The sequence below is a fragment of the Salarias fasciatus genome (assembly GCF_902148845.1).
Source record: "Salarias fasciatus chromosome 23 unlocalized genomic scaffold, fSalaFa1.1 super_scaffold_20, whole genome shotgun sequence".
Taxonomy (NCBI): domain Eukaryota; kingdom Metazoa; phylum Chordata; class Actinopteri; order Blenniiformes; family Blenniidae; genus Salarias; species Salarias fasciatus.
In genome coordinates this window covers 10,429,118-10,490,065 of record NW_021941230.1, presented here as the reverse complement: position 1 = coordinate 10,490,065, position 60,948 = coordinate 10,429,118, and the positions used below count along the sequence as shown (strand labels likewise).

The 60,948-nt window shown below is 44.5% G+C and overlaps 2 protein-coding genes across 3 annotated transcripts; both read left to right on the top strand.

The window, feature by feature from the left end:
* Positions 1-2,822: 2,822 nt before the first annotated feature.
* On the top strand, positions 2,823-39,719 carry LOC115383967 (FERM and PDZ domain-containing protein 4-like). 2 transcript variants are annotated; one of them, XM_030086201.1, is made up of 16 exons: positions 2,823-2,904; positions 21,291-21,413; positions 25,335-25,486; positions 26,527-26,629; positions 26,731-26,776; positions 28,296-28,400; positions 28,606-28,713; positions 29,720-29,851; positions 30,525-30,644; positions 31,011-31,147; positions 31,838-31,964; positions 33,663-33,752; positions 33,835-34,017; positions 34,143-34,281; positions 34,629-35,645; positions 35,985-39,719. In XM_030086201.1, the coding sequence occupies exons 1-16, from the start codon at positions 2,864-2,866 to the stop codon at positions 39,347-39,349; spliced, it is 5,988 nt and encodes a 1,995-aa protein (XP_029942061.1). In that variant the 5' UTR covers positions 2,823-2,863; the 3' UTR covers positions 39,350-39,719. The 2 variants fall into 2 exon arrangements, with proteins under 2 accessions (XP_029942061.1, XP_029942060.1); XM_030086200.1 differs by lacking the exon at positions 2,823-2,904 and adding an exon at positions 20,482-20,578.
* A 1,789-nt stretch (positions 39,720-41,508) lies between these two features.
* On the top strand, positions 41,509-44,466 carry LOC115384103 (uncharacterized). The gene is made up of 5 exons (XM_030086420.1): positions 41,509-41,681; positions 41,845-41,937; positions 42,019-42,110; positions 43,067-43,455; positions 44,076-44,466. The coding sequence occupies exons 1-5, from the start codon at positions 41,612-41,614 to the stop codon at positions 44,182-44,184; spliced, it is 753 nt and encodes a 250-aa protein (XP_029942280.1). The 5' UTR covers positions 41,509-41,611; the 3' UTR covers positions 44,185-44,466.
* Positions 44,467-60,948: the final 16,482 nt, after the last annotated feature.

The window sequence follows — 60,948 nt, the reverse complement described above, 5'->3', positions numbered from 1 at the left end:
GAGATGTGGGACGGCTCCCAGCGCTCTAATCTGCAAGCATCCCGTTTGGAGATCACCAATCTGAGGAGGCACGCGTTTGATTCATTCATGACAAAAGCCAAGCATTTTCAAATCTACCTTGAGGATTGACTCCTGACGACTGTTATCCAAAAGCTGCCGGTGATGCGCGATGCCCGATAGACCAAAATAACCTCTCCGTGTAATAAAGTACAGACAGGAAATTGAATGCGCTACCAGATAAAAGAGTCTTCATTCATTCTTCTTCCTCTCTGTCTCGAGATGGGTTTCAGTCTGAACGGGCGCGAGATTAACACAGAGCAAGCAGGCCTTTTGTCTGCTGCTCCCCACAAAAGTATTTTTGATGCATTTGTGTGTGTGTGTGTGTGTGTGTGTGTGTGTGCGCCTAAGGGACCAACAGGGTCATCAAAGAGTCTTTGCATCAAAGCTGTCTGATGCAAAACGGCGGCGTTCTGTCGTCGCCGCTTCACGCTTTAAGAGAGGCCGCGAAGCAGGGGGACACACACACACGACGCTTTGATTCAAAGGCATACATTGAAACTGAAGCACATTTCTACTGAGCCGAGGCTCGTTTTCGGTCTAAAAATTCCCAGTTTACTTCAAGATGGTGCGCACAACGGTGACAGTGCAAAAATATACGCTTCTCAAGACAACAACAACATTGTTGTTTTGCTCCACTGACAACAGAATTTTATCAGTTTGTTCTGTTTCAACTCATATGAGCTTAATGCAATAACGTCACATGATCTGTCGGATAGTAGTCTGTCGTCGGTATAGTATGTTATGCCGAGCAGTGCCATCATGTCATATATGAACATGTACCGAATTAGAAGCTGTTGTTTGTTATGGTGACCTGCTATCTTATCATCTGCTATTGTATTGTGTCACACTGCAACTTATTATTTCATGGTACTGTACTTACTATCATATGACATAAGTTTGTAGCACATTCAATTCCATTATTTCGAATCACTTCTTATTTAGAAACGCTACTCTTCATTTGATCCCACACCATACAGCATCACAGCGTTTTCTAGCTCAAATCATCATTTTTTTATCATTTTTAGTTTGTGTTGTGAACATGAAAACACCTAACAAATCATTTGCATTAATTTTAGAGTCAATATAACTTGATACTTGACACCAAAAAAATCAGTACGCTACATGGAAAGCCACTTGTACGTGATATTATGCGACACTGTACAATCATTTAAGGATAGACGTTATCTCCTGTCCGCCATATCCTGAGACCGACTGGGCAGAGTTCTGCAATAATTTATTTATTTTCTAATCTTATAAAACACTGCAGAGTCCAAAAGTAAGTCTCAAACTTTTAATGTGATTAAGTATGCAGTCTCGCTCTGCTCCCCGGAGAATCCTACATGCTTATAAATATTGATTAGATTCTTCTAAACCATGAGAATAACTTTTTTTTTTCTTCTTCCCCCACTTGAGAATGATAGCTTCCATCTTTGTAATTTTACATCCCTTTGGATTCTCACTCTCGTGTGACTTCTCTGTTTACAGACACTTCAGCTCGATTGATTTCATTCCAAAGAAAGCATATCAGGTGAATGAGCTCATGAACTGTTCCGATGGTCTTTCTCATTCTCTTCCCGGCTGCTTGGAGGGGAAAAATAATGAGTAAGTAGTGTGTCTCTGCGTTTTAGAGAGGACCGATAACAAGTAGCATTGAATGGGATGCAGAATCAGCCTCCCGCTCATTTACATTCAAAGCTTCTTCAACCGCTGAGGTTTCTGTGGCTCCGTGTGGCGCGGGGCAAACGGGAGCAACATCTTACTCAGGCTGAGCCATCTGTGCACTTGTAAACACGCCGACGCGAGAGGTTCTGAGTCGTCTCGGTGGCGCCACAGTCGTCCTTTAGTGTCGAGACTTTTCGGAGGTGAAAGTCACGGAGATCGCCACGCTTGATTGTATAAATTAATAAGAGCGAGAGATATTTCATGTTGACGATATGCAGTTATGTCTTCGGGCTGAAATGTGGGACCAAAGCCAAACGTTCGGTCTGAATGAGTAACATGGAGCCATCGCCGGTGCCACGTTTGCATGATGGTGATTGTGATCTGTTCACATGAGCTCACTTAGTGGAGCTAAATGGAGGAAGAAGGAAAAAAAAAAAAAAAAAAAAAAAAGCACATGAGAGACGGGGTCTTGCTCCCATCAGCGTCCCGTTCTGCAGAGTCAGCTTTCCTCTCCCCCCTCCCTTCATCCCTCTGTCTCCTGCTTTCTCCGTCCCTCCTCCGTCTTCCATCTGCACCCCCCCAGCGCTCCTCTCTACGCTGCAAACAGACTTGCAGCCTGATTGAACGGGGTGGTGGTGGTGGTGGTGGTGGTGGTAGGGGGGGGGGCAAAGCAGCCAGAGAGCATCCGTCATCCCTCCGCTCTGTCCCCTCCCTCCCCTCTTCCATTCTCCATCTCCAGCCTCACCGCCACTCCGATCGCAGCATTTCTCCGACACGCCGCCATGGAGAGTGCCGGTTGCACGGGGGGCTGGCGGCAGCTCAGCTGATCCAGGTGGAGAGCGGCGGAAAGCGGTTGAGCCGTCCCGGAGAGCGCGACCCCCCTCCCTCCCCTCCCCTCCCCTCCCTCCTCTCACCACTTAGGAAATCAGGGGATCGGACCGTCCGCAAACACCAGATGGGGCTTTCAAGAAGCGCGATACTTTAATTTCCTCACACTGACAGAGATTCGCCGTCCGGTGCCGACTTTTTCTGAACTCTCGATATGGATCCGGGCTGATGCGTGGATTGTCTCGGACGTGGATTAGAATGCTGATGCCGAGCTCCTGAGCTTTCTGACTTCGCGCTCTGGAACAGGGAGCACATGGAAATGTTTGGGTTCTCCAAGATGCCAAAGCTGTCGGGGTGAGTGTCGACTTTTGACTCCATGGTGGAAGGTCATTCACCCAAACGCTGCAACGAGGAAACCGAAGGAATTCGCCGTTGCATGGAATTGCAGCATTGCCTTTTTTTCTGAAAGTTTTTGCACATTTCTGAACAAATTCCACGATTTGTTCAAGGTGATGGATGTGTGCATGCTCTAGTTTACAGCTGAACCGAATCTAAAGGGGGTCCTTCAAGCAGAAAAGTCTAGAAAGAACCCAAAATTCGGTTTGCTGCAAGGGAATTCTGTTTGATGCACGAACAAGGAAAGGTCCAATTGTGTGTAAGTGTGTGCGCGCATCGCCCCCTCCCACTCTATTGATATGTTGCTGAGTGACTGAGCAATCACCATATGGGGATCTGTACGGTATGGCTCATGCTGATAGATATGGAAGGCATCAACAAAAGCTCTGCGGATGTGGAAAATCAAAGGCGGGAATGCAATCACTCTGTCCACAAAGAGAGATTAGAAAAGACGGGGAGGGCGGGCGCTGGTTACTGAATAGGACGGGAACTGAAGGTAGCCTCCCATCGCCAGCAATGCTAGCACCTAGCGTAGCAAAAAGTTTTCTTCTCACAGTTTCGCCGATATGCCAAATTCTTCAGGTAACAAATAATATAACGGAAGCCTGAAGACAGAAGATTTCACCGTAACAATCCCCGCCTGCTCACACGCCAACTCTCTCCACATGATACACATGTACGTACATATGTGTTTGCTTGATCCTGGACTTGCAATCACTAAGCCCGCTAAACACAGCTCTGGGCAAATCTCTTAAACCTACACACGAGCATATACAATCGGTCCGAGGCTAGCATCTGGAGCAGAAGAAAGGAAGAGAGAGAGAGGAAAAAAAAAAAAATCATTTTAAATGGAACATCTGACCTCATGTTGGCTCGGTTATCGAGGAAATGCATGTTCCATGTGTCATCTGACATGTGCGAGAGGTGGCAAGTCAAATCGATACATTGGAAAGCCTCAGCAAAGAGCTTTTTTTTTATGCAGAACTTAAACTGTTCCGTTTCAATCAGTTCCCTTCACTTTCATCTGCTACTTCAATTCCTCAAGTCAAGCAGGAGTTTTTACCTTCAAGACGAGCCAACAGCGCTCCTCATGTTCAACCTGAATGCTCACCTTACACATTTGTCTCCATCCAGTGTCGACAGAGCCGTAAAATGTGCGACAAAGAATTAATGAAGACGTCGCGGTAACAGTCACCAAGAGAGTCTTTGGGAGTTAGCCGCGCTTTTTTTTTTTTTTTTTTTTTTTTTTTGCAAATACCCAGATGGCCTCTGTGTATCCATGAGCTGTCAGAATCCAGTTTTGGAGCCTTCTGTTTGCAGATGGCGTACAAGCCAATTTTGCCCCATAAACTTTAATGAGATGTTGTGGATCATTTATCATTCATTGGAAGACCCGGGGAGTAAAACAGGTGACAGGTGCTTTGTGACCCCCTCTGGCTGTTGTTTTAATTCTAACCGTGGAACAATGGAAGATTTGTCAGGCGCAGGTCGGAGCTTATTTCAGGAACTCGCCGTCTCTTTTCCGTCCCAGCCCCGGTGCATGCGTCCTGACAGCAAAGGCAGAACCTGTATCAGCGTTTGTAGTGTGGGAAAAATCTTGGCTTTAGCGTGTTGGCATTTGGCAGTGAAACTAGCCAGCAGTGCTTGTTTGTGTTCTGAATATCAGATTACAGCAATGCGTGCCAAATTGCCTTCTGCTTTGTGCCAATGCATGCTGCTACTTCAGAGGGCAAAGTTCCATTGTACCCAGAGCCATCTGACTAGTCATGGTGTCCTAATAGTTAATTCAAATATTCAAACCCAACATTATTTTCCATGTATAAGACATTTGGGAAAAAATGTCTCCTATCCTGGAGCCGCTGACAATACTTGGCATGCATGCTTCTCACAATGTAACTCCTTAATTGTTAACGATGTCTGAAGGATTACAGAACTCTCAGAACGGCAGATCTGTGTGACAATGGCCCCGAGACTCCCAGCAGGGTGGCTGATCGTCCGCTCACACACGACATTCACCAGCATGTCACAGGTTTGTGGCAACCGCCAGACGATGAAAGCGCAAAATTTTCTTGAGAAAAAAAAAAAAAAAGTGAGGGAGAAACACTCAGTCACTGCACATTTAGAACGATTCCAGAGCCATGCAATAGCAGTAAATAGATGCAAGTAGCATGCAACAGCTGCAAGCAGCAATCTGAAATGTTTTTTGGTAGAAATTTGCACAAATAAAAAAGCAAAATATATCCTGGGCTCAGTTACTGGTATAAATAACCATATTTGTTTCAAGGGTTCAATTTGGAATCACTTGTACTGATACTGGCTTCAACATTTCAACATAAGATTTATTGGTAGTCCTCTGATTTTATCAGTTCTCCGATCATTTCAAGATTTCCAGAACCAGAGGCAACAAAGCAGCCCCACTGCATGATGCTACCTCCACCGTGTTGTTGCGTTGGCGGCCTGTGAAAATTGTGCATTTCTTTCTCAAAGAGCTCTAAATTCATGTCATTCAAAGAGATTGCGCTTCCGGTTGGCATGCAATTGTGTGTGTGTGTGTGTGTGTGTGTGTGCTGGCTTGCGTTCCTGATTGGATGGAGCGTTGAGACTCCACGAGCAGGAGGTAAAATGCCACACTGCTGAGCTGAGCATGTCGGTGGAGGAAGCTATCAAACATGCTGGAGCTTTACAGCAAATACAAATAAAAACCCGATAACTGGCGCAAATGTGTGAACAGTCACTTTCAGCAATCGCCCTGCTGCACACAGTCCACACTGTTTTCTTCAGCCCCACTGAGCGCTGGCATTAGACATAAATCAGGAGGTGTTGTACCGAGCTGCACTTTCCTTATCCCGCCATTTCTTCACGTTCTGTCAGCAGGGAGGCAGCAACTTAAGGGCTTAAATATTTACTGTTGTTTTACTGGAGGGCTCAGTGCACAAAGGCAAGACAGCGCCTGTTGTTCTTTGCTACTAGTACACTGTCAACCAGACTTATTGGAACCAAATAGCAAATCAATGTTACAAATGAACTAAAAAAGTATGATTTTGGGTTAGAAAAACTCACATCTTCAATCGTTTTATTTTAGTTTCATGGCTACAGAATAGTAAAAGACCTACATTGTCAAAGTCACATGACAGGTGTTAAGATTCAAAGCTCTGTAGTACTGTTTGAATTTTGTCGATAGGCCAAGTAAAACCAGACTTATGCTGAATAATAAATGCCCATTTGTTCTCCGCACTCAGTGTGCAATTGGAGGAAACAAAATTCAGCAAAATATCAAGAACATCAGATATCAGAAACAACAGAGGAGAGGGGACAAACCCCAAACAAACAGGAAGTGAGTTTTCATTGATTTATTTGTGTTTGGGCTGATGGGTTGACGAGCGGTGTTCTGTGACGAGTTCTAAAAAAAAAACACCACCTGGCAATTTCCTCCTCAGCTGGAAATTTGTTTATGTACATTAATTGCTGATATTTGATGTTTAAATTTGCTTTTTTTTTCAGATGCCAAAATGAGTCATTATGCATGTTTGTAGTTCCCAAAGTAAAAGCAAAATCAAACTTTTTCCACCTCAGATTTGGTGTTTTTGTTGCGGTTTTAAATAGCGCGTCCATATATTAAGTCAACATGAATAAATGCGTGTAGAATCACGTAGGAGAGGCTTAGCTGAAATCAAAAGACACCAAGAAAAGGCAAGTTAAACCTTTTCTTTATGTGAAACACAAAGGTAAAGTAGTTGGAGACAGCCGTTTCAGCACAGGACTCTGGAGGGTTAATCGAAAAACATCAAGCGACGAGGCAAGCAATCCTCGCTCCGTTCCTCCGATTCGCACTCTCGGCCTGTAACCCCTTAAAGTTGCGCGATTTTTCTTGATTTGAGTCTGGATAATCCTCCTAAGGGATTTGGTCTGTGATCACTGCAGGAGAGGGTGGAGGCGGGTGGCAGGGTGAGCACACTGTTGGCTGTTTCATTGAGTATATAAAATCACATCACACACATCTCTGGCCCGGCCCTGGCTCACCTGTCTGCCTGCCTGCCTGCGCAGCGCCACATCCATCCACTTATCTGTCCCTGCTTGTAATTTAAAGCAGGCCGCTGGCTGCGTCGGAGGCGCCGCTGTTTCCACCACTGTTCGGTTCATTCTCCACCTGTAAATATTGCAGCATCTGTTTCTTTTGAATGCAAAACGCACAACCTGGTCTGACGCGTCTGCCCCCCTCCGGTGGTTTTTTTTTTCTTTTTTTTGATCGGAGATAGCAGCTCCGAAATGAAATGCTTTAATCAGTTTCGCATTTTTAGCAAGCGTCTCCTCCCCGGATTCGTTTCCTGGTGAAGACTAATATTCTGTTATGTTGTGATTACAGCAATTCACTTCCCACAATTCCACTCATCTCCCACATCAGATAGCACTGAAAGACGAGAGCGATGGCTCCCCCACTGACAGCGAGCCCAAAATTCAATCAATTATGCAAATCAGACAGCAAAAAAAAAAGACATGATGTTTTGTGTTTTTTAAGTTTTTCCTCTCTGTTCCGTTCTGAACTTCCTTCCCTCCAGAACAGGCACCATTTCGCCAGTAACGCTTTCATTCTCAGTTAAGCGGAGAGAAAATGCCAGCTGATCAGCGATGCAAAGAAAAAGTGACATTCTCTTTGACTTTTAGCACCGGGAGGGATTAAGTGGGGGGGGGGGGGGGGGGGGGGGGGGGGGGGGGGGGGGGGGGGGGGGCGGGGGGGGGAGCAGCACGTGTCCTGTAGACGTAATGGCAGAGTGACGTGCAGAATGTGTTCCTGTGTTAGCACTTTCATGTCTCTTGCATTCTGCATGAACGCTTCTTCTTTTTCTTTTGTTTCTTTAAACCATTCATCGCTTAATGAAGCATGAACGTATAAGCGTTTGTATGAATGGATAATCGCCGTGTTTCAGGCGTCTCGATTCTGAAGCGTCGCCGTTTCACGAAGACGACCTTTTCTTTTTCCCCGAGTGCCCGCCGTAACGGGGGACGCGTTGCTGTTTGGCCTTTGACTGAACCCATCAGAATCCCTGAAAACGAAAACGGTCAGAACACAAACAAAAGCTGGATTGGACACAATTGCATTTGATTCAACACAATATATGATTCAGAACCAGAACTACACCTTGCTTTGCTATGTTTGTGACTGGGATGGCAAACACTATCCCTGCAGCACGGCATATCGCTATATCTCTCTGTTATCCGGCAAAAATGAACTGTGCGGTGGACGTAATTCCATCTTTCGAAGATAAACTCATGCCAGTAACCACCCGGACCATGCAAAATGGAAATTAACTGCCTGAATAAATAGACAGAAGCATATAAAAGGGATAAAAGGCATTGCTATTGGATGGCAGAACAGGCAGCAGTAATGTGTATTGATGCCGTTTGAGTGTATTGGTAAAACCGCTACGATAAATGTGAGTATGGATTTGCTTTCGTTTACTCAGCGAAGCTGATTGTTGGCTTCAGTGAAAGGCTTTTTGGAGTAAAGTACGCATTTTTGTGTGTTCTAGCTTTTTGCACCACACACTGTGATCAGGCCCTGCTCAGAAATAGCCGTACAAGCAAGTATTCCTCTTAAAAACAAGGCTTCGTCTTCCGAAATGTTCCTCGCTCGCACGCTGCCAAGTGGAATAAGAGTGAATGAGGATGTTTCCTACTGTACAAGCCTCCGAGCGAGTGCACGCTCAATAATTGATCACCTCAGCTCTGTTTTACTACATATAGTGAGCAATTTTGCGGTTGTCGGCGAGAGAAAGTTAAAAATACCTTCATCTTCAGTGTTCTTTCTCTCACACGGAAATGAGAAACGAGCAGCGTTAAGTAAAGCAACCAAACTGGATAGAGATGAGCGAGATTCAGATGTTATTATGAAAAGTTTGAGTGGGTTCAACGGGGGAAAGAGGTTAGCACAAAATCAGCTAATGAAAGTCCCGGTGGGCCAGGTGAGAAAATGTCTTTGAATCTTTCTCAAAAGTAGAAAAACTGTTTTCTCCAATTTAAAGCAAAGTAACTAAACTAAAAGACACATTTTCACTGGAACAGTTTTCATGTAAACGCGGCCGGAGAGTACAGTATAGATACATTTCTTTACTTGTTGAATAATTGACGACGGAGACACACTGTGCTCGCTGGGACTAGTTGTACTTTGCTTGTACATCTGCTTTACTAAAGAGGCTAGTGGAGCGATTAGTTCTGCTCCAAATACCATCACACAATACTTAAGTGCCAAACGTCCTGTACGCCGCACCCCGGTACACTGGCTCCAGCTTTCAAGCCTGACGTGAATGCACTGGATGTGTGTGCGTAAACATGTGGCGGAGCCCTCCTAAGCCCGTTTCCCCCACTGGCTGAGCACGGCTATTACTTCCTCTAATTGGGCTGAAATGAATTGACTAATTCAATTTGAAGTAAACTGAAGAGCCGAGCGGCTCTTGAGCCCGCGTGCCCGTCGGACCGCAGCACGCCGAGCCCGGCTGGAAATGAATTAGAGCCACTGCACTGCTGCATTTTCTTTCTTTTTTTTTTTTTTTTTATAAGCTATTAAAAAACCGGGAAAATTCAGATGGAAAAACTCTTGACATATGAAAAATGGAATGCACAGAAATCACTCCAAGCCAATCGATTAAAATCTGTTTCACCATTTTCGCACGAACAAATATTGAACATGACTCCAGCCTGATGATCTTTTTAGAAGTATTGAATGTCTGCATTTAAGTTTTTAGTCAAGGTTTTAAGGTTCTGCTTCTAGAACATGTAAATATGGGTTCTGAAAATACCCAATACTCTTTATTATTGAAGAACCTAAGTTCATCTCACCAAATTCCTATAATCACAGTTTGGTTTATGAGTGAGGACGTTGCAAGTTTGACTTAAACCAAGTGAATTTCTCATCTCATTAGAATAGTTCCACGCCTGGAGGATGAACTTTACTGACAGGATTGTTTTTTGTCATTTTTTTCCCATTTTTGTCCCAGTTTTGGCCCGTGGGCCACGCGTTTTGCGTCCTTGCTCTGTCGAGTTTTCACGCTGTGGGGCCGGTCTAAATCAGGTGTGTGCTGTTTCCCAGGATTACGATGTCCTCTTGATTTTTGACAGAAAATTATGACAACGAGACGCGTTGAAGATTTAATTTTGGAATTGAATTTGATGTTTTGACTCACCAAACACTTCAAATTAAAAGCATTTAACTATCCTGAGTGGTGGGGTCTGCATGTGGCGCTTTAACCTCATAATATTGGTTTCATGAAGCTTTGGGAAAATGACATGGAAATAAACATTTTTAATCACATTTTTTACTTTTAGTTGCCAATGGCCACCAAACAAAAATTAGTTCACAAAAAACATTAAAATAAAGGATAAAATTTTTGAAATGACTGAAACTGTTCTAAATTATATATATTAAAAAAACATTCTTAAAAAAGAAGTAAACTGCTTGAAATTAAAAAAAAAGGATCCATTAGGATAAAAAGAAATGTTGAAATTGGCAAAACAATTCAAATTGTAAATACATAAAATAATAAATTAGCTGAAATTAAAGCTAAATGACCGAACAGGATTTTTTTTTTTAAGTCAGGCATAATGACTAAACAGCTAAAAAGAATTTCTACCATTACACTCAATCTGAAGGTGTTTTGTAGCTCCAGATGAATTTTATTTATGAAATCATCTAAAAGTGAGCGATCTGATCACTGGATCGGTCACAGCAGGGCTCTTCTCTGTCACTCTTCACATTCTGATGGTTTTTGTCTGAAGCATGTTCTTCATTTCCTCCCCCCCCCCCCCCCCCCCCCCCCCCCGAAAATGCTCTCAAAGAGATTTTTCATTCCGACATTACAATTCAAGAAGCACGACGCGCCCATAAGTGTTTCTCATTCATCCCCGGCCCGTCACCGTTCTCCCGTGTAATCTCATTTGGGGAGCGTTTAGCGACGCTTGTTCCCTGCGTGGTATTTTTAGCCTCTCGGAGTCACGCCCCGGCCTCGGGTGCAGATGTACTCCTCCTCCAACCTTTTCCAGGGATGCAGATTGAGAATATCGGGGAGAGATGGCATCTGTTATCGGCCGTGACTCCTCACCAGCGTCATCTTTGATCTCTCTGAGCTACGAGCCGATTAATAAATCTTGAACATATCAAGAGGTTGCAAACACGGAAACTCTGGAGGGAAATAACAAAGCAAACATACATATACATGCTTTTAGATGCCCTTATGTGTCGTTATTTATGCGAACTCAAAACGGTTAAACAAAGCAATTCAGTCACATAAACTGTATTCATGTGCATAAGACAGTTTTCTACAATTAATTGCATTGTATTCTGTAATTAATTGCTCTTTTTTTGGTGATTTAGCACTTTTTCTCCAATTAATTGCATTATTTTGTGCAAATAATCACTCATTTCAATGCTATTATTAGCTTTTTGTGTGGTTGCTTTATTTCCTCCTGTTATTTGCATTACCTTTTTAACTTTCGCTTATTTTTCTGCAATTAATCAATGGCATTTTTCTGCATTATATCACATTTTATTCTGTAATCAATTTTCATTTAATCGCATTTCATCACAATGACTCTGTGATTTGTGATTGATCCCAATTCATTGCAGTTATTTCCAATCAATCACGTCGATTTCTGCAATCGGTGCATGATTTCCTGCAGCAAGCCTTGACGAAACAACACGATATTCTGATTTTAATCCTGATAAAATGATTACAAATCAAGCCACTAATGACAATTAACTTCCTGCAAAATAATCCTGATTGATTGCATGATTGAAAGCGCGGCGCGCTCTCATATTTGGGTCATAATTCCACTTTCACATTGAAATTGACCCGCTTAATCTCAGGTGGTAAATTAGCATTACGTTAATCCCAACGCCGTCCCATTCAACAACCCGCCTCTGGCAAGTGATTCCACATGAAATATCAGATTAATCCCCACAATAAATGTGATAAAGGAGTGTATAAATCCTTGTGACTCAGTTGAATCTGTTTCTTTGGCCGTTTTGTTCAAACACATGAAGGTATTGATCCCGCAGCAGTGTAAACACCATCCAGCCGATTGTCTTTCTAAAAGCATAATTTGGAAGTCGCCTCTTCCGCCCGTCTGCCGGGCTTCGTGTGGCATTTGCACGGGATCGATGCGGCGTTGTGTCGCGGCCCGGAGAGAGATCCTCGACTGCGCAGTGAAAGGTTGAAGAGCTCCGCTGGAGAGCGTGACGAGCAACAGATGCAGCAGAGAAAGGGAATATTTATACTCCATCCTGATACAACCAAAGACCTTTTTCGATTCGTTTAGTCACATCTTTCTTGCTTTTTCTGTTTTTTGGGAGTCGACAGTGGTATTCCTCTCTCTCTCTGAGTTCATACATCATTAAGCAGCCTTAAGACAAACCCATGATGAATATTACTCAATCATTCGGCTCTTATCTGTTTCTTTCCAATTGATATGGGTCATTTCTTTGTGGTTTCATTAAGGAGAGCTTACACTGTCCGAACGTGTGAAATCACCCGTATCAGCCTGCTTAAAGACCGGAGCTGATGCATCATGTCGGGCGGCGCTTCGAGCTGAACAAGCATGACCTCCGATTGCATTGTGATATTGATCGATCTCCACCACACTCCTGTCAGTCAGCGTTTGACTCGCTCCCAAAGGGCGCCCGCCACCCTCTGATCCACACGGCAGGAGCCTCGTCTATATGTAAACACTCTTGGTCAAATATCAGCTGAAATCCGAGTGAAAGAAGGCAAATGATTACTTTAGATGCATCTGTGACAGTATAGATATATCGATCTGGCTCATAAGGTAAGAGTGCATGTTTTATGGGTTATTCAATACGGAGGAGTCCCAGGTGAACCTCCATCCACTTTTTATGGACCTCCAGAAAGTCACCCATACTTACAATATTGATCTGTTGACATTAAAGAGACACTGTGTAAAATTAGAATAATACCTCTTTTGTCCAGAGATGGCAGCGTTGAGACACTTGGTTTCAGTGCTTTGGTAGTTGTGCATGATCTTTTCTCTTCTTTAAGTGACTCGATGCACCATCTTGTGGTGCAAACTTGGACTGAAAGCTTAAACAGGTTGGAAAATGTCATTGCATTATATTTATAGTTGTATTGATTGTTGACATTGGGGCTATAACTTGAGATAAATACACGTCTGTATTCGTGCAGAGCATGAAAGCAGAGAGCGGTTATTTTAGTTGACCTCAGCTGACTCTAACGTGCAGCTTTCGTTTTCTGTCATCTAGTTTTTACACACTGCCTGCTACACCTGCTAACCAAAACTCTCCCGCTTTTGCAGAAATGTGATATTTGCTTGTTTCCAAGCTGCTAAATGCCATTTGAGGACAGCCACTGGGCATACTTCACTCTGTGTGTGTGTGTGTGTGTGTGTGTGTGTGTGTTGTGCTGTGTCCAACGCCACAAAGCCTGCAGCGGAAACCAGTGATGAAAATCGAGATGAGTGAGCGTCTGAGGCTCCGTTGTTAGTTGGAGGTGATTGATGCCGCTGACTGTGTAGATATTGACATAACCCCGACATGCTTGTGCACATGCGCTGGCATTGTGCTCATTGACATGGACGCGAGCGCCGGCACTCTGCACACCGCCACGCGATAAGCAGGGAGCTGTCCGCGGTGCTGAAGTCAGCCGAGAGCCCTTCGTCTCCCCGGATGTCTTCGTGAGAGAGCCTGTTCTAAACGAGCCTATCACCGCACACTGTTGGCATGTTTCAGTGAGGAGGGCTCATCTCGGAGGGTGGGGGGGCAACCCCCACCCCCACCCCACTAACAACCACTAGGACACTCTGGCTTTTATTAGGAGAACAGGAAAGGAGATGTCTTTTTATTACATGCAATGCAGCACGAGAAATGCAATCATAAAACTGCACAACAGGCTTGAGTCACTGTCTCTGCGAAACAAATAACGTGGTTGAAACCTTAAAAAAAAAAAATAAATAAAGTATTAGTTTGAGTTATTGATTCTGCATCAAACTGTTTGTGACGGCTGTGGATGGTTTTAGAGTAATATTTCAGGTTGTTTTGTTTCGGCTCACTCGCCGCTGTTCTTATCGTGGAGCAACTGACCAATCGGCGACGGTGACAAACCACAAAATATACCCAGAAACAATAGTGGTGGAGAAACGGTAAACAATGGGGACACGCTTTGGGACCAGTCGGGTAGATTTAAAGTCCCCCCAGAGTTCAAGGTTGTTCGTCACATTGTTTTGTTTTGTTTTTTCTCACCAGGTATTAATTGCATTAGCATATTTGAGCCAGTGTGTGAAACATGATTCATAGACGTTATTATCATTTTATTCACGGTTTGCTAAACAGTGACTTCTGAACAGAAGATCCATGCTCAGTTATCAATCAGCCCGTCTATCCATTGGTCCGGCAGACGACGACAAAATAACAGATCGACGATCCGATCCGCACCGAACACTTCTTCTCAAAAATTAAAAAAGACACTTCTAGAATCAGCTTGAATCCATATCCGTGAACTTGGTGCCGCTGTGGATAAGCGACATCTGTGTAGTTTCAGTTTTGAGTCAGTCCACATATATATCTGTGACTGATACTCACTCGATCACGGTGCTGCTGGGAGAGGAGAATCGAGACCACTTGGCTGTAACCTTTGAGGGCACTCCTGGAAAGATTCGGAAATGAAAGAAAATTGAACCCCGGGGTGTTATTAGGACATTTGAGGACTCGGTTCACTTCTTGCTCCTCAGAATTTTTAAAATAAGTGCAGGTCCCCATTCATTCACATCATTTATACTTAATGAAACAAGTTACTGCGAGTAAAACTGAACACAATGGTGCATGTTTCACAACTGCGGCATTCTTCTTCTACTTCTAAAATTCGGTCCTCTACACCCAGTTTTCTGTTGCATCAGGGAGGCTTTACCGTCTTGGTTGCACCTGCTTCTCCTTCTGTAATCATGCGTGAAGTGGGCCACCTTGCGTTATCTCAGCCTGCCTTCTCTCTTTTTGCAATATAAATGCTTGGATTTTGAGTAACGCCGAGAAGGATCCATTTTCTGCGAAACGTTATCACCAAATGAGACGATTACCTGCATCCAGCGTGTGAAGGACAACAAAATCTTCACTCTCTCAGAGCTGTGGTTGCGTAATCACATCCTGAAACTTTGTGAAGTATCCAGACCTTTTCGTCTCACGTGCGTTGAGGAAGCATGCACGCTCTCTGCGAGATGTTAAGACGAGGTTTGCGGGACGGGGCGTTACGTAAAACATCTTGGCGCGCGTCCGTACGGGTGTACACGCCCGCGAGGCCCAGAGAGCCAAAGCTTGTCGTCTTCAGATCGCGAAGCTATAAGGAGCGAAAGTACTCCCGAGCCAACTTTTACCACCCATGTTTCATTTATGAACGACAGGGAGGAAGCCAGCAAATGGAACAGGGGAGTAGATGGAGTCGGGGGGGGGCTGTGCAGCGGGAAGGTCAGCCGATGGCGAGAGCCGCTCGCTCAGAGATACGATTGTGTGAAGGTGGTGCAATAATGAGCATAATGAAGAGCACCGAGAGGGAAGAAGCTCTATTAGGAAGCCAATTAAGAAATTTCAAGTGACATGTTAGACTGCAAGATTGGATGATCCCGGTTCTTGCTGGAAGCAGCACAAATTCTATTAGATCAGATAAGATGTTAATCTAATTTCAATCACATTTCCTCTGATAAGACGGATATCTTCTATACTGAACTACTGCACTGCTTCCCAATCAAAGACTTTGAAGCATTTAAGCCAAAGCACGAGAGAATGTATTGATGTTTTCAGGAAAACTGAATCAGGATGCATATTTTGTGTTTTTCCTGAAAGTTCCAACATCAATCATTCAAAAAAAAAAAAGAAAAACTTAAAAAAAAAAAAAAAATCAAACCAATATCTGAAGAGACTATTTTTTGCAGAATCCCTACTGTTCAATTCTGTTACTATGTTCACTTTTATTAGAATTCCTTCAGAGAACATCTGATGACCTTACCTGAATGTATTTACCTTTAATTTATAGTTTCGGAACTTCATTAAATTGGAACTTTTCCTCATATCTATCATCCGGTTGAAATCCCAGCAGCAAGCACGATGCACGTCGCACCCAAAGACGATATTAGACCCAGAAGAATCAGGCTGTGAGCCGGTTTCCCAGCCAGTGCTGGACTGAAGTCCCTCCATTCAGGACGGAAAGACGGTCGTCGACACTCTGTAGGACTTTCTAACCAGAGCTCGAGTGACTTGAATGGAAATTTCACAGGTTTTACATGTCTATGGAATAAAAAAATAACACTCTTATTGGAATAAACGCACTTCGGAGCACTTAAGTCATTATATTAGTCCATAAAGGAAAGGAATTTTCTATTTAATGCCGACTCAGCGCACGTGTTGAGGTGGGGCCACTGAGGAGGAAGCGACCCACACCCCCCATTTACATTTTCTGTTTATATTTCCACTTAACCTGCTCGTCCTTGCATTGAGGAAAGCTTTTGTGGCATCGAGGGCACTCACCAGCCGAGCCTGTAAAAAGGCTTGAATATAAGCCATACAATTCTACCGGGTCTTAAATTACCCCAGTTGTTCCCTAGAGTGTAAAGTGGTGAAAATTGGCAGGGTGACTGGAGCTTGGGGGAGGGGAGAGATGGCTTTTACTCCACTTGCTGCATTACGCATTGTCATAATGTAGGCTAAAACGTCTTGAGAGGTTCTCCGGATCTTTTGTGGAGGATCATCCGATCCGGATAAAGATCTTCAGGGGGTTTTATGCTTTGTAATATTTCCCGCTCTGTGTGCGTGTGTGTGTGCGCACGCTATTCAACGAAGGTCAAATAAAGTGTTTCCATTCCTCGTAGCCGGCAAAGAAACAGCCGCTCAAATGATCTCGCTCTCTGAAACATGTCTGCCAATTCACATTCTGAACTGAAAATGCATTTAAGTGTGACTCAGACCCTTTGAAAGAGGAAGATGATGATGTTAAGGTACCGTATGAAAGTGGATTTGCTCATCAGGTCAAATTCGAAACGAGGAGAAATTGGGTTCTTCTGAGGATTCCGGTCGTCTCGGTCGCTCGTGGCTCCGTGACGTTGAGCCCAGCGCTCTGCGGGAGCCGTGCCATCTGTTGAGGGACGCCTTGTTCTTTTCGGCGCGAGCCGAGTCCTTTCTTCTGCTGCGAAGCTTGCAGAATGAATTTAGGATTGGGTCGTCATTCCTGGCACGGAATCCGAACCTCTCAAGTGTCTAAAAGCTTCCAAGGTGGAGCAATAGCTTAATGGCAATAACAGGAAAAAGTTCGACATTCGCTGCTCGCCGTGTGAAAATGAGAAGCGACCGACTTTCTTGGAGTTCTTGGATTCTTGAATCACCGGTGTGCAAACATGTCAAGCTTGAATATTCTTCCGTTTCATGAGAATATTTTCTGCACCGAAAGTTAAAGCGACACAGTTTGCAGGGAATGTGGAAGGAAAGGAGGATCATGCAAACTGTACAACGATATATCCCAAACCAAACTCAAGCTGGAGATATTCTTGTTGTGAACACATATAGCATTTGACATTTGAGGTAGACGAGCATTTACCACAAGTAAAAAAACACTCCTCGTATGTACTGACCTCTGAAAAAAAGCTCGAGTCGTCCCGAAACCTTTATCCAGGTCCTGTTGGGCTGCAGCACTCTCTATGAATGCCACAATAATCATATTTACTGATGGAAAAAAGAGGGGATTATAATCTACTCTGATGGGCTATTACATGCTAGATATACAAGTGTACGTGGTATTATAGATACAACCCCGACTGAACCCTGTAATGGATTACTTTGGTCGGACAGGAGCAACCCAGATCAGAGCTGCAGTCCGGGAGAAACGGGACATTCAGTCGCGGTTCACCCGGATCCGTGCGTTCTTGCTGACTGGACCATGTGGCTGGAGCAGGGAGGGCCTGTGCCAGCTGGCTCCGCTCGCATTCTCCGGAGATTCGACATATGATGCAGCAGAAAGAAAAAAAAAAGCAACCGGACTAAACCTCGGCGACCACGAGGTCCGCCGTGAGTCGTGTGCTGCCTGACGCCATGATGTTGGGGTTAGATACCTCAGCTTTGCTCAATCTGCCATTTTTTTTAAAGAAGGCAATAAAAAAAATTACCAAAAAAAAAAAAATAGAGATTGATGCCTGTAATGACAGTCTGAAAATATCCACTCTTGACAAATCAGAACTATTTAAACACCAAGAAATAGAAAGTAATGTCTTAGGAAGGATGGATGTATAAGACTGTTAGTGTAACTAGGATTACATGATATTAGCTGGACATCTTCCTGTCGATTTTGTTTCATCTTTAACACATTTTTTGTTGATTTAACAGCAATTTTCTGTCATAATAAAAGTCATGTCACTTTGAATTTGCCGAACATGAATAGATAACGCCCTAGAAATTAAGTTTTCACTGTAAATTGAGCGTGTCGACATTGAAACAACAATGAATTTGCAACGCATTGCATGGCTGTCGTCCCAGTTGTTTATTGACATATAGTTTTATCCTCCAATCAATCCTTTTTTTTTTTTTACGTTAAATTACGCATATTTTTAACAATGTTCACCTTCATCCAAATCCAGCACAGCAATTTGAGGTTCAAGATCACTGTGGCATGTGGACGGACTGGCGATCAAACCGGCATGGATCGATTGTTTGTTTAAAGAAACACCCACTTTTCAAAGTCAATGCACTGTTTTCTTTTCTTTTTTCTTTTCTTTTTTTTTTCCAATCTAAGAATAAAACACCCAGCTGCCTCTCGTGGATGCATATTGGATTTCTGATCCATCGGGGAGGGAGGAGGAGGGGGGGGGGTTACGCACGCTTGAGACCCGTTGCAGAGCACCACGTGTCTCAGCGGTGAAGTTTGAATCGGACGGAAACTCTGCAGCGCGGCTCACCCGCAAGGCAGCTTTCAAGATGTCTGCACTTTCTGGAGTGATCTGCTGCAGCTCGTGAGTTTCTGCAGGCAGACTTTTTTTTTTCAGCTTGTAATCTTTCGCATTTATTAGAGAACACACTGAAGGAAGAAGCCCGGGGAGACACCCGGCGCCGCGTGCAGGTTATCTTTTTCAGCTCGCCGCTGCAAAAATTCCACCCGCCGTCGCTTGTTTTGACTGGTTGACGCAATTATCTGATTTTTTGTGCACTCGTGTGCAGCAGTTTCAGGGCACTCCAGCTCGATTGCGCGTGCAGAATCTGGGAGGGAAAGTGTATGCTAATGCAGCGAGAGAGGCAGGTGGTGCAGAAAGCCAGCCATTTGGGGGCACGGCGCTGTTGCACCAACAGTCACAGCTGTAACAGACACGACGACGGCAGAAATGCGAACAACATAGCTTTGTGTAAAATGAAACATCTTGAAGAATGTCAAAAATAGATCCAAGTGCTCATTGAAAAAGTGATTTAGCACCAAGAGACACTGGAAGGTATTCATACTGACTCTGAGACGCCGCGATCCTGACACCACAACCCAATGAGTCTGCAGAGAATAAGGGTTTGAGGAACCTAATGGTGTCTGTAGAGCATGGATGAAGAGCACCGGAGCTTGGACATTTTACCCGGAACGTCGTTTGTTGAAGTTTTAGATGCAACAAAATTGCAAAAAACAGGACAGAAAAGCAGTAAATGCACGACTCTGTTTTTGCACCGCGAGGCCTTGTTAAAAATAGCGCAACGCCTCACGTTTTACCACAAATTACCAGCTGTTAAGACAGACATTTTAGAGTTTCCATCATTTATAGGCCATCCCGCGACCGTTTGGCTATAAAACTGGCCGCGCCGCCGCTGTCCGGAAGCGTCTTTAACTGGAAACGAAGCGACATCTTTGCGGCGCCATCCAGGTGAATTCCGTCAATTTTCCTTTCCCTGGCTTCCAGCTAGCGTTGTTGCTCCCTGAAATCCTCTTACACGACACACACATCCTCACATATATGTTGCACACACACAGAAATACTCTCTCCTCACACACACACACACACGCACACACACGCACAGAGCGTGGATTTGTTTTCTCTGTGATGAGAGGGATTATGGGATAAAGGAGGCGAGGCCACGGCAGTTTAGTTCAGTTTGGACCAAAGCTGCTCTCAGCAGCCGCAGCAGCAGCAGCAGCAGCAGCAGCAGCAGCAGCAGCAGCACAATGACAAACACAGATGAATGTCCGGCCACACACTGGAGATCCGCACAGCCGCCAACGTCAACGCCACCGCTGTATGTTTTGATCTCAAGAGCCTCGGATTGGGATTCTGGAGCGGCGGCGGCGGCGGCGAATCTGGTTCTTGTCTGGGCGACCGAGGAGCTGCAGAAGTGTCCGAGGATGCCGTCTGTGCGCGGAACAGATTGGAGCTAAACTCAAGAGCCGAGAAGAGTTCAGATCGGATCTTTCGCTTCTGAAGATGGCTTGAATATCTTTTTTATTTTTTTTTATTTTTTAAAGAAATACACTATTTCCCTTCTTTAGTTGTTTTTGATTTTCTTTTTTTTAATATGCAAACTATGACATGACTCCCTGATGCATTCAACCCATCGACGGCACAATATGGGAATGGATCGGCTGGACTCCTACGGCGACGACGTCCTAATCTAGTACGCATTCCGCTGCTACCTGCGGATGAATGATGGACTGGGTCCTTCGGCTCTTAATGTGGCGGTGGGGGGGGGGGGGGGGGGGGGGGGGGTAGAAAAAGAAAAACACAGAGGAGAAACAGCAGTCTGCGTTTTGACGCTGACATGCCATTAATCCTGTAACTAATGGGAGGAAGGGCGCCGAGTGAAATAAATCAAGCGTGGGAATAAAGGGCACAGATGCTTAAATTCAACAGCTTGATGATGTCTTATTGCATTTGTGACGGCTCGTGTGGGGGAATTATTGAATGGGTGCTTTAGGAGCTTCACGAGCACGATTAGCGAAGCGTTGAGAATCTTGGACGATGCAACAACGCTCGCTATTGGACGCTCTCCTCTCTCCCACCTTTCTCAGCGCCCGCCGTGAAATCCACTGTGACATTGTTACGTCGATGTCGAGTCGGCCGATCAGCTGTCACCGCGCCGCTTTTCCAAGTTGATTTCTTTTTCATCGATTGACGACGGGCCGTTATACGGCCGCGGCCGACTGTGCTGAGCAGCGCTGCGCTCGGAGACGCGAGAGGTCACGCTAATTGGCGGAAACGTGTCTCTGAATGCCTCCGCAGAAATCTTTGAATTGATGCTGAAATGTTTCATTTTCTCTTTTTGTTTCCCCCCCCAAACCGTGTGACGATCAAATGCTGATTTCGGTTTTGTTTCCTTTTCGTTTCAGCCATAGGAACAAAGCGTCGGGCTGGCCGCCCCCTGGTCCCGGCTCCTGGGGGGGACTGCAGGGGCCCCCGTACAGCTGGGACAGCATGAACAACACCAGGGAGGCACGGGACTGCCTCACCAAGTACGTGGGATGACACCAAACTGCCTTACATGCACGGAAATGATGTGATCTTGCACCAATGTCTCCAGTTAAAGTAGCCAAATGATGAATTTTAACAAATTTATGACCTTGTTTTATTTCCAAACACTGGATTTTGGGACATTTGCTCATTTATTGTTGGAGTTTACATCAGATCTAGCCAGTGGTATAATGTTTTATGAATGCTACTACCTTCTAATCTTTTCTTTTGTTACAAATACTGTAAAAATCAGCCTTCTTCTCAAGGTAAATGTTTAAGAGTCAGCAACAGAATTAAAGTCTGAGTGAATTAAATATGCATGGCAGCGGATATCCAGGATGCGCGAAGTCCTGTGCCCCGGTCCTGAAGCCGACGCCTCATTGTAATCACTGTCAGAGTTCAGCTTTAATGAATGGAGCGTCCAGGCTTTGTTTTGTTATTCCCTTTCCGTCCCACACACGCAGGCAGAAGCAGCAAATGCTGCGGCGTTTAGACATTCCACCAGTGTACGCGCTGCCAGTTGTCTCCACAAATTAGCCGCGCTGGAAGACGTCAGCCTTATAAACATTGGAAATACATTCACGTTGGACGTGCACGGAGGGAACCTGGAACAGAAAACCGAGAGTCTGCAATTGTAATTCCTCCGGTAGTCTGTCCACGTTGTCTTCTCATCCCCTGTTATCTCCTCCTCCTTTCTTTTCTGGGACTGTTTTTAAAAAATCCTGAACGTTCTTTTTAATTTATGAGAAACTCAGTCTGAGACTTTGTAATAGAGTTCATTTTTAAGATGTTTCCCAGCTTTTTTTCTCATAAAGTCCTCAAATTAAACCTATAAATTATAGAAAATATTTCCATTCTTGACATTTTCTGATTTTGATGAAGACAAATTAGAGATTTTAAATATATTTCTAGGAAAAATCACAAGTATAGCAACAGTTGCAGACTATATGTAAAGACCCACCAGATTTCAAATGAAAAACTCAGCATGAAAACCGTTGTATTTTTCCTTCAAAATTACCGGCCGGTCTCAATAACCATTAACAACCAATCACAATACATCTTGTCATTGAAAGAAATATCAAATTCATGGTATTTTCCTGCTTTGGAGCTCTAGCTTGCCCACATTAATTCAGCTAAAGCTAACGCTAAAGTCATTGGTTTGAGAGCTTTCAGTTCAACTACAATGTCAATAAGAGTTTTATATGATACCAGGAGCTGGAATTAACTGATTACATTTGAGGTTTAAGAAGTTTAGTCCGCACTGAGGCGTCGACCGCCACCGCTGACCCGGAGACCGATCCTGGTCCCCAACGAGCGGCGAGCAATAGCAGGATTTGACCTTTTGTTTCCTGACCCCGTGACACCCTCGCTTCTCTCCTTCGGCGGGATTAAACCTCCCCGACCCCGAACAGGGAAGATGAGCCGGCGCCGCAGATTGGAACACGCTTCATTACAGGCAGATTTAGCTCCAGATTTCCGCACAATGCAGATCAATGTGATAATGGGGGGGGGAGAGGAGGAATGAGAAAGTGCCAGAGTGGAGGGAACAACGGCCGGATCCAGACTGATCCGGATTCGCTGGAGATGAAGTGGAGTCTGTGGGACGGCCGGAACGTGTTTCATCATTACGGCAGATTTAGGCATAAGCTGCACATGGATACTGCGTTGTGGTAATGAGCGGAGCCACACAGGTCAGGCACAATCTGAACAGTTAGCGGATGGAATGAAGGGCGGAGCAGGAAAAAAACAGCTGCCAGGGGAGCTCTTTCAGGAGAGGCGGCGGGGAGGGGGGCGGGACAAGGTTAACCTCGCTGGAAGCGTATATCACCTCTTAATTAACAGGCAACTCGGTGGCGAGGCCGACGTCTGAGGTCCGGCTGGCAGGGAGTCGCTTAATGCGGAGCGTTTACGTTTTAGTGGCGCTCTCACCCCGAGAGCAGCGGCTGGCAGTCAGGAAACCAAAACCGAGACAGAGTCCGCAAATACCAGCTCCAAACCTTTTTTTTTTTAACCTGATGAGTCGTTTCTACCACTTTCCAACAAGCAAAATTTTTCGAAATGTGGAAAACTTTGATGTGATGAGACCACAGGTCAGAAAGTTGGATGAAGAACTGGCATTTTAGTGAAAGTGTAACTTATATGATTTTCTTTTTTTTTTGTGTGTGATACTTAACTATCAACCACCCCCCTCCCTTTATTTAATTTTAAGTGGTTTAAGCCATCATTCTATTTTACCAGTTCAGAAATTTCTGCTGAAGCTCTTTGGAACACCTTATTATTTTTTTTTTATGGCTATTTTTTGCAGGAATTGGTGTTTTAGCCATTCCTGGCTGTTTTAGCAAACCCTTTTTAGGGACTTGGACTGTTTCTTGAATGTAAGTGCCAAAGCTGTTTTTACTATTCCAGCTGTTTTCTCCTTAAAGCAGTTTTTCGCAATTTCTGTTTTTCCTCTATTAGATATTTGAAGCCGGGACCTAAGAGTCCCTCTGGAGAATTAGTCTGGTGTGGAAATGAAACAAACAAACAAACAAAAAAGATAAAATGGCTGATTTACAGATGAATTTTCTGTAAACTTTACATCAGAGAGCCATAATAGTCATTTTCAACTCGATTTGTCTATTTTTTTCAACTAAAATATAACTTATTTATGCAGTTTTTACCTGATTTACTCACATACTTTCTTAATTTTACTTGTACTTGAACGAATCCTGTTTTTTTTTTTTTAAACAGTTAAGAACTCGATAATTTCTCTTTTCTGAATTTAAGCTGTTTTCCCCATCCGCACGGCTCATTACCAATTATAATTTAACAAATACAAATGAAAATGACTGGAATCTCTTCTCCCATTAGATATTTTCCGGCCAATGTTTCCACATTAAGCGGAGTTTAAGGCAGGAGAAGATAAATTAGCTTAGTGTGTTTTTCAGTGACTGCTCAGCTCGCTATTTAAGCCTTCACAAGATAAAATAAAAAAAAAGCATATTGGGTCTCCAAACAAGTTTTAAGGGGCTTTACGTTGCCTCACTGCAATAAAACCTACATTAAACCAAACAGTGGTTTGCAAATGGAAAACGTTTTGTGTAAAAGTTTTTGGTCTGTTGACATATTGGTCGACAGTTTACTGCGATCATTGATCACAAACTGAGTGATTTCACCTCAACCTTGTAAAAATCTGAAGCAATTTCTCACCTGGGTTTCCATAGTTTTACTTTGACAGTCTGCAAAGTATGATGGATTTAATAACGCGCTTCAAAATTTTCATTAATCTACAGCAATATAACATGATGATAGTATAATACAGGAATTAAGTGTGCAGAAACAGTAAATTGTAGCCAATTCTGGTGATTTTCCCATCGATTTCAGAGTAGTAATGCTGTGACTTGATGATCCCTGTTTGCTCAGTGTAAAGCAGAAAAATAAGACGACTTCATGGCTTCGTAGTTTGTAACAGACAGAATTGATTCTGGTGGTCCGGGAAAGAAATATGGAACCTTCGGTGAAGAATTTGAAGTCAAATTGAAAATAACTGCGATAACTATAATCACCTCAAAGCAATAAAACTAAAAAGAAAATAGTATTTTTTTTTTTTTTTTTATCTCTGAATCAGATTTAAAGTAGATGTACAAGTCATTTGTGCATTAAAAGTGAGTAATGGTGGCCTGATGAAATGATCACTTTAATTCTGCAGACTTTCAGACGGCCCGGAGTCAAATGGTTTCCAGACTGGAAATTGGAGGCGCTTTATGAATGCAGGGCCCGTGCGTTCCTTTCTAAGTGGCTCTTAAACATAAAATTTCGAAAACCCGAGCCAAAAAAAATCTTATTTATACCGAGCTGCCTTTACATCCCTGATTCTTCATTGGTGGTGGACTTCTAATGATTTTTTTTTTTTTTAACGTCACCCTCCTGTCTCTGTTTTCCAGCCAAGTGTCCCAGAGCAGCTCCCTGGAGGAGGTCCACCTGGACGGGGTTCCCCCTGCTCCGCGCCTGGTGGAGATGAGGCGGGACCCCGTGCTGGGCTTCGGGTTCGTGGCGGGCAGCGAGAAGCCTGTGGTGGTGCGCTCCGTCACGCCAGGTGGGTGTCACACGGTGCAGATGGAAGGGGGGGCAATGGTGCTTTCCTGAGCTCATGACAAGGTGTTCGCAGATATTCTAGAGGTAGATGGAGCAAACTGGGTTCTTTTAACACAACCTTTATGACCAAAAGACAGTTTTTTTCAGGATTTTCCATCAAATAAAACACGTGAAAAGCATTTTTCTTTTTCTTTTCTCAGTTTTCCGCCATTAACAGTATCGAGTCAGGGTTCCCCTCTCCAGGCATTTGACATTTCCTCGACTCGTCGCTCAGTTTTCCGGGTGTTTTCAGTCTCACCTCTTCTGCCACAAATGCCCCGCGGTGGAACTGCACAGCTGTCAGTCAGCTGTCAAACCGTCGCACCGCGTCGCGTCTTTAATGTCACACGTTGCACTTCGGCGCTGTCACCCGTCGTCCACGCCACGATTTCCCTCGCTCATTTGGAAAGGGTAAAAATCCTTAATTTTCGCAGATGTTTCAAATTCAGATGCCCTCTCGGCATTACCGACCAGTTTCTCAAGTCGGCTCTTGAATAAAAAGGGTTTCACAAATCCCAGCTCAAAACTCCAGAACCAAGAAAAATCAGTGTAGCGTGTTTAAAATAAGCGTTTCTCTGGTTTTCCTCCTCAGTTCAATTCTGCCAATCTTAGCTAACGGTTGCTGCCGTGCCCGTTTCAAGGGCAGCCGCTCTTCTCCAGCCACCAGTTGGAAAGTATTGACTGCACGTGATGAGGAAAATGGACACAAATCGATGCTTTTTTTGCTCCGCTCCTCGGAGGGATTTTGAAGATAGGCTAATTGCCAGATCGCTGGCGAACGGCTGCTTACGAACCGGCGGCGATCGGACGTCTCGGCGATCAGTCGGTGCCGCATTCAAAGCAAGACAGTTGATGAATATTCTACTCAGGCCTTGTTGGCCCGGGATGTGAAATACATACACTGGCAGACAGTGGATTAATTCTCCGACCTGTTTAGCGGCAGACGGAACAAACGACCAGCGACTGAACCCGCTTGTGTTTTCTCTTGCGCGTGCTTTGCAGGCGGCCCGTCGGAGGGGAAGCTGCTGCCGGGCGACGAAATCATCATGATCAACGACGAACCCGTCAGCTCGGCTCCCAGAGAACGAGTCATCGATCTCGTCAGGTAGACGCGAGACTTGGCGTCCGTCGATGCTTTCGCTCTCTCTGTTCTGTCTTTGAGATTTCATTCACTCTTTGCTTTTGCTTGTTTGTTTGTTTTTCCAGGAGCTGCAAAGAATCCATTATGTTGACTGTGGTCCAACCGTATCCTGTGAGTAATAGCTTTGCAACGCAAGTCTTGAAAAATGTGGTGATTCGATTTGTTTAACCTCTGAAAAGTTCAGGGGACACATTAAAAAAAAAAAGAAAGCAGCTTAGTGACGGCGTAAGCATGAAGCCAAAGCTTTGGCTCATGCTAAAGCTGCTGCTCAGCTGGTGTGCAGGATGAAGAACCGAAGTAATGAGTGCTTATGGAAACTTAATTGTGTTATTAGGGGATTTTTGAGCATGCTTATTCACAGCACTGGCTATTATATGTAATTGCTCTTTAAATAAATGCGTTAAGCTCATTTCAGGACACCGTTTGTCCTTGGGAGCACTTTTAGGGAGCTGCAGATTTACAGCTTGGACTTCCACGTTCGTGCCAGCTCACAGTTGCCAACAGAGAATGAAGCAGTTTTTTTTTTCTTTCCCTCCAAGCAGGGTAAATATCTATAGTTTTGATTTGACCTACACAACACAACGACGGATGGCGTTCTAGCAAACGATTCTCAACAGAATTGTTTGTTCCATCAAGATCAAAAAGCATGATTAAGAACCAGAAATCCTTTAAAAATGACATTAAACTTCTTTATATGATGACAAAAGAGTCTCCAGAGGATTTTTCCAAGGTCAGACGTGTTTAAGGTCCATTTATACTGTTGATGTGCAGAAAGACAGTGGCGTTTGTGTTGCATCCAAATTCATGATAATCCACCACTGGTGAAAAAAAACAAAACAAAAACCCAATGATTGTTTTTTTTTGGTGGCCAATTTAAGAAACTTTTGTGGAAACTTCAAGTGATTTCAGTGATGATTTGAACTTTTTTTTTTTTTTTTTTGGTAGGGGGTACTCAACTTGGTATTCCTGAAAATAACAATCCGCATTATCAATGCACCTCTTAAAACAGTCCAAACAAAAACAGAATGAAAAAGGGATAAAATATACGATTAATTGTGAACCTTTTCATGAGAATCTGTTCGAGTTTTCAGTTATTCTTGAGGTCCTTCCAAAAAGAACCGGTAAATCTTCCGCGGAAATATTGAAAAGGAACACGAGTATAAGCGTTTTCAATCATTTTAAAAGGTTTTCCAAAATGTACAAGTAGCTTTTTCTAGTATAATTGACCTTTATACGAGTAAAAATTGCCATTTTTGAAGGACTGCCAAACCTCTTTTCAAGATTGATTTAACGCCAGTGTTGAGTTCAGCCCATAAACACAATTACAGCTAAGACAAGTTGTGACTATTTTTTAAGAATTTAAGTATATTTTCCAAACAGTATTGATTTTGGTTTCGAGAGGTAATTGTTTGAATGTGGATTTACGTCCAGTTCGGTTGGTTTTTCGCTGTTTTCTGACTCGTTTTTCATCATAACTGTTGACACTTTGCACCAGAAGTGCTGGATATTTGTTTTCCATTCTATTTTTTTTGTTCACATGTTTGTGCTTCTCTTTATCTCTCCCCTCCCTCTCCCTCTCCCTCCCTCCCTCCCTCCCTCCCCCGTCTCGTTTTGGACGATCGCCTCTCAGTCCCCTAAATCGGCGTTCATCAGTGCGGCCAAAAAAGCCATGCTCAAGTCCAATCCGGTCAAAGTGCGCTTTGCTGAGGAGGTCATTATAAACGGCCAGGTTCCAGTCAGTTCTCCCACACACACACACACACACACACACGCACACACACACACACACGCTTTTGTATGACCTATATAGTCGATGACAGATGTTTCCCGCTGAAGACAGACAGTTGCGTGAATGTCAGACAGCAGCGGGAAGTGAGAGAAATGAGCTACAGCGCCAACGCTTCCTTTCGTGAGCCCATCGCGTACCTCTGCTTTTGCAGAACCCGGTGAAGGACAACTCCCTTCTGTTCATGCCAAACGTCCTGAAGGTCTACCTGGAGAACGGGCAGACCAAGTCGTTCCGCTTCGACAGCAGCACCTCCATCAAGGTGCGTACAGAACGCGGCTTGAAATTCCCCGGTTTGGTGCCTCCTGTGTCTCTCTCTCTCACACACACACAGATTATTTGTCCATTGTTTTTCTCTTGAACCTGACAGGAATGCGATATGCAGGCTTTCATCAGATGCATGGGCTCGCTGCTATTTTACATGCACAACAGTTGGTGCTGCGGGCCTGCAGAGGATGTTTAGAAAACTGTATTTAGCCTCAATGTGATCTCTCTTCACTTTAATTAGCCACTGAGAAGCAAAACAGTGTTTTGTTGAGTTTAGTTTTCACACAGTTGGCGTATCTTCCTCCATCTCGAGGCGCACTTTGAGACTCATTAGCAGCCATAAATTTTTGCACACTATTTTTGTGCTCCTGATAACTGTCGAAAAGCTGTGATGACACCCTAATCACTGATGTTTTGTTTGAAAATTACTCTTTTCTTTCTTAAATCTTTATTTATATACGTTTAGCTGTTAAAAAAAAAATCCATATATTTTATCTGGTCAGCTCAGAATTTAATACATTTATTCCCTGAAAGCAGAAAAAGTATGCTCCCAAACTTGGAAAGGCATGAAGGAAGTCATCAAAATTCCAAGCCAAACATATTGTTACCTTTCGAAGAGAAACAGAGAAGGAGAAAGGGCATTATATGAATAAGTTATGCTTGACCTCTACATTTTCATCTTCACAGATTTTGGCAGGTAGAGAACTTCTCAGACTTTGTTGTGTTGCAAGCAGAGAATTCAAATTTCTGAGTTTCATGCATAGTCCCCTTCATATATCATGTTTTCCCTACATGGAGCTGCCTGGCAGTGACTCCGATCCAAACGTGAACGCAGATTTCAATCAGCTGCACGTACAAACCTTTCACTTACTCCAACAAGTTTGCACACTGGGGTCATATATCCACATCCACTGGGTTATTTTTTTTCAATAATATGAAGAGAATTTATGAAGAATTCAAACAACTCCTGCATTGTGCGTCACAATACCGTCGCGTTTCAGGAGGTGATCCTGACCCTGCAGGAGAAGCTGTCCATCAAATGCATCGAGCACTTCTCCCTGGTGCTGGAGCAGAGCTGCGAAGGCGAGGGGAGCAGACTGCTGCTCCTGCACGAGCAGGAGATGCTAACTCAGGTAGGACGCTCTGCACCTCCCCCCCTCCCCTCCCTCTGTCTCCTCTCGCCGTCCGACACGCTCAGTATTCAAGCAGCATTTAGACCCCGGTGTCATTTATCAGCACTGGCACAGCAGGGGCGACAGCTCACAGCGCACACACACACACACACACACACACACACACACACACACACACACATGCACCCACGCTACATGCTAATGAGGTTGCAGCATCACAAGAGGACAGCTTAGCTGTGGCGCACAGAAAGTGTTTTAAGAGTCATTCTCCTCCGACAGGCTCCGGCGAAGTACACACTTCCTACTGTAACACAACCTGAGCGTCGGTCTCTGTGACAGGCGACGCGGAGAAAGCAGAAAATAAACTCTCTGGCCCTCTCTACACTCAGACGCTAAATAATTGAGCAAATATGATCAATATTTCACAGATGATGCCGGTCTTGTGGGTTTTGTCTTGAATAAAAAAATGGAACCAGGCCATGGCTAGCCAGTTTGGGTCTTCTGCTGCTGGATTAAACAACGGCGTCTGTATGTTTTAAAGTGGTCCAAACAAGCAATGTGGTGGTAAATGAACAGAAAGTGTGTTTGTCTTGTTTGTTCCGTGACCCTTGAACTCGATTTTCTTCGATGAGTCGCCCGCTTTCATTCATAATTTGATGTTTCTGGAGCTCAGGTGACCCAGAGGCCCGGCTCGGACAAGATGAAGTGTTTCTTTCGGATCAGCTTCGTTCCCAGGGACCCCGTGGAGCTGCTCCGGAGGGACGCCGTGGCATTTGAATACCTCTACGTTCAGGTGAGCGCACCGCTGATGAATGCAGCAGCTCCAGTATGATCCAAAGTGAAGCGACGAGATTGTCGGCAGCCAGATGGTTTGGGAATGAGTTTTAATGACAACCAGATTCAGCTTAATGCAGATTAATCCCTTCCAAGTAAAGTCTTCAAATGAACACTTGTATCAATGCTTCCCCATTGGATTCATTTGGTAATTATCCAAATATGAAATAGCCCGAGTCCTTCAGAGTCCTTCGTCTGCCGCTGGAAGCTGTTTCCGTGTGTCGGCACGGTGGGGTTGTTGCCGCAGCTCGAGTTGTGTTTAAAGAAGAAGAAGAAAAGATGACATTTGGATCGTTACGTAACTCCGTGCTCTTTACGTCCGCAGAGCTGCAACGACGTGGTCATGGAGCGGTTCGGCCCGGAGCTGAAGTACGACGCGGCGCTGCGCCTGGCCGCACTGCAGATGTACATCCTCACCATGACCACCAGGCAGAGCCAGAAGGTTTCCCTGAAATACATCCAGTAAGTTTTTCGCGGGGACGTGGATTTATGGCGCTGGTGGCCGCCGACACGTGTGAGGTCAACGTAAAGACCCCATTAGAAAAGCTATCGCATTCTGAGCTGAGGACACGCTTAAAGGTTTGACAAGTCGTAGTTGTGTCTGCGGAAAATTAATATAAATCACCGCGATGTCCTTGAAAGGCATGAAAACATAACGTACGAGTGTGTCCACTCTTCTTCTTACGTGCTTAAGGGGACCGAACTGTTTCATGCAGACTTTTATCACTGTCAGGACAAAAAATTAAGTTGCTGTGAAGTAAATCATTCATATTTCAGGCTTGACAGTGAGATTTTAGAGAATATTTCAGGGATGTGTTTGCATTATTTGTGGTATAAAAGACCATGGATGGTCAAACATATGACCCGAGGGACAAAAGAAGTGGAAAGAAAAGCTAATGCAGTAGTTTTCTGATCAGTCACTGCTGTTTCTGAATAAAACAAGCTACAAGGAGCTTATTAAGAAAGTTTAGATGTGTTTCTTGGGTTCAACACGTTTCTTCTCCTCCTGACAGTAAATTTAGAGTTTTCCTGTCTTGCTGACAGCTTGTCACAGAGTAAACATCACCCAGTATCTCATATCTGGCCGTCGGTGTGTAACCCCGGTTCACCGGAGGGCTTCTTCACGCTGATATCAATCTCCTCACCCGGCAGGAAGGAGTGGGGTCTGCCGCTGTTCCTGCCTCCCGCCGTGCTGTCCAGCATGAAGGAGAAAAACATCAAGAAGGCCCTGACGCACATCCTCAAAACCAACCAGAACCTCGTGCCTCCAGGGAAGAAAGTAAACGGCTCTCTTTCTCTTCCTTCGCTTCGCCCTTGTTGCTGAACTTCTGACACAAACGCACCGTCTCCCTGATGCAACATCCCAGAATAGCTCAACCTTGTCCAGGAGTCTCACCCTTGTCAACCCCAGGACCCTTCGTCCAGCCGGACCTTGAATGCTAAATAGCAATAAGATATTCATATTCTCTCTCTCACACACACACACACACACACACACACACACACACACACACACACACACGTTCCAGCTCACACCACTTTGCCTGAATCTTTTCAAGCAACTGTTTTAATGATAAGAGCAGCCTCTGGTCCGCTGGTTCTTTGACGAGAGGAAGGCGGCGGCGGACCGGAGCTGAATTAACCCGTGCACGGGAGCCTTAACCGCCGCCACTGATTTCCTATCAGCCGGCATGAGGCTAATGAATCGGAGCTGCGCACGGTGTTTTGTCTTCAGGCAGCGACGCGTTTTGAAGAAAGTGTAGTGTAGTGGATGAGCTGTGCATTTTGTGTTATTTATTTATTTATTTTTGTTTAAACTTATGTATCTTCTTTAAAATGTCAGCTACAGTTTTGTTCCCATAAAGCATTGTTACAACAAAAAATGTCAAACTCAAATTTCCTTTGCTTTTTTTCCAATTTATCTATCGTGTAATCAAGATTGTTCTTGCAGTGCTATAGGAGATGATCCCATCTGCACACTCCTGCAGCTGTAAATACTTGACACAGGAGGAAATGTGTATGTAATTAATCCAAGCTGAATGCATCAGATGCAACAAAGTAGGCTTTTTTTTTTTTTTTTTTTTCGGCCACCGTGTTTGGATAAAGCAATGCACTTTCCAAAACTACATCTGTCTTTCATTTGGCATACTGCACGTTCCGCTTCATGCCCGCAGTGCATGCATAAATTAATGTGAAAGTATTTACATGCAGCTCCAGAGCCATGCCGAGTGTATACAAAATTCAGATCGGCATCGCTCAATGTCCGATCTAATCCACTTCCTCCAGCCCCGCACAGCTTATGAATCAATGCAGCCGCGTTCAAACACACTCAAGCTTAATGTACAGTTGATGTTGCTGTGCGGGCCCGAGCGGCCAGGCTAATAATTTGTATTCAAGGTGGCGGTCGCTATCCAGTCTGTTCATTAGGAGGAAATACATCCGAGCGGCGCCAGCCAACCGACGTGTGATTCAAACGCCGGCGCTCCCAATCAGCTTTCTCATTATGGTCCAACTTATCACTCAGCCTTCATCAAAAGATGCCGCTCTCTTGGGGTTTTTTTTTCTTTCTGGGAAGTCGTTGCTTTAGGCAGAGGAAGAATTTCATAAAGACACTTTTATTTAATGCAAATGTCTGGTTTCAAATAGTAGGGTCAGACATCCCATTAGCTTTTGTTTGCGGGATTGATTAGGCAGAATATTACCATGTCAGAAGTGACTCTGTGAATATTCAAGTCATGATTAAAGAGCCAAAATGACTGGAAAGACAGTCTGACACCTGCACATAAAGTTAGCCAAAGCAGTGTCAAGACATACCCACATTTACTCCTCACGATGGGATGTAAAGGAAAATCAGCAATCTCGATCAAAATGGCTAGAAAGTGCTTCACGTCCTGACATTAGAAGACAAATGCATCTCCTCAAGTGGATGCGATTTCACTTTGTGGTCGCTAATGTGTGTTGCTCCTCTTTGCTCTAGCTGACGGCTCTGCAGGCCAAGGTGCATTACCTGAGGTACCTCAGTGAGCTCAGACTCTACGGAGGGAGGGAGTTCAAATCAATACTCTTGGTAAGGAATTAGTCCCAGGAGCGGCTCCATGAGATGAGTTGACGTTTTGGTTCATGAAGTCCTTTGCGCTGGATTCCCGCAGCAAGGCGAGAAGCAGACGGACGTGACGCTCTTGGTGGGCCCGCGATACGGCATCAGTCACGTCATCAACGCGCGCACCAACCTCGTGGCCCTGCTGGCCGACTTCAGCCACGTCAACCGCATCGAGATCCTCACCGAGGACGAGACCAACGTGCGGCTGGAGCTCCACGTCCTGGATGTCAGGGTGAGCGCCGTTCTTTCAAGTCAGAAGCGGCAGAAAACTGTTTTTGCATGATTCTTAACATCTGCTGTCTTCCCTCCCCCTCTCCTGTCATTCACCCTCAATCCTGGCCCCGCTTTGTTTTACAGCCCATCACTCTGATCATGGAGTCCAGTGATGCAATGAACCTGGCCTGTCTAACAGCAGGATACTACCGCCTCCTGGTGGACGCCAGGAGATCTATTTTCAGCATGGCCCACTGCAACAGCACAGGAGGGGACGACAACAGTGAGTTTGAGGCAGTGATGGGGAGGGAGTACAATAGAAAACTGGTAGACTAAAAGGACTAATGATTATGGGAAAAAAAAAAAAAAAAACAACAAAACTTATTGCAACATTAGTAACCCCAAATCCGGGAAGAAACTGAGAAATCCATCCATCAGTCCATCTTGGAGAAAAAAAATACTCAAGCCTTCATAAAGTGATTTAAAAATTCACATTTCACTGTGCAGACCTCAAACATCCCATAGAGCTCTCAGAGTTGTTTTAAAAAGGAAGTGGGTGCTTTCAAATTCTGCCTGAATAAAATATGAAACCCACAGAGTAATAAAATGTTCCCTTGCCGCCGTCTGCAGGTCAGGATCGCGTCCTGGAGTGGCCATACAGCACATCTCTCGGAGACATGGAGGAGCCGTCGCCCAGCCAGGGAGAGATCTACAACAGGGAGTCTGAGTATTCGGACAACGGGCAAAGAGAGAACAGCATTTCTCCGTACTTCCACGAACCCCAAAACCCCGACAGAGACCTGGGGATGCGGAGAAGTCCGTTGCCACCTCCTCTCCCCCCTGCTACCCGACATAAACCTCAAGACTCGCCACGTAGCGCCAAAGTGTCATTTATTTTCGGGGGGAACCCGACCTTAAACACACCGAAGCATTTAGGTTATGAAAGACTGTTAGAGAGCCCCGAGGTACCTGAGCACAGACCCATCTACCTGCACAACAACTCTGACTTTCAGCAACAGGAAAAAGTGCCATTTCAGTTCAGTGGTCTCACGCACGTCTACAGTAACATCATCACCGAGGAGGGCGGTGAGGAGCCGCTCCTCAGGGATTTGTTTTATCGTGACACGACGGACGACGCAGAGGACGACGACGACGCCTCCTGCGAGGAGGACTCCACGGGGGGCACGCCCGTGGGCGACGAGAGGCCTGGTGGGCATCAAGGGGCGGGATTACCCACAACAGCCGGCAAAGCCACGTTTCTCAAGATTTCTGGGTCTACCGACGACATCATCGACCTCACGTCACTGCCTCCTCCGGAGGGGGACGACGGCGTGGACGAAGATGAGGATGACACGCTGCTGCAGACGCTCAACCTTGCGATTGCAGCTCCGCCGCCGGGCTTCCGGGACAGTTCTGATGAGGACACGTCGCCGGAGGGGAAGCACCAAAGCTCACGGGACATTGACGAGATCCCCGTTTCTTTAATAGATGCCATTCCGACACACGGCGAGGGGGAAGGGAGCACAGGAGGGGAAAGACGGCTTGAGAATGCAGTCATGAACACTCTACAAGCATTGGAGGCTCTTTCGGTCTCGGAACAGAGACCTCCCCCACCACCGCCGCCTCCACCCAGCAGTAACAATCCAGGTCTGTCAAATACCAATGTAAACCTTGTAATTCTTAATCCCTGTTGTCTGTCTTTTATTTACATAGATTTCCATAGATTTTAACTGTTGCTGAATTACTGTTTTCAGTGTCTACTCTGGTTTCATGTAGGTGTTTTGAAACTGAAGAAATAAGATCAAGAAATATTTCTTACCGATACTTTCATTCGCAACCATATAGCTTTTATTTTAACCTTTTTCCCTCCACAAATAAAAATAAAGCTACGAGTATAATTGGCTTTTTGAATGATTTTTAAAACTATTCCTGTGTGTACGCTCAAAATATCAGTTAACATTTACTTTACTATCTTTTACTTTGTAGGTGTTTACACGTCTCATGGCTTTAGTCCAGAGTCGTCCTCTGATTCTGGCAATGAGACCAACTCCTCAGAGATGACTGAAATCTCTGAACTAGCTGCTACTCACAGGCTCAACGAGAGTCACATGCGACTGCTTGTTGCCACAAGGGAAGGATACCAACCTTTGCTTGAGGAGAAAACCGAGTTTCCTGTGTCGCCTTGTACAGGAGGAACAACGCAGAAGAAGCCTCGCAGTCCAACGCGGCACCTTCAGCCTCCGGCAGTGCCTCCGAGACGGAGCCCCCAACTTGACCCAGCGTCATCACGTCCAGAGAGTTTGGAGGTGAGACCGCAAGCGAACTTCTCAGCCACTCTGCAGCGTCCAAGCTCCACCACGCCAGGTGGAAAGCACCACAGGAAATCTGCAGACTCCAGAGGAAAGTACAACACCTTTAGTACAAGGGAAGGACACCGAGGTGAGATAGCTGGCAGCCGTGGCCATCTAAGTTTTGACCAGCGCACTTCTTTTTGTGAACGAGATGAAACTCAGAGAAGACAAAGTACTTTTTTGTCGGCAAATTCTGTCGGTGAGGGCCTCACAGTAAACAGCCTCCCGCGTGACCACCGCAGAAACCTCCACCCTTCTTCCTCAATGTCCGATCGCCTTCTGGATGTGGTAGAGAACTGCAGCACCAACAATGGAGCTGCTGCTGTCGAGCAAGATGAACATCTCGTGGTGGCATCATTGTTGTCCCCGGCCAAAAAGTCCAGATCAGGGGGCTCTGACCAGGGATCGGATATCCAAAGTGACCATCAGCCGATTTCAAGGCAACAGAGTGTCGCACGGTTGTGCGAGTACCATCTAGCCAAAAGGATTTCAAGTTTGCAAGGAGAAGTCCACAGTTCATTGCAGGGCTCCTTGTGCTCCTCACTGGATGCTGGTGGCAGCACAAACAGTAGTGCCTGTGCAACTCCAACGGACTCACCACTCGGCCAGGGAACAGTCGAATCCAAGCATCACCATTTGCAAAAGCACCCACTTTCCAGCTCCTCCTCCTCATTACTCAGGGTGCTAAACTATGAAGATACCAAACCTGGTGTCTCTTTTGGCATCCCTGGACAGAGCACTCAGGGAAAAGACCTCCACCCTCATGCAGACCCTGCACTCCTCCGGAAAATGCTACCCAACATTCACCACCCTGGTTCTGGGTCAGAACAGAGTCGACCTTCTTCAGCCACACCCTCAAAGCATAAAGAACCCACAGGTGGTGCAAGTAAAAGGCCGCACAATGACCTGCATGCCAAACAACAGGCCTGTCTCAAGGGGCTGAGCCAAAAAGAAGGCAGTGAAGCCTACAGACAGCTGATCAACTACCTAACAGTCAGCCAGATGCATCAGGGAGGAAAGCTCCACAGTGCAGGCATGGGAGGGGCAGTGAAGAAAGACACCAGACGTTTTATCACGAGCAACCCTCAGCTTGTTGAAATGGTTAAGAACAGGGGGAATACTATTGCTCGCTGTCCATGCATGCCTTCTTCGATATCATCTCCATTCCTCAGCCCAAATTTAGTCAACCCTAATGCAGCCGCCTTGCAGATGGCAAATAAAAACCCACGTTCATACCACTCTGCTACTCTTCCAGCCAAGCTGAAGAGAAGTCCAGATACGCATGCTCAACGAGTGAATGATAATTTAGATTTCAGACCAGCCACTGCAGAGAGGAGGAGCTCCTTTTCTGGATTGGAGAGTGAGCTGGAGAGGAGTGGTATGGATCCAGAGCATTTCTTGGCTCTATACAAAAGAGAGGGGCGTAACGGCGGATTCATGACAGGCGGAAACCGTGAGGGTGGGGGCACCACTAATCGCCTCCCACCTCGATCGAGAAGCCAACCCAGCGGGACCACAGAAGACTGGTTCAAATCAGAGCCAAGGTCAAAAAGTGCGATTCGTCAGTCTTCTCATACTCGTCCAAACGACCCTCCCTTCTTCTCTGCCACCCTGAGTGGGAGTGGTCAGCGAGCAGACCTAAACACCGTCTCGCTGGGAAGGGGAGACCATCCTTCCGCCTTCATCAGGCAGGCATCTACCACTACTAGAGCTTGCGTTACCTCCCCGTCGCCCAACCTGCAATCACCACCTCCTCCACCACCTCCCCCGCCACCTCCTCCCACGCTGTCTCTTCCTGTCCAAATCAACAGTAGCTCTAGCAACTCAGGATGCACACAAGACTCCCTACATCCCATTCAGTCCAGGCAAAATCACAACCACACTCACGCCATCAGCCCTACCCTGCCACTGACGGATCCCTTTAGCAATAACCTGCAGCGGGGCCGGGAGCTCAAACGCAGCTCCAGTAACGTGACTGCCAGCTCTGGCAGCGTGGAAGTTCTGTTCGATAAGCCCACCCGGAGCCGGAGCCAGCAGCCCCTTTCACCATCTATGCCCCAGCAAAGTGACACTAAAGTCCAGCGGAGACCAACCAGGAAGCGCCTCTCCAAGAGCTATTCTCAAGGCTCTGTAGCTAGCCACACAACATGCTGGTCTTCTGGTAACAGGGTCGACAGTAGAAGGGCATCTGTGGCATTTCCTTTACATAAAGACGCAAAACACAAGAAGGGCTCTCAACAACTGGACACCAGTCCCTGGAGATGCAACGGGCCCTTCAGCTACTGTTTCTTCAAGCGGAAAAGTGAGGGAGAAGAGGATGAGATTGAGTGGGAGAGGCCCAGACGAAGCCGTAGTGGAAATGATGCCGACCTCGATGGTGCTTTGGGCCTGTTGCCCTGCGACTCGACGCTGGACGCTGCTGGAGAGCAGCTGTACGGGGAGGTGCTCAACAACATGAGCTTCAGTGACCGTTTGGCACGAATCAATGCTCTCAAGGACCGCATGTACAGCTTCCCTTCGGGTTTTAACGACGTCCGCCGTGATGCTAGTGAGCTGATTGCACTGGTGAGGTCCAGCATAGGCCGTTGCGATCGCGGTGTCCAGATGCCAATCCAGGATGTATCCCAGTACAAGCAGCTCCTCTCTGTCGAGTCGAAAGAATTAGGCCGGGCATGCCGGAGGATGGCGCAGGCCCATGGTACCCCCGAGGAAATGCTCCTGGCTGTGACTTGTAGCTTTCAGGTGCTATGCTGCCTTTGCGAGGCTTGTATGTGTCTGGTGAAGGGGCTCGGAGCCTCGGCCTCACACCAGCAGAGAGAGGTCGTGGCCAAGGTGGACGAAGTGGTCATGAACTACATCTGTTTGCTCAGAGCGGCTGAGGCTGCCACAGTGGGAGCACCAGGGGAGCACAGCATGAAAGCCCTGGTCCGCCACTCCAGCACCATGTCGGCTATCGCTAACGCACTCACCCGCTCCCTTAAAACGCTGCTTAGCAAGTAGAGGCTACTCCTCATGCTTTATAGTGTGGCCTACGCAGTCAGTAGACATCTGTCTTTAAGCAATATTGCTTTCTGGTCTACTGGAATAGTCCTAGATTTTTTTCAGACAATATCTCAATGTTCTCCGTAAAGACAAGTTAGACTGAGCATTGCAGTTACATAACATGCTAAAAAAAGATGCTAAAAGACTGTACTTGCTTGTATAATGTATATTTACGAAGCCATACTGTCACAGACCTTTGTATTATATAAGTACCAAGTAGATAATATACCCTTTTACCTGTGCATTATGTAACTTATTTTGATATGTGTATAATGTATATAAATACAATATAAATATATTATTTGAAGTAGCAGTTTTAAAAAAGAAAGAAGCCATTGAGTATCCAGCTTTATTTGTTTTTGTTTTTTTCCTCCATTGTGCGGAGCCAGGGAAGATTCAATATTAGCTCAATCAGTTCATGAAGTGCAGTTTTTACTACTGATATTTATACCTGCAATAATAATAACTATCATAATGAAGCTGTCGGAGTGTAAGTACGGGAAAAGTGTTGCAGTGTCTCTACAAGATGAGATTTCTGACTGAATGTGGGAAAGTGAAATGATTTCTGGCATTATAATTTAGGTTTTAGTTTTTTTTTTTACACAAATTGCTACCATTTGTTAGAAATGTTGAAGGTACACTACTTAATCCCGAACTGAAATCTACACTAGTGTCAGCTAATCGATTAAAACTTGAAGAAAATGTCACATTAACCACTGTATTGATTATATCTGGATTCTTTTTAACTTTTGTGCTTCAGTCATTTCACATCATGTGTCAAGATGCAGTTAGTTCTACTGAGGAAGAGGAACTTGTTTTCTTTATCATTTTTTTTTCATTCACCAACCTATTAAAACACATTTTACAGATGTTTTTGTCTGATTCTGTGTCATCTGGATTGAGTGTATGAGTGTCTGGGAAACGACAGTATTAATTGTTCGAATGATGAAAAGCTTTTTTTTTTCTCAAAGATTCAAACAAGATATTTTCACTTAAACATTAAAACCATTTTTTGCAGCTCTGTTTTTATAAAATACCCTTCTTTTCGATGCATATATGCTAGTTGATTATCCACCAGAGGACCAATGAAGCAGCTGATTGTGACACATATTAACAATGGCCACATTAGAATTAAAAGATTGATCTCAGTGAAGTTGAAATTCAGATTTTTTTTTTTAAACGTATACAAACATTTTGTCCTATAATGCAGTTTTTTCAGTTATCTTGACTTTTTCTGCATGATCTGCTTTTTCCTTATAACAGTTTTTCTCATAAATTTAACTTTTTCCATCATAACAGTTGTTTTTTTCTTATTATGACTTTTTTCATATTACAATTTTCTTTCCTTTTAATACTTAGAACTTTTTCTTGAGACTCTCAATTTTTTCCCCCCAGACTTATTTCTAATAATAGCTTGAACATTGAGTTTCCTCCAGCTCATCTCTCAGATTTGATTGCGTCAGGTGACTGTAAACCTCCTCTAGATGCGAATGTGTGTGAGTGAGTGAGTGAACTGCTGACCTGCAGTGACCCCAGACTGATTAAAAACGGTAAGATGATGATTAAATTACCAGAGAAGTGGCATTCGTCGTCAAGTATGGCCGAAACATATCACTTGAAAAGAGTTTTAGTGGCACGTTTCTTCAGTTACATCAGACTGTTGTAGGATGTGAAGAAATAAATGTGCATTTGTGGGATGAGCAGGTGAGCTTGTTCAAAAAGAAAAAAAAAGATTTTGTGTGTGTGCGTGTGTGTGTTTTTTTTCTTTGTGTGAGTGTGTGTACGTGCGTGTGTGGCGCCCCATCCACGCAGCTGCGTGCAGAGCGGCACGATCACCTCATTTGCATATTGGGCGCCCGCTGCACGCGTGCGGCGCCGTCCCTCCAATCAGAGCGCGGCGCGTGCAGCAAGGCCCCGCCCGCGCGGCAACTCGTGGCGCGCCTCCGGAGCTTCTGTGCAAACAAAAACTTTTCCCCTCCGCCACTTTCTGCGTCTTTTCAGCGGCTTCGCTTCTTTTCCTGCTCGGTTCGGTTCCCGGAGAGTTTTCTTGAACTTCCTCGTCGCCCGTGGAGGAAGTTCAGAGTTTGGAGGAGTAAAGAAAACCGGAGTTTCTGTTTTTTTTTTTTCTTTTTTAAAGACCCTGAGTGTCGTTTCCCTCCGGTGGGGTTTAAACTCCCGCTAAAGGCTAGCAGCAGCTCATTATCTCAACTTTTTAACTGAATGATGGCGGCTGTTTGCCAGCAGAGACGGGTCCTGGTGGAAATCCCTGCACCGCAGGCCAAAATACCAGGTAAATACTTTTAAATGCGTCTTTTATTGTTTATTCGGCTGAGCTATCGATCGATGCTATCATGCTAATGTTGTGTAGCTTTCCAGATTAACTGCACGTGGATGTTTTTTTAACTGAACCGTATGAACTCTGACTGTTGATTTGCGTGTTGACTCTTCGCCAGGCCGCATCAGGAGGTCTTATTCAGAGGCGCTGAGTCCCGGTTTGGTTCCATCTCCCCTCTTCAGAGGAAGACACTCCAAACGAGCCCAGTCGCGTGAGTTTGAACCCCGGTCAGAGTGTGTTCACGGTTAACCTGATCGTATCAGCCTCTGAACATGCCGTCCCTGTGCTGCAGTGGATCTGTCCATCGGGGGGATGGACGAGAAGACCCCGCTGTCCACGCAGCAGCTCGTGCAGCTCATCAGATCTCTCATCATGGTGGAACAGGTACGATGTGATCAGTGATCGATGAACCCGCCTGCGTCAGATATTGTGTTGTGCTGAAACGTATAAATCAAAATGTTGAGTTTCTCAATGCTTTGGACATGTGGTTTCTACCAGTTATTTCAACTTTTGATCATCACGCGTCCAGTAGATACTTCGAAATGTCTCACTACATCATAAATCTAAGAATATTTAGCTTTTTCTTTGCAGGGGTTGATGGTTTTCTTCCACTTTTGTAGGTCATATTTTTCCCTATTTGCAGCCTTTATCTTTGTGAGACAGCATTTGCACGGAAAATTGCATATCGGTGATAAATAAGTTAACAGTAGAAGCCTGTATGCAAATTTTAAAAGCATCAAATACTTCCTAAGTCAACTGAAATGCCCCTTTATTGTCACAGCAAGTGGTGGAAAACATATCAACAGTGTTAAATAATATCCTAGAATGTATAAGGATAGAAATACTGTTGGAGGAAAAGAAACTATTATTGTGAGCTGCAGATAGAGAGCGCCACACTCCAGCATGGACTCCCTGAATGGATGGATGGATGGATGGATGGGGGAAGATCTTTCAGGACTAAATCAAAAATCCTTGTTCATTTGTGACTTCGACCTGCTGAATCCAAAACAACATGAGTCGATTTTGAGAAATCTACTGCACACTTCTGGTTATTAAATGTTTACATGTTCAAAATAAAACATCTTTACAGGAAAAAAAAAAAAAATTCCATTGAAGTTGGTTTTCCATTGGGGGACGTGCCTCTCACTCACGTTAAATAACAGCTGATGTGTGAGTGGGAAACAGACTTCATGAAGCCTGTACTCTACATGGTTCTACCAGGCTGTGATGAAGGTCGTTTGAACGTGTCTCGTTTGTAGCTTTTTATGCCGTAATGATGCTTTATCGATCGAGTTTGCGCTCTGAAAGGTCAGGTTTGTCCGTTGTGCCTCGCTCTGCAGAGTAAAGAGTCTCGGGTGGCGGCGCCGGACCTGAGGAGCCTCCAGGAGGACCTGCAGCAGAAGAAGGCCAACGTGTACCGCTCCATCCCGTACTCGCGCTTCGGCTCCAACCGCGACGCGCACTGCTACCGGAAGGCGTACCCGCACCTGCTGGCCTTCAAGGTGTCGTGCCAGGAGTGGGGTCAGGTGTTGCTGAGGAGCCAGGACTGGGACGGGGCGCTGGAGCACGCCCTGATGGCCTGGCGCTACACCAGCCAGCTGCCGCAGTGGGACACGGCGGGCCACAACGCCCTGCGGGAGCAGTGCTACCGCGTCCTGGCCGCGCACGCGCTCGCCGCCCTGCAGCACCACCGGCCGGACGCCAGCAGGGGGCGCGAGCTGCTCAGGAGGTGAGTCCAGCAACACTCCCAAGTAACGTGGCGAGGTCGGCTTTCAGGTCACAGCCGGGATTGTTTGCGCCCTTCACAATAAAAGCATGAAGTGGTGGCCGAGTCCGGGAAAGTTTGCGCTGAAGAGCCGCATTTTTATCCCCTGAAATCTGACTGCAGCCGTCAGTCTTAACCTTTAACCCCAAGGCTAATTACAACTGTAAGTACATTTTCAGAGAAATATCACAACTTTTTTGGCTCTCCTTTTTTTTTTTTTCCTTTTTTTTTTTTTTATGGACCATTTTTTTGTTTTGGATTTTTTTTTTTTTTGCTTGTATTTTTACTTCAAACCTTTTTTAAATCACATTTAGCTCCGGCTATCTCTCTCCTTTTTGGGCTCTCACACATTTTGGGTGCTTCGTGTTTTTTAGATGCGTTTTTTTCCTGTAGTCCCTTTTATTATGTGAAACTTTTCTCACGTAGTTTTAGCAGTTTTCACTGTTTAATTACAGCATTTCACCAGGAGATGCAGTAATATTAATATCGTCCCGGTTTAAATGTGACGTTGAAGTGGTTGATTCTTGGCGAGTCTGAAGTTTTTCTCCGGAACCTGAATGAATCGGCTCTCCTCTTGTCTCCAGGTTGTCGACGGCTCGGCTCCACAGCCAGTCCATCGTCCCGTGCATCAAGGAGCTGCAGAGGATGATGCAGCGAGCCGACGACTCGTCCACTGACGAAGAGACGATTTGATCACTAAAAATAGAGGATAAAATCAGCTGACATGCCAAAATGCTGACGGACGAGCAGCTCCAGAAAGAGTTTAGGCGTCGGTGGTTCGGAGGAATCTGTTGCTTTTGAAATATGATGAAATGTTTTTGTGAGCGACTTTTGGTACGGAACTTGGACACTCGTATGACTGAATGAGATGTTTTAGGACGTCCGGTATGTAAAAAAAAGTGTTTATCTGTATATATGTGGATGTTTGTCTTTTGAAATACTTGAAAATGTGGCCTTTTTGTCTTTTTGTCTTGTTTGCACTGTTTGTCCTGAAAACTTGAAACTTGAATAAAATGAAACATCAAATCAAACATTTTAAAATTCTACTACTCAGTTTTGTCAATACTTGTTTTTAGTTTGTTTAAAAAAATGAATTCAAGAGGGAACATTTTTAGAAAATTAAATATTGTAAAACTAGCCGTAGAAAAAGTGGGGGAAAAAAAAACTTCTGAGCAATTTAGTAAATATCCCTTAAACAAATGCCGGAGCAAATGACATTAATTCATTAAAATAGTCGGTGAAAGGTACTGTAAATTTGAGATTTATAAATTTTTTTATTTAATATTGTAGCTTTTCTGATTTTTTTCAGACGTCAAGAATATAATTTTAACTTAAATCTCTCAGTATCCATGAAATCCTTTTTTTGTGAAATCTGTTTAAAACTAAGTATTCGGAACTGACTTATAAGAATCACAATCATTTGTGGCGATTTTTCTGACTGTGACTCTTATTTTGAAACTGGATTACTGTTGATCCATGTGGAATTTTTCATGGCGGTTCCTTCTCGTGCAGTTCTCCTGTCCCGCCACCAGGTGGCGACCTCGCAGCATCCTCCTCTCCCAGGATGCAGTCGGTCCCTGCTCACAGCTGTTGCCATGGCGCTTTGTAAAGCAGACATTAATGAAATACATTAAAAATGTTATTTATGGCGGACGATAATGAATGATGAGGTGAGAGGCTGTTTTTTTTTTTTTTTTTTTTTTATTTTATTTTCACTCTGTGGGTGGGATCAGATAAAATAATTTCTTTGGTGAAAGACCCAGTCCCGAGCTTTTATCTGTTGTGCCTTACTGACTCCATGGTGGAGGCAGAGAGGGAAGAGATGGAGGAATGTTGGGGAGTCTGTGTTCTCATTATCTTCCAATTAGGAGGCGATGAAGCCAGCGAGAGTAAACAAATGCCGTTTCAGTCCAGGCTCTTGATTGAAGTGTGTTATAAAACGAGGGGGCTGTAATGTAGAGGTCTGTGGAGCTGTTTTTGGTTCATTTTCCGCACTATAGTCTGGTACAACACAAACCCAACACAGAAGGCTGATTTTTTTTTTTTTTTTTAAGATGTCGACATGATGCTTAACCAGAGATGCGTTTTAGTCCAGGCGCCACGTTTCATCCTTAGTGGGCCAGATCCATAAGAGCCGAGAGGAGACGGGCGCATTTGTTTCACCATAAAATTAAAAATATTTGATTTTTAAATTTTAGCACATCAGCTTTTATTTTGAAGGCGTAACATAGCTTCCTGTGAGTGACCCCGTCACCAAAGCTGCTTATTTCGAACAAGGTAAAGTGGTCAGAAATGAATTTTAGCATAAAATTTACTCACTTTTATGGCATAAAATTGTTAGTTCACATTCATATATGGACTTATATATTCAGAAATATATATTTATCAATGCCGGGATGGTCATGTGACCATAATTGAACTGCTAGCTTGATGGCGTTTCCAAGTCTGGTAAAGTTATTAGCAGAGCCGCACTTTAGGCATAAATAACTCTTCAACTAAAGGTTAACACGGTAAGGACGCCTCTTTCCCATCATTCTGAGGTGGGCAATTTGCCACAAGCACATATTTTCTCACAAGTTTCTGTATCACGCAGCAGAAATACTGATCTCTATGTGCAGCTGCGCTGCGTTCAGGGACCGTCTGTAAATTACCATACTCTCTGCAACAGTGAAGACGAATACAACAAACACATAAACCATAATATTAAATATTAATGTATTACATAATATAATCCATGGGATTCACTGCACTTTCACCAGCATCACTACAACCCTCGCTTGACTTATGCTGATCTGCAACTATTACTTTGCAAAAAAAAAAGACTTTTTAAATAGTTTTTAATGTTTATTAGTTTTTCTGTAATATACTGTAGACTGCTTATACTTGACTATGAAAAGCGTCCAACTGACAGTACAGTTTTACGAGAATAGATTGTTTTGATGGATTTTTATTTACAATATTCAATAACTGGGAAACAGAATGTTTAAAATTATTAAGAACAAAAGTTTTGTCAAAATAATAACCCCGGTATGATGAACAGGACTTCTTTTATAGTTGGACAGAGTTTCAGAAGTCTGCAGGGAAGTTATTGAATGTTATTATCCATAAAAGTTATGATAGTCTTATTTTGTCAAAGTAATATTTGCAGTGTGATCAGCAGGAGACGCGTGAAGGTTGTTGTGATTTTGGTCTACAACTTTGACATTGTTACATGTTTTTGTGGTATTTGTCGGTTGTAGTGTCGTGCACTCTGCAGACGGTCCCTGAATGCAGCAGCAGGAAGGAGACAGGAACAAGAGAGGAAGGCACAAGGCTTGAGGTGAGGTCTTTAATTACTGACAACCTTTTACCGTAAAGGTTAAGTTATGGCGCATGAACCTTTATACATCTTCAGACCAGTTTCTGAAAGTCTTCATGCTGTATGACAAATACGATCACTGCTTATGTAATGTTATCTATTGTAATTCCATTTAAATCATGCACAGGAGTGGCTTGAGACAGGGAGCCAGAATGAGGGACAGACACGAGCAGGCCAACGGGTAAGAGACTGTAACATATCGCTGTGAGAGTTCACAGAGAAAGTGGAAAAACTGAATAGCTTGCTTGTCGTAAGTGCAGTTTGGTGGTGTAACGTTGTGACATTTCCTTGTAGGATGTTCAGAGTAGGGAACGGTGCTGCCACCTGATAAAGCAAGTGCACAGCCCTGTAATTATCTTTATTAACTCAAATTTCCAGTCGTATTTGTTGGTGACGGTGACGGTGACTTGGTTCAGTTCGGTTCTTCAGGATTTTCCTGAAGCTGCTCTGGGGTCGATTCACCCGCATGTTTGAGGTCGTTGTCCTGCTGCATCAGCCGACTACCACAGATCTCCAGCTGGCCGGCTGCCACCTCGACTTTATCCTGTAGGATACGCTGATAAAACTGATGGCGAGATGTCCGACGCTGTGACGCAGCACAGCGGCCTCAAACCAGGCAGTGAAGGCGGGTTTTGGACACTTGTTGGGAAAACATGAGTTAATCAATCGAGAGGGATCTTGTGATGTTGTTGCTCAGCTCTTGAGAGCTTTGCTTGATTGTCTTTGTGTTGGATGGATGGATTCCATCAAGGTCCATATGCAGCCACTGAAATACAGAGCAGAAAAACACAACATTTGCCGACTATAGATGTGCCTCGTGCGCAGTAGAGGAAACTGGCAGTACCGCAAAAAGATGAACCGCCACTGTTGATCCTAAAATAGCTCCTGCAATGCACCGGACATCACAGATGGACCGTGTTCCCAAGGAATGACTAATTCCTGCTGTTAGAAAGCGAGCTTTTGAATTTGTGGATTTCTCTCTCTGTTCGTCTCCAGCCCATCTAATGGGAGGGTTGGTTTCCACCTGGGACGCCAGGTGAAGGTAATTACCAATAATTAACTAGCGGCGAGGATAGAAAACCAGCACCAAGGAGTTTCAGACGGGGGTGGGGGGGAGAGTGAACACAGTGGCTGCGTGTTTGTACACGACTCCAATAGTCACATAGCGAGATTCGTCTCATTGACATCTGTACTCACATTCGAACATCTGTCGCTTCGGCTCGGGGCAAACACAGCCGCCAGAGGAAAGTGAAACGAAGCACTTTGATGCCACGTCGCTGGAATTACAATGATAAATCCGCAGACCGGAGCAGGTACCAAGGACACCGATAAGAACGGGAAAGGACAAAACCTCGTGCCAGACGGGCAGAGATGCCCTTTACATTGTTATAACCTTAAAGTTTAATAGTTTTGTGAAAAGTATTCTTCTTCTGAAGAGAGAGAAACCAACACTTTGCTTCAAATTAGAAAAGCTATTAGCAAGATATCCCTGTTATTCATGTCCCAAATTATATCCGGCATATATAATACTGGTGATCATGCTGTACGAAAAAAAAAAAAAAGAAAGAAATGCGGCTGATTGTCAGAAATATGTAGACCTGCTTTTGAAGTGCTGCTCGGTTTGATTTGGGGACTAATCATTGCTGTGTGAAAAGGTTGAAAGCAGCAGGGCTGAGGAATTCAGAGGGGGAAGCTTTTCCAAGCCCAACAGGAGTAAACGGCTGAAACTGCGTGAAGTGGGAGCGATTCTTATCCCTCAAGTATTCATTTTTTTGTCTCGCATCCCGGGCTGGAATTGGTCGATGGACCCCCCCCCCCATCCCACCTTGCAGCAGGAGAAGCACAAGTGACGGCATTAATGACAGTTTTATTTCATGCCTGAAAGAGAGACTGTTCAAAAGGAATTACTTATTCAGTAATGCTTTGTTTTTCTCTGGGGTCGAAATGAATTATAGTTTGCATTGATAGTCCGTTTATACTCTGATACATGGAAACATGAAATGTACATTTTTAAATACTAGTTTATTTTTTTATAACTGTGTATTCTCAGCCCAATTCACAGGTCGTCTTGTTTCCATCCACACTTACACTGGAAAAATTACTCTGTTACCTCATTTATGTTTAGTCTTGCAGCGTTAGGGCTTCAGCGTCTATAACAGATGGAAATGACAAAATAAGGCTTTGAACCAGCAGCCTTGGATTTGCTCTACAAATCCCAGTTGCCATATTTACATCGGTAATTAAAAAGCTCCTGAGTTGAAGTACTTCTTCGTGATAGCTTTACAATTTTGTTGAGATTTTTGAAGAGCAGTCCTTAAAGACTCAAATACATGATCGGCATCATTAAGTTTGAACATTTTTCTGATAAATTATTCCATTGTAACAATTTTAACATTGACTGCTGAAAAGATTGTTAGATTATTGTTGCATATTCATACCAGAAAAGTTAGTTCCTTTACCCAAAGTTTATAACTTGTTTAAAGTTTAAAGAATTCTTGTTTTTAAGTTGAGTGTTGGCAGCTATTCTACAGATTTAAAGAGTGGAAAAAGTTGCTGCGTTGCTGCACACCGTTGGGAAATCTCCATTAGGAGTCTCACTGAAGAAAAGTCAGCAAATAAAAGTCGTGGTGGGCCAGCTGGGGTAATGCCCCCCAACACAATATTTACAAAATCACGCCTCACGTTCTAAACCGACACACTCATGAACAGTGCAGTCATCTTTCAAAGTTTGAACATTGTTGTCCGTGCGACTGTCTGTACTTCCTGGATTGTCCCCTGTGTATGTGCGTGTGCGTGCGTGTGGGGCTTCACTACAACAACCAACAGCACCCGCCAGAAACCTTATTTGTTCGTCTCAGAGAAGGTTTCTGCTCCTGATATGTGTGGAGAAGCTGTGAACACTTATCTGGAAAGCAGCTGCTGTTTCCTTCACTCCAAATGTGACCTGGAGTTGATAAAAGAGCGACGTTTTATTTCAAATTTGAACATTTCGAGTCTTTACAACGGGGTGTTTTAGTGGGAGAGGACAGTTCCAGCATAATAAGGCCCGCCGACAAGTCTTAATGGTTGAATTTAAAAGCCAGCGATTAAACAAATGAGTTTCTGGATGTTAATTAAAGAGCATTATAGATGCTGGTAGATGGATTTGCGACCTTCAGACGGAGCCGGACTACCTCTTCCCTCTTGTTTCTGCGTTTTATTAATAGACGTGACAGTAGAATCAGTCTTCACGGCAGGAAAGTGAATAGGCATTTTTCTTCTTCTTCTTCTTCTTCTTTTCCTCTCTTCCCAAAAGCTACTCGTCCTATTCAGTCGCAGCGAGTGTCATATCAACAATATCTCGACTTCCCATGAAAATAATCATTTCCCTGATCTCTTGCTCTGGGACTGCCGTGTGTCATCCAACTTTTGAGATTAGCATGCAAATGTAATCAGCTGCCCTTCCATCAACGGCACTTCAAAGCAGCACAATGGAGAACTTGACTCACCCTCACTCTCTTTCCTCTGCAACCAATATGTCTGTTTTTATTTTCTTTGTTATTGAAAGTCTTTCATGCTAGGTATTCGATCAAATCATGCAAAACAGTCCAGTCGGGATCAAAAACAGCCTCCAATGTCGGGGTTCTGGAAGTGTGCATGCTAATGCTGTTTACGAGCTGTTGGGATCTGCAGGCAGAAACATCTAATTAGATGCTTTTATATTGAAACAGTTTTCGCACATAGTGTGCAAACGTCATAACTTCTGGTTTTGCATTAAGACTTATTTCACAATTTAATTTGTCAGTCTTTAAAAAGTGTCAAATCAGAAACATTCACTAGTTTTCCCAAAGTACCAATTATCAAAAGACTTATTTGATCCCAAAATCTTTATTATTTTGGACATGTTTTTGTTTTTTTGTTTTTTTTATGAACATGACTGCCACATTAAGCATATTAAAATGTGTGAAAGGAAAAAAAAATCACAATTATTCACAACCTTTCTGTGAAACTGTCTCCAACCACTGCTAATGTTTTAAATGGGGGCCGATTGTGCGCGGCCCTCGGGTCAACGGAAGCAGGTGCTCATGAATAAAGACGGCGTTAAATATGCCTTATTAATTACAAGCCTTTTGGGTGTTTTTTTTTTTTTTTCCCCCCCCTTCTTCTTCCTCCCCCTGACTCGGCTGTCATTGCTTTTCTTGTTCTGGTGGTTTTCATGCTGCATTTTCTCCGTCCTTCACCTTTTTCCGTCCCCAGGGCTCTTCAGGGACTCCAGTTCATTGTGGCCCGCGATGGCTCGACAGTGTAAAAACGTTCCCATGCAAAAAAGAAAAAAGAAAAAAAAACAGCGGCGACTTTGTCGCCTGCAATTATTTATGCTGTTCATATTCCATTCTGTTTGTTGTGTATTTTGCGGCGCTGGTCAGCGAGGAGCATTTGTTTTGTGCCCACAGCCAAAACGATTGGATGCAAATGCACCACGACGCGTTTAAAGCTGTTGCATAAATAAAATTAAAGCTCTGTTAGTTTTTTTACGCCGACCTTTATTTAAGACTTTGAGCTAGGTTTGCTCTTTCTTTGCTGCTTTTTTTTTTTTTTTTTTTTTTTAATTTTAACGCTCTCAAGATCACTTTGAGCTCTCTAGAAATTCACCCATGCACAGGGAGAACATGCGAACTGGATGTGAATCTGTGGTCTCGAACCACCTTCCAGCTCAAAGTCAAGCACAGTTCAGCAATGCACATTTATCAGAGAGTGAAGTGTGCGTTACTGGTCTGCATGCCAGCTGCGAGGGAACGAGCGGTCACCCTTAATCATTACTTAACCATTCCTTATTAATCATCAGTGCATTTGCCGTGAACAGAGAGATGTTGATTTGTTGGTGGAAAACAGTCTGGATTTGGGACTGGGACTGTCTGTCTGATGCCTCATTTTGCAAATTGAGCCGAGACGTGCCGGTGTTTGGACGCGAGTCTGCATCATCTCGTTAGAGGATCTTTAAATCACAGGGGCGAGCGAGTAGCGCAGGAATTACTGCACGTCGCGCTTGGCTTTTAAAATTCAGCCACGGCGTCCCGCCTGCCTTAATTGCCCTTTTTAAATAAAGACGAGTTTGGAGCTGCAAATGAGAAAAGTTTGAACTGCTTCTCGGAATGTAATAGCAGCGGCTGGACAGGTGGGTGCGGAATGCGATAGCGAGTGGGGGGGTCTCGAAATGATGGAAGCCCCGCGGCGCCCGGCCCCTGAGGGGGCTGCGCCGCCCCGTCCCCGGGTCATGTGCCATTAGCTGGGTCTGAATTGGTGGCGGACTACGGCAGAGGCGAGCAGCAGGGACAGCGATGCTGTTTTCACGGCTGAGTGGAAAAGCGCTCGCGGCCATCGCCTGTCCTCGCTTCGCCTCTTTCCCCGGGAATAAGCTCCATCCAGGCAGGGGCAGACAGGCGGAGGAGTCCTCCCACTCCCTCTCTCACACGCGTATCCAAAACGCACACCTTATTTTGACACCCCGCTGCATGAGAATCTTCAGAAGCCGTGGTTAAACGCACTAAAAAGTCGAGGCGTCCGTCATCGCCGCCCTGTTTAAATTTAGATCCTGAGTCACACCGATAGGCGTGAGAGATTCGGAGTGAAAGCTAAATTACCGCGCCAAGAAGTGCTGATGGTGCTGAAAGTAGAACACAAAAAAAAAAAAAAAAGTAGAGAGAGCTGTCAAGCCGTAAAATTACACAGCGAGCCGGGTGAAAAGATGATTACGGGCAATTATGCAGCCGCGGATGCCCTCCACGGGGGCAGACCGTCCCCGCCGTCGAAGGCGGAATGGACACGGGAAGTGAAATACGGCCGAGCATCTGCTGCGTCGTGTTTACGGCGACTGCGGTTCCTCACACGGGAATGCAATTACCTGTACGTTAATCTGCCATGCCGACGAGCGCCGCGATTCCGACAAGCCGCAAACCTTCAGTATCTTCATTCAAAAATCTTTAACTCATCGAAAGAATACAAGAAAACAAGGCCCAATGTTGTGTTGAAGAATGTCTAGTTTTCTCCCCTGGAGGGGGGTCATGGGGACGCCTTGTCCCATTCTGAGCAACTGACAGCTTTGTTTTGAGCGTTTGTGTGGCCGCACGTTTCCATCGGGGGTGTCGAATTTAAACGGTCTGCTTTAGTTTTTCCCAGCTCCCTGAAACGAGCGCGCACTGCTTCTTTCCACGTCCGGCTGCGCCTTCCGTGTGTTTTCAAACCCTCCCTGCACGCCACTCTTCCTTCCCAGACAGGAAGTCATTACAGGGGGGCCCCTCACCCCATCGCAGATGGCCATTTAACACATCGCTGGCAGCCGCAAATGAAGCAGGACCCGGCCCAGACCCGGCCGCCTCTGCACAAATGTTTAGCTCTCGCTCACCTGCTGCTCGAGGGAATCGGGAGCAGGCTTCTGCAGCCGCAACAAGATCTTGTTTTCTGGTGGGGGAAAAAAAAAAAAAAAAAGGTTTTTTTTTTGTTTTTCCTATTTGCAATAGCCATATTTGCTCTGTCAAGCTGCCGTTAGCCTTTTGGTACATTCAGAGTTCCTCTGGTGATAAAACAGATAAAGCCTTCTTGACAAGTTAAAAATGAGGAAGCAATTGCGGCTGACACCCTGGAGACACTCCTCTCTCTCCCTCTCTCTCTCTCTCCGTCCTGTTTGCTCTTGTTCTCTGGAAATGCCTCGCTTGTTATTTACTGTCTCCACTCAGTAAAATATTAACGAAGCTTACCTCTTGAGGATGTTTGCGATGGCTGAGCGGTACAACGGGAGCTTCGGCGGCGAGGGATGTAAACACGGGGTCTGTTCATTAGTGCCTCCCCATCATTCCAACGCTTTTATGCCAGACGTCTACTTCTTCTCCCTGGGACGGGACAGGTGAAGTCAATACCACCTGTTAGCTCTTCCCCTGCTGGGCCTTTGGATGTATTCTGGAGCACGCGGCTCCAGATCCATGGCTCATTAGTCTTTCTGTTGAAGCGTTCACAAACCGAGATCAAAATATCTTCTTTGGGGGGAGATATTTACGCTCCAGGTTTTCCGTCTATGACGGAACAATGCTTAAATTAGTTAAAACAGAGAAAACTAGTGGTATTAAAAATCAAAATTGCTTAAAAAAATATAATTTTAATATTCTTTTTGCGAATGTTCCAGTTTTCTACCTGTATTGGTCAAACTTTTTCACCAAAAGCTTTGCTTTGAAAGGTTTTGATTTCATTCATGAAACAAAACGAGGTCTGGAAGCATTTGAGGAACCAAACAGTTCTAGAGATCTCGATCCAGTCGAGCATCTGCGGGATGTGCTGGGCGATCGAGTCCAGCCCAGGAGAACAGCTCTGTCATGAACAGACAATTCGCAGCACTCTCTCAAACTTTGCCGACTGTCGAATCTGAACGCTAAATGACAGCATATGGAAAACCCGCAGGACGGAGGAGGTCAGCGGAGGTCCGAATCGCCCGTTGAAAGTTCCTCTTGGCGTGGCGGTCGACCGCCACGGCCACAGATGGAGGACGGCGCCCACAGGAACGGGATAAAGAGGCTGATTAGCGCGCGGTGAGATACGAGGAGGGAGCAGAAAGGTAGGGAGACGGGAAAGGGAAAACGAGTCAGGGGGGAACAGGCAACAGACGAATCTCCATCTGTCTTTGGGTCAGAAGAGGAGAGAGGAAAAAAAAAACCAAGGCGAACGACCACTGGGGCGCGGCTCTGGTCCCCCGTCGCTCATGGCATTGAATCCTCTGAAGCCGCACTTGAGAGCTTTTTGATTTGATTCATTAAATTCTACAGCAAATTAAAATAAATGATTACATTTTTTCTAAATATGTAAATATTTCATATCTAAAATTATTTCTGGATGCTGTTCACTTAAAATTATTGGTGGCTTTTCATACACTCCAAACTGTAGAATGGCCAGTAATAAACAAACAAACAAATAAATACTTTCTAAACTCATTTCAATAATAATTCACAAGAAGCTTTAAATATATTTTCAGCTTGAATTCCTGCTGGTTTTGTTGTGACTATTTTTTTTGGTTATAGCCTCAGAATCTGTTGCTTCTTTGAGAGAGGAAAAAAAAAAAAACAAGAAATAATCAAACACTGGAATTACAAGTCGATGTGGTATTTACCAAACATTTATTGGGGTCAGCTCATATCACAGCAAACAGTTGTTTACAACAAAAAGAAGGTCAGTAATGTGAAAAATGTAATATAGCTGCGTCTGAGTCAATTATATGATGGCATTTGATGCTTTAATAAACTTTTTCTTCATACTTTCCTGCAGTTTCCTCCTTTTTTTTTCCTTTGGTTCAGCTAAGCCGTCAGAGCTTTTCTTGCTGAAAAAAGCCACAATAAAGTACTTAGATGTTCACTTATGAATGTCAGAAAATTAGCTAAGATTCATGCTAACGTGAATTAGCTTCATGCTAACATGCTGTAGTCATTGTTTAGCATTAGCAATAACGCACATACACAAACATTTTGAAGTTAATCCTGTGCAAACATACAGGAGCTTGGCAGCTCACGTGAAAAATCGCACATATCCACATTCTGAAGTGGTTTCCTTATTAGCGGAGGCCCGAAAGAATTACTGAGCGGTTAAAAGCAGGCGCCGCTAAATCAGATTGAACGCCACATGAATTCAAACTGCATGTTTAAGCATGAATCCACGCTGCTGAGCGTCTTTTATTCCGTCTCAATAGCGAGCCAAATGCGTTATTGCTTAATTTAGGTCCAATCAGGGAGATTGCCTCATTCACAAATCCTCCCCCCTCTCCATCTCCTCCTCCTCCTCCTCCTCCTCGCTACGTTTTCACTCCCGACTCTTTCCCTCGCCGGTTCAGGCTTCTTGGGGATCAATCGTCTCCCTTTGAGCCACATTTCAACATTTCCAGGGTTGATTGCGGCCGTCGGGTCAGGCTCAAGTCGCTTTGAAATACCAATTTGGATTTTCACCAGTAACGCAAAGTTTGTTTTGTTAGATTTTGGTGAATATGATCTACTTTATAAAATTAGACCGCAAGACATGTTACAGTATGCTAATTATGGCCAGCTAATGTCAGCTGAACTGCTGAATTAATACAGATTATAAAAAGAGTAGTACTCTAAATGTACATATATATAGCTTCGTTCCAAAGTTCCAACTTGACATGAGTGAGAGATATTTTCTCAAAACAAAAATGTGAACTTGTCAGGAATATTCTTGATTTAGCATCGATCGGAAGCTTTTATGTTAACCGCGAGCAAGATGTAAAACGATATTAGCTGTGTTTTGTTGCACTGAGCCCTCACATGTCCAACTTTCATCGAGGCAGCTGAAGGTGCGAGGTGGTAAAATCTTATATTACCTTTAAATGTCACATATTTTCTACCTGGCACCGAGCAGCTGCATGTATAATGGGGCCTTGTGTTGATGCTGGGGAGCCAGTTTAACATTAATAAAAAAAAAAAAAGGTAAAGGAAAAGTACAAACTGCTATAAGTCATTCTGAAATTCCTAAACTTGAAAGCATGAAGGGTTTTCTTAGAGTTTTTTTTAAAACCAGCTGTACGTATTGATAGCGGACAGTGAGACTGTATATCAAAAGATAGCATATGCAATATTCTCCCACCAAGAAGTAACTCCAGGGGGGTTTTCTTTGTGGCTTTTCCAGATAATCCCTTCGGATTCTGTTTTTTTTTTTCCCCCCTCACTGGAGGAGGCTGGTTTTGAATTCAGATGCAGCGCCCGGCTGCTTAGCATCTCTTCAGTTTTGTTTGGAGATCTCGACATGCGACATGTTGCCGTGTTGGGAGCTTCTCCGCGCTTCTTCATGTCCGTGTGTTCATGCGAACGCAGGCGTCGCCCTCCCCGCCCCGGGCGCCGGGTAGCATCTGCAGCCCTCTGGTTTCCATATGCCCCGCGCCTCGCAGTCTCACTCAATCATTAATTCAAGCTAATTATGAATTAACAAGCCTCCGTCACTCCGTTTCCCCCCGTTTAACACCGGCGTCAGATAGGCTTCTTCTGATCTGAAAGAACACTTCAGATAGTTTGTAGGTTTGCGGTTCGGGCCGGTTGTGTCTCGTTACCGCTGAATGTAATGCTAATCATCACACAGAAATTTGACTCTCGACTGTGGTCTAGTGGTTAGTACTCAGAGGTTCAAGTCCAGGATTAAGACCTTTTAATGTGGAGTTACCATATCCTGTGCTAACTTGGCGTTGTCCCATTTATATTCAAGCTGAACCGTGTGAGGCGCTGAAGTGGCTAAGATTACGAAACACTGCTTCAAAAGGTAAAACTGATTTCATGGCTTCGGTTACTAAAATATGCCAAAAGGCCTCAAAGTTATTGAAATAGCTAAAATTAACCAAAAAAAGAAAGAAAAAAAAAGTTGTGGAAAGGTCTAAGAAATAAAAGTCCAAACACGATTGACTCCACCAAACACTGGATGATAAAGTGTCATCTTCTTGCTCCCCAGTCCCACTGAAGAGTCGGTACGACGGCGATCCCTCATGTTCAGTTCACTGGTCCTGATCTGCATTTCGGCTGGTTTTTCGATTCCCCGCCAGACCCCGACGGAAGTAGTCCTCCCCAGGGCAGCGGAAGGAACGAACCCCCGCCCCCCCCCCCCTCCCCTGGGTGTTTGCGCGGGGGGTCGACGGCACTCTCTCTCTCGCGACGCCGGGACAGATGCTCGGCGTGGCGGGGTGCCTGAGCGCCCGCGCCGCTCCAGCTGAAGGGCGGTCTCCTTAATCACTGCGACACCCCGCCGCTCTGTGGTTCTGGCAAAACAATGCAGAAACAAACAGGCAGAGCAAACTTGATTAGATCTGTTCTGTTGGGTGGGGGGGGGGGGGGGAACTCGAGAGATTAGCCAAATGTTTTAGGAGATGATTGCGTCTCCTGTCCTGTTACACCCGTCTCTCATGAACCGCGCATTTGATTCCATGTTTATCTGTTGGACCTGACTTCTCCAACAAAGTCACTCCTTGGACGTATCATGCAAACTCCACAGCCTATAAGCACTGGAGTCAAAAATTGCCTACTTTTTTATAGGAATGTACCTCTTCTTAAAATAAATAAATAAAATAAAAAAAAAAGAAATCCAGTAAAAAATGAGTCAGTTTTTCGGGCCCATAAAGATAACGGCATTCAATTTACTGCTGATTTACAGCAGCGTTATAGAAGTACAATCTTTTGTTGGAAAGTTTAGCTTCGGGGTGAAGCAGTAAACCTTTATTATAATGTATGGCGCTGGTGATAAATCTCAGCATAATTAACTGTTGAAATAAATCCAGCTAGCCTGTAAAATAACAGATTCCTGATGGGAAATGTAGCTGTGAGCAGTTTTTTTTTTTTTTTTTTTTAACGCTGTGTCAGATCGGATTAAATGTCCGATGATCCAAATTAGAGCTGAAAACCCAACAATTCCCTTTAAGGTGGGATTTCTTGCTCAAGATGGGATGCTCATAAATCATAGATTTCATCAGTGGGAGTGTATAAGCCTCGGCAATATGGAATGCTTTGCATAATTAACACTGAAATAGCTGCAGCGATTTATATGCGTTGCATTCCCGTGTTAGCCGGTGCGGCTACGTCTCGCTAGCACGTCTACAGCGGGGAACCAAACTCAAATCATCACAGCAAACACACTTTAAATTCTCCTTTAAGTTTGCCTTTTTTGCATAGTTTTTCCACAAAGAGTATGCTTCTGCAGAGTCAGAAAATGTCCACACATGCATCATAATTGTCACTTTTTGTCTTCTTCCATAGCTCCCGAGAGTCTCCATCGTCCAATCAGGCTTTCCCCAGAGGAGCATCATCAAAACAGTAAGAAAGCAACCTCCTTCTCCCCCCTTTTTTTTTTTTTTTTAACATAATAGCTGCTGAAATGTGAGGAAAAGGGAGCTTAATTATCCTGTTCTTGTCCATCTCTGGAGATAGAAATGATGACGGTGCAGGCTCTCGCCTCGCTGCATCAGCAGCTCATCCTAAAGAAAACCTCCATATATATTCACCCAGTCCCAAACTTTATGTGCCGCTCCCACGGGGCTGTATTAGAGTCAATGAAACAGCGCGTTGGGTGAGCGATCGGAAGGGGATCCGGCTCCCGAAGGGAGCCGAGCCGAACCGCAGTGCTGGTCCGGTCCGGCTCTTTCAACAATCGGCCAATTTTTTATTTATTTTTTTTCCCCAGGAAGAGCAGCAGCAGCAGCGAGACTCAAACTAGTCCAATTCGATATAATGAGCTGCAGGAGGTTCGACCTGCTGAGTGTGCAGCCGCCGTCTGAGCGGAAACTGCAAAATCCGCCGGGTCCTGACGGGAACGCACCCGAGTATTTTCCCCAATTCTCCATCACGTAGAAAAGAGCTCATCTTTGACGTGTTCATCAGACAGAAACCGGAAATGGTCAAAAGCATCTTGAGACGCGTTGCGTTAGATGCTCCTGTGGGCTTACTGCAGCTTTTAGCTTCACTGAAGGCCATACTATTATGTGTAGAGGTAGGACACTTCCTGCATGAGTCACCAGAACTCCCAACTCCACAGATTTTTTTTTATTGTTGGCTGACTTTTAGACACCTTTATCCAACTTAACCAACGCAGGCAGCCGTACACATTTAAAATCACACCTATGGGCAATGTCAGAATCCAAATAAAATCAAGACATGCCGCTGTAAAAGTAGACATAAAATTGATATTGGAAGAAGTCTCTCACTGCTCGACACCCGATCTCCCACTACACTCTCCAACTCTTGTAAAAAAAAAAAAAAAAAAAAAAAAAAGACGAGAAATAAACCCTGCAGCTATATCAGAGTTTAACTTTCATACAGCCGTGCCAATGAAGTATGGCCTACACATCCAATCTCCATCAGCACTGGGAGGGGAAAAAAAAAAAAAAAAAAAAAGTAAATATAAGACCGTTATCACACAATGGGGAAAGTACTGAGAAGGACGGAGCCTGAGGGAGAGACAGCAACAGCAAGGCCACACAAGGTTAGAGAAAATCTTTCTCATCTTCCAATTTAAATCTGTGCCCACACATTCAGACTTTTCTTTTCTTTTTTTTTCTTTTTTTTTTTCATATACGCCGTGCAAGTCCTGCATGAATATCGACTCGGAGTCGGACGCAGACGATTCGCAGATGGGTGATTTGACTGTTTTTCCTGCCCACGACGATCAAAAATGAGACAGTCAGCTGTTGACGCCGTGGAGTTTATTTTTATGTGACAATCCAGAAGTGGCGCAAATGGAGCATCGGATTGTTCAAATGAGCGTGCCGGCGAAGGGTGAAAATCAGACGTCAACACATGAACATCTGGCTGATTTTGCCGAGTGGAGACGGCAGTCTGGGGTCGCTTCCTTGAACCTCAAGGTCCGGTGAGATGAAACCGAAGTTATTTGGAGAATAAAATGCTCCAGCGATTGAAACTTAAAAAGTGCCAGGTGCACTTGAACTGCTGCCGTCGAGATAATTCTCCACCTGTGCAACGTTGACCTTTTTTTCCCGGGTTTAAAACCGTAAAATATGCAGATGTTAATGAGATGGTTCAGTTTTTATAGCCGGCTTCGCTTCAGGACGTGTCAATCGATCTCTCTATCTTCACCAATGAAGCTAACTGTGTATAAAATTATGATTTTTGTTTTTTTTTTTCCTCCCCTTTATTTGATTAATCTTATTCAAACCATTTATGCCCTTTTTTTTAATGATTCCAGCTGTTTGTTGCTGTTTGACTGTGTTGATTCTGATGTCGGTTTACTTTCTTTTTTTAGCATTTTTGGATGGATTCTGCTTTTCTTTCATGATTTTAGGCATTTTCACTTTTTAGGTTGTTTTTAACAAGATTTGCTGTTTCAGATATTTCTCATTTTTAGATGTTTTCAGCAGTGTTAGTGTCTTCAGTTGGCCTTTTTAATCTGCTTTTCTTTTCTTTTTTTGTTGCTTTTTTGGCTACTTTGCTGTAAGATACATTGATAGAAAGATAAATTCAAACGTCAGTATTCTGAATTGACTCAGCTTGTTTGTTGCTGCTTGTCGTCAAAGATATGACAAAACCTGAAGTTTTCGTCAACTCCAGTGTGGAAAAATTGTCATTTTCGACTAATCTTCACGG

Coding starts and splice junctions, on each gene's coding strand:
- LOC115383967 (XM_030086200.1), top strand. CDS start 20,505: ATGCATTCAACCCATCGACGGCACAATATGGGAATGGATCGGCTGGAC. Junction 31,965..33,662: donor TCGTGCCTCCAGGGAAGAAA/GTAAACGGCTCT, acceptor TCTTTGCTCTAG/CTGACGGCTCTGCAGGCCAA. Junction 34,282..34,628: donor CACAGGAGGGGACGACAACA/GTGAGTTTGAGG, acceptor CGCCGTCTGCAG/GTCAGGATCGCGTCCTGGAG.
- LOC115384103 (XM_030086420.1), top strand. CDS start 41,612: ATGATGGCGGCTGTTTGCCAGCAGAGACGGGTCCTGGTGGAAATCCCT. Junction 41,938..42,018: donor CTCCAAACGAGCCCAGTCGC/GTGAGTTTGAAC, acceptor CCTGTGCTGCAG/TGGATCTGTCCATCGGGGGG. Junction 43,456..44,075: donor GGGCGCGAGCTGCTCAGGAG/GTGAGTCCAGCA, acceptor TCTTGTCTCCAG/GTTGTCGACGGCTCGGCTCC.